Source organism: Solea solea, chromosome 13 (genome assembly GCF_958295425.1).
Source record: "Solea solea chromosome 13, fSolSol10.1, whole genome shotgun sequence".
NCBI lineage: Eukaryota > Metazoa > Chordata > Actinopteri > Pleuronectiformes > Soleidae > Solea > Solea solea.
Genome location: NC_081146.1, coordinates 6,697,485 through 6,755,553, shown reverse-complemented (window position 1 = coordinate 6,755,553; position 58,069 = coordinate 6,697,485). Strand labels below are relative to the sequence as shown.

The window sequence follows — 58,069 nt, the reverse complement described above, 5'->3', positions numbered from 1 at the left end:
TATCATTAGTTAAACTGTAATTATTAGAGGAAGAAAATAAAATTTGATGCATCAGCTGCCCTGATTTGTAAACACTGCCATCGGCCTTAGAAAAACCCATATTGGCGTTTGTGTACGCGTATGTCTGTTTGTGTGAAGATGTGTCTGCATATATGAGTGTTTCTGTGAAACACAATAGTCTTGCTTGCAAAAGTCATTCTAAGTAATGTTATGTTTACACTCATCTTTCAGAGGATTTTACTGCCAGTGGTCTGTCCTGACAGTGTCACAAATCACTGTGAAACAAATGTTATCCTTAGTACTATAGGTTGTTCTTCTTTAGTGTATTTTATAAACACCGCGTTTCTGTGCTTTCTCAGGTCTGAGTAACATAATTGGGGTGATCGTGTACATCTCTGCTGCTTTGGGAGACATCTCCCCAAAGAAGGACGAGGATAAGAAGTGGCAGTACTCGTACGGGTGGTCCTTCTACTTCGGAGGCCTGTCCTTTATCATGGCTGAGATGGTCGGGGTGCTCGCCGTCAACATTTACATTGAGAAGAACAAGGAGCTGCGCTGCCGCTCACGCACCGACATCTTCAAGAGCACCACACACGCTATGCTCCGCCTGCCCAGCTACCGCTTCCGCCGCAGATCCCGCTCCTCGTCCCGCTCCACTGACCCCTCCCGGTCACGGGACCCCTCGCCTGTGGGCGGAGGTGGGGGCAAGAACTTTGGCCTGCCCCCATCTGCGCTGCTTTCCCAGGGCCCCATCTCAGTGTCCACTTTACCTAACCCCCACTCTCGCTCCCACACAGCCTTGGCCGGAGGCGACATCTCCCTCTACACCTTGTCCCGCGACCCCAAACTGGGGGGCTTGCCACCCATGTACGGAACAGTGGACAGGGCCACACTCTACCAGCTCCACAACTGCTTCCCAAAGGATGGGGGAGGAGGGGGAGTGATCATGAGTGGTACACTTCCCTCGCTTAAGTCCCACAACCCCTCAAATTCTTCCAACTCGAACGCGCAGATGCCCAACTCTGTGGGCTCCGGCCCTCCACCCTTCACCTCATCCACCGTAGACAGGGAGAGAGGGATGGGAACTCTGGACAGGCTGAAGGGAGACAGGGAGAGCAACTCCAACACCCTCAATAGGAAGACAACGCCTGTGTAGAGAGAGGTCATGAGAGGGAAAGGCAAGGAGGAAGGGAGAAAAGAAGGATGGTTAGTGATATAAGGAGACAGATAGAGAGGAGCACTGTGTTTGTGTGACTCAACAGGAAGTGAATAGGAGACACACAAAGGAAATGGTATATCCCTCCCTCCATGTTCACTGTTACTAAGTCTACTCGAGCTCAATGAGAACAAGAACAAGTGTAATAACAGAGCGATAATAACAACAACAATGAACTTTCACAAGAAAAGTATTTTGATATTTTAATGTGCTAGAAATGATTTATTTTGTTAATGATCAAACGCATTTAACCTTGGGCTATTATGAAAATGTCTCACACACATTCTTTGTGCAATATTATCGCTAATTTAACCTGATCAGCATTGATGTAAAATTGTTGTTGTGATTATTCTTAGCGTTATTACAGGCTAGCTATCTTTGCAAACACACTGTAGATCGAATGACGTGTCGATTTCCACGTTTGTTTGTTGTTTGTTTGACTTTCATTTTAGATCTTGACGATGTTTACTGTGAATTCTTCCATGTGCGGCCGCTGCCGCCGTCGGCGCGCTGTGTGAAACTGTGTCAAAGTGTCAAGCATGAGTGTGCACAATACGTGGGAGAATGTGAGCCTGTGTTGTTTTTTTATAACCCCTATATTTCATTTATAACATGAAGTCAGATGTGAATACTGCAAATTGTCTTCCAATATTGCTACGGAGAGAAATGCAACAATAATGCGAGTGACTGAGACAACTGACCAACTTCATTGTTCTTTCGAGTCTGTGTTTTTTGCAGGCTTGTGTTTGTCTTATTTTCATTCTTATCAGTGTTAACAGTAGTACTTGTAGCTATAGTCGTGTTGAAGATGTTTGTTCTTGGGCATTAACATAAACCTCTGACTAGAGGGAGCAGAAAAAAAGGGACATAGAATAATACATTTGTACAGAATCAGGTAACGGTTGCTGCCTGAGCAGAAAACAACAACGAGAAAAGAAAAGAAAAAAAAAGAAAAAATCCGAGTCATGTTTTCTCCATGAAAGAGTCCCAAAGTGACACATGCAACTCATCATTTTCAGTGGCAAAAAAATATAATATGTATATGTGGGATGAGAGGGTTCAAAACACTATAGAGAAAAACTTTTAAATATTCCTGTACATTGTAATTTAAGCATACATATATTTGTAAAGTCTCCACATACGTCTTCGGGACCACTGTTCAAACTGGTTATGCATATGCGGGTTTGGATGAAGTGTTTTGTTCCTGATGCCTTCCTTGGACTCATGCTGGGTGATTTCACCCCCCGCGCCGCCCCAGGGTGCCACTCTTGGCCCCTCCCCTCCTGATATCAGGTCACATGATCAGTGTTTCCCCCTACTTTGTCACATTACCCTTAACCTTCTCACTGTGCTTCCCCTGTGACGGCTGACTCTCGAATCTGAACGCGGAGCTGTTCTGTTTATGTTGATGAGTTGATGAGAATGTAAACACGTCGAGTCCCCTCCTCCCCTCGTCCACTCTCTCTCTCTTCTAAACCGTCCTGGGTGACTGCAGACCCTGGACTGAAACCATGGACACACCTGCTACATGACATAACTAAGTCAACAAAACAGACGACCAGATGCTTCCAGATTCTACAACTTTTCATTTCTTTGATTTTGTTTCAGAAAAAAGAAAAAAATGTGATAAAACTGCACACAGATAGCATTTATGTGGGCAATATGAAATAGTATGTAGTTGAGAATAGATATATCTAGACAATGATTATGGTTTATCTAAATGTGTGATAAACTTAAACACTGTATTGCACGAAGTTTATAAAAAAAATAATAATAACAAAGATATTCACAGAGTGCCGTGTTTCTGTTTCTTTATCTGGAGAAGTAATCCGATCCTTTACTCGGGTTAAACTCGCAATAACGCGCTTTAAAAAGACAGGAAATTATCTAATCATGATCTTTTTAGGCTTGATGGTCACCATTTTAGGGGAAAGAGGAAAGGAATTGGACTCAAATCCCAGGACGGCGCGGCCTGTATGTGTTTATTACAGGTGTGTAATAAGCATGGGTTATATGCAGAGGTGACATTCACTACTACTAACTCTAATTAAAGTGCGTTACATGTTATTCACACATTCATGCATCCATGCATCTACTGTATATGAGCCAGGAATCAATCCCCAACCTTCCAGGTGGAAAATAACCAGCTGTACCCACTGAACCACAGTCACCCACAAGCAAAAATCCTGCAGCAACAATTTAACCATATATATATATAAATATATACACAGACAAAGGATTTTAATGTTAGTCAGCCAAATGCATTATATACGTGTTTAACAGATATTTGTTTGTTTAGCAGCAAATAATTCACTTTTGTTGCTCATTGTTATCGTTCAAAAATAAGTATGATATTTGGAATGATGAAAGGTAAAAGTACCTCATATCACGTCTTTTCAGGGTTGTGTCATGATACATTCATTAGACTATAATTGAGATAGAAGACACAAGAATTGTATTGTCATTAAAATTGAGTTAAAAAAAAACAGTTGTTTTGATCACGCAAAGAAATAATGACTTTAGACAGTAAATTAAAAGTGATCCATAACTGCAGAAGGAGTGAGACTGTGGCAGTGTGTGGGGAGTCTGATAGACTGTGGATAAAACTTAGATCATTGTTGATAAACACGTTAGAAGAATTCTAAAGTTGTAAACAAAAAAAAGAGGCAACTGATAGTTTAGTTCAAGCACGTTGGGATACAGCACATTTGCCTCTGTCGTGTATGGAAGTATCAGCTAAAATAACAATTGTTCACCCATAAGAAGCTCAGTTTTAGTTAAGTGCTGAGTCAATGTACTTTCCATCACACACAGAGAATCCATCAAGAGTGAGCAAATATTGTTCTAAGTCGTTACTTAAACTCAAGGTCTCTCGGGTAATTTGTGATCCTGAGTCTTCGACCTTCTCTGTCAGACCTGAGGCTCATAATATTTGCAAATATATGGAGAGTGCCAGATGGGTGATATTTGCCACATAGGATAATGAGAAAAGCAAGTAGAAGTGAAATTAGTGTGGCGTTTTTATTTTTTAAACGTTGCACTTCCTGAGTACATCAAGTTTCTCCGCACGCCGAAGGGCCCATCTGGTACACGCATGACTTTGAATAAACAGATATATTAAAATCCTGTCAAGGTCTGCTTTGGGCACTTGAGCCCACTGGGCAGGTTTTACTTGACCTCAGAGGGATTATCACTGACAGGAGGCAAGAATGTGGGAATGCATCCAAAGTCAAGCTGGAAGAATCCACTCAGAGACAAGATGTGATTTAGATGCACCGGGACAGTGTGAAGTCAGTGTTAAATCACTGACAAGCAGACTGAGATGCCTCACTGTGCTCAGTGCTGCACCTTGAGGATTACTCGTCGCCATTATTATAATACCTGTTGCAATCTAGATAGAGTCGCAGTGGAGGAACAAGTAGAAGCTGCCAGACTCACAGCATAGGCACAGCACCAGCAGCATGCTGTAACGTCTCGAATCTTCAAATATAGATATGATATATGAGGTTTTCCTGTTCAATGCGCCTCCACTGTCAATCTACAGCTCCATCAAGAATTCTGGGAAGTCCACTTCCATTTACAAACAAGCACCTATTGCCCATGCACCACTTGTCACTTGTCCCAGTAACTATTAACAGCTATATATACAACCAGTATAGTGTGTCATGTGGGTTCAGTTTCAGTCCAGTGGGAGTTGAAAAGCATGTGCTTGTGAGTGCGTGATGGTTAGCATGTGAGCAAATGTGACCGTCTGGACGCCACTTGACTTCCTGGGCGCGAGAGCGGTTACTGGGACGTCACTGATTTTTAACAGCGGTCAGTGTGAATGGGGCCGATCAGTGGAGTATTGGTGACCCTGACCTTTTCTACGGACAGCAGGGAAAGTGACGCACTGAGGTCTGGGGGGGGGGGCGGGGGGGAGAGGAGGGGCACACAGGTATGAGGATGTAGGGTTGGTGGTGGTGGTGGGGGTGGGGGTTACATAGTTGAAATTCAAGGGTAAGGTTTCCCAACCTCTGCAGTGAAATGCATTGCGGTAAGCGCCGGCCTAATTTTAGAGGAGCAGGTTTGAGGGAGGTGGTTGTCTGGCAGAATGGTTACGAGTCACGCCGAGAACGGGGGAAGATTTGTGAAAGTCAAGCTCGACTTGTCAGATATTGTGTCGTGTCAAAAAACAAAACAAAGGGAGGCAATGCTCTTATGTCAAATCCCTTTAATGAAAAGCAGACGTCATACCATATACTGAATTTATATATACATATATATATATATATATATATGTATGAATAGAAACAAGCACAGTGTATTCTGTAAAATAGCATGAAATGAGCTTACTGCGTGACACAGTGCGTACATATTGCAAATACATTGACAACTCGACAAACGGTGACCATTCACCAAAAATAGACACATTTATGTTATATACAGATCTGAGCTTATTAAGTGAGTCCATATACAATTCTTCTCACAGTTGATTTAATTCACCTTATATTCATTTACTGAAGCAGCATTCGTCCAATAATTTGTACAACAGACGTGGGTAATAAATATGAATGACCAATGCCTCTTGTTGATCAGGTAACACTAGGACTGACTGCTAGAATATTATTGATTGATAAGTCAACATGTAGCACACATGACATGGCATGACATCATTCACACTAATATTATCGTGAACATGTTGATGATGATGATGACACATCCTGATAGTGCACAAGAACTCTCATTTGTGCCAGGAGAAGAAAAATAACACATGAAAGGTTGTGAATGATAAAAAAAAGAAAATACACAGTGAGTCAGAGTTTTGAAAGTGTGTCAAAAACCTGTAGTATAGCAAATACAGTGGCAGTGGATGGATGACTCAACCAAATATGAAAATGAACCAGTTGTCTGTCTCTTGTCAAACTTTCCTTGTGTGTCTTATTGTAGAAATGACAACAAAGGTCCCCAAAGCTGTCACAAACCACAGTGTTTTGTTAACGTGTGCATATTTGAAGTTTAACTAGCACACTAACTAACCTTTAGTCATGGCATTGTCAAGTCATAAAACAGATGAATTCCTCAACTGTGATTTCTAACACGTAGTTTCATCCATTCCATTGATTTAAAAAAAAACTGCTATAGTGTATAACTCACTTTTTATTTTTTTCCTAGGCAGAAATAGGCTTTCATGTTTCAAGCCCCCTAGAAAAAGTTAGATAGTATAAAAATGAATTCCTTAAACTTGAAAGTAATTGTAGTAAACTGAAGTAAACACACCACAGGCAGTTGTAGCATTGTCATTTCTTCCAACTGTTTTCTACCAAAGGACTTTTCCTCCAAACGTTTAAGACCTCTGATGACTCCTCGGACAAACTCTCTTTACACTTCACTAACTGTTAAGCAAAAACATTAAAAAAAAAAATACTTAACTACTTAACTATGTATGTTTGTGGTGTAGTGTATGTCTCAGTGTTTAAATGCTAGGTGCTGCTATTTTTGTGTGGGAAGCATCTCTGCCACGGGCTGAAAGGAAGAGAGAGGATGATGAAGAGGACGCCTCCGAAAATAAGAGTGACCCCCGCTGCGCCCACGCAGGCCACTGACCAGGACAGTTCATGGTGTAAAGGTATGGAGTGGTCACTGGACAACAAGGCCAGCACTGACTGGTGGAATATCAGGATGGAGAGAAGGACCAGGGCACCTGCACAGAGGGAAAGATGAGCAGGAGGTCAAAACCAAATCATCACGCACTATTCTAGACTCCTCCAACACTTGTTCTAAAAAGAAGTCCTGAATCTGGTTCCAGATAACCACGGAGATCTGTCCTTTAGCTTTTGAATTATTCTGCTCTCAAAAACACAGTCAGACAACTTTACCTTCTTCTTACCAAGATCTAAGGGTTGACATTGGCCTTTCTACATGGGGTTTGCATGTTCTCCCCGTGTGAGCGTGGGTTTCCTCCCACAAAAACATGCAATATGAGGATTAGGTAAATTGGACACTCTAAATGGACCATGGGTGTGACTGTGAGAGTGGATGGTTCGTCTCTATGTGGCCCTGTGATGGACTGGTGAACTGTCCAGCGTGTACCCCGTCTATCACCCAATGTCAGATCATAAAAGAGATTTCTATCTTTAAGGGGCTTCCTGGTTAAATGTCGTTGTGTCCCATCCCAGTGACGTCTCTCACCTGATAGGATGAAACAGAAGGAGGCCGGCTTAAGAAAGAACTGCACTCCTTTGCTCAGGGACATGGCGATGCAGATGGAGCCCATGACCATCATGGTCAGACTCAAAAGAGCCAAGATAGCTGCTGCGAGATTTAGGGCTGGAAAAGAGAGCAGAAAGTCACGACAAGAAGAGAAGAAGTAAAAGTATACAAGTGTGAACATTAGTCGTTGAAGCCGGTATCTATTATTTTATAAATCCACAATACTGTAGAGTTATTTTGACGTCCTGTGTGCAAACTGGTGCATTTTAGCAATAGAACAAGTGCACAAACAAGAAGTGCATAAAATAGAAGAAGGGACAAAGTTGTGCCTTTTCCAGCGCTGGCTCTGTTTAAAACATATTTTATTGGCATTGTAAAACTGAGCAGGTGCGCCGCCAGAAAACATCTAAAAGAGTTAGAGCCAGTTTATTGTTTTTGACACCAGTTCAACGAATGATTATTTCACTCAAGATATACAACAGATAAAAGGCTCTAGTTATAAGAGGAAGAAACAACAAAGAGGACAGCGAACATGAAAAATATTACATCTCTTTGTTTTGGAATTATTATGTTGATCCCCTTTAATCTAGACATTTTAGTACACAAACATGCTAAATGTAAGAACTTGAATATTAGCACAAATGATTTAACTCACCTAACTAGTGTTGCAACGGAGTGTCAGATAGAGTCATACAACTGTTCAGAGCTACTTTCATGCAAAATATAAGTGTAGTTGGTTTAATTAAGTCCACAACACACCAAATACATTTAAATATGTGCTGTTGATGTATAAATGTCCATACATATCAATGACATTAAACAGGAAGTTTACATTAAAAGGATTTTTGAAGTAGATTTCCCAGACACTTGATGATGAGTTTATGTTCTATGTGATGTACAACCAGCTAATCTCCAGTAAGGTAAACACATTAATCAGCCTGATAGCTTATGGCTTTGCTTTGGAAACCGGGTGGCAGCACAAGTTAATGGGCTAAAACGTACCAAAAAAAAAACAAAAAAACAAAAAAACAACCCGCTTGGGCCTGTGAGCACAGCAGTGAACGGCTTTATATTTAGAGCAGCTGTTGTGAAAGTGTAACTTTGTATGTGTACATCAGAAAATAGCAGGGGAAGGCGTGATGTCTCACTCTTGTTAGTCGTCTTCTTGAATATAACTGCATTCTCCCCAGAGGTGAAGAATTTGAAGTAGGTGCAGTTGGATTCTGTGGTGGAGGGGGGGTGAAAAAAAAAAAAAAGCTTAGACAAAAGAGATCACACACACACACGCGCGCACACACACACACATGCTCTCATGGATGGCTGCTGGTCTTCTGCGATGTGCCTCCTATGCATCCATGCACTCTGTCCTTGCAGGCATCATTCCTATTCCTATTTATATCCATGTGTTGAGCATTAGTTGGAATACCCAGAGACACACACTACTGCTGCACACACACACACGCACACACACACACACACACACACACTGCTCAACAAGGCACACACGGTGCCGCCAAAGAGGGTGAAAGACAGCGAAACACTGAGGGTGCAAGACAGAGAGGTAGACGAGAGGAAGGGCAGATGGAAGACAGAGAATGTGATCTGAGTGAGAGGAAGAGGGTGAGCACAAGATGAAGGGGGGGGGCGGAAGAAATATGGATAGAGGTTCAGAGGGCAAGATGGCAGAGAGAAGTAGGAGTGAACTGCAGGCAGATGGAGGGGTGGTGAGTGAAGGGGAAGAGCGAGGGGAGCCACAGATGAAGAAGGAGGTGAGGGGAGCAGGAGATTTCAAGAGGGGGAAGGAAACAGAGGGTTTGTTTAATACTGCATTAAACACTCTCTCCCTCTCTCTCTCTCTCTCTCCCTCGGTCCTGCTCTGTCTCTCTTCCATGATCCTCACTCACTATATTTAGACAAAAACTGTGAAGTAGTCAGATTCCACTTGGCTTCACAAGCACGATGACCACATGCTCGTACACAAACACACACACACACACTCCTCACACATTGTTTTTCGCACACCAACATGTTTGTGCTCGAGCACATTTCGCAAACATGTTTTATCCAAGCAGACACTTCAGTTTATCAGCCTTGTGATTTTAATGATGCTATCACAGCCAACCCATTTTGCTCTCACTACTCCTGCCCAGGCTGTAATTATTGAGCCGTCATGTTCCTCCCAAACAGGCGGGCGAAGACGGAGAGCTGGTCTTGAGACGACACGCTCGGCATCAGTGGGCCACGTTTTGCTCAGGACAAGAGCCAGAGGCACGTGAAACAGGGACGGGAAATGCAGAAGCAGAAAAAAACAGTTGTTTTTTCTCCAAACACAGCCCACAGCCATCTGCGACAGGCGGCGTGGGCCAATAGTGTGAGGGAGATAGTCAGAAACATAGCGGCTCTACACACACACACACACACACACACATGTTTGTGCAGCTACTCCTTCAGGACACTATGCTGACTTCCATTCATTTGGACAGTCTTAATGTTATCTGAGCATTATCCCCAACCTTAACCATAACCAGTTCATGCCTTACTCTAACCTTAACCTAAGCACAATTCAAATCTTAGCCTTAAGGCAGGGGTGTCAAACGTACGGCCCGCGGAACAGAACCGGCCCACCAGAGGGTGAAAATGTCTCATTATGATTAAATTCTAATCATAATGTGAAATACTACATTTTACAGTTCCAGATACCTGTGACTAAATGTTCTGTCCCGTTGTAAATCCACTGTCATCTGTAAGTTGTAATGCACATGTGTAAAAGGTAAACTCAGCCATAAAATTGTTGAAATTGCACTGATTTGTTTTTTTTAATCTTACTTCATTAAATGCAAAGCAAAGGAAAACTTGTGGCATTCTTGTTGTTTATAGGCTTTTATGCTATTATTTTACTGGTCTAGCCCACTTGCAATCATATCCAATTGTGCTGTATGTGGCCCCTGAAATAAAATGGCTTTGACACCCATGACTAGGTCCTGACAAAGTGTTTATGTCATAAAAGATCCTAAAGAAGTAACAAATACAAGAACACACACACACACACACACAACGACCATCTTTCCTCTTGGATGCAGCGAGACACAGACACAGAGGCCATTTGAGAGAAAATCACACAAACAGTGTAGTGACACATGGATGTGAAGAGTAGTTCATTGAGTGGTCATTAAGTAGATTTAGAGTGCTCTTTTTTGAAGCATTATTAGCTACATTATCTCTAGGATGACCTAGATACATATAATGTATATGCAAAGTGCTTCACAACTAGCCTTTGTATATTAGTTTGCAGGGTTAACATGCAAAGAAAAATAATACTATACAAACCAAAGCTTAAAACTATGGCGATGGCATGGTCTCTTATGGCTTCAGATAAGAACCTACAGATGTACACGTGTTCCCAGGGGGGTTTATATCCTATTAGTTATGCCTGCTCCCTCTGTTTTCACATCAGTGAGGATGGCAGAGAGTGTGGCGATTGCTTCTTTCACAATGACTGATTCGCAGCGCCTCAGAAGCATCTTTTTTGTAATAAATTCAGTTTTATAACTGACAGTATTTCATATCGCATGGCTGCACTGTTCGGTCTGCAGAAAAATCAGACATGAGCGCACAGTGAGGGGAAATGACCACAGACACATTGACACACATCACCTGCACACACACACACACACACACACACACACAGACCAGAGGTCTCACCTCCAGGTAGTTCAGCAGGGCCGCAGCTCAACCTCTCTGGGTCTATATCGGCCACCCATAGTGTGCGGATGCAGCCCTTCCAAAGGCCGTAATGGGCCATCTGACACGTTTGGTTGCCGCTGAAATTCTTTGGTTGGGCCAGCACTGCCCAAAACTCTGTCCCCATGCCCAACACTGTCAGGGTTACACCGATGATGGCGACAAAGAAGGCCAGCTTGATCTTCCCCTCCTGGCTGTCGCTCATCTTGGGGGGTCGCCTCTGTCCCCGTCCTCCTTTCATTCCACCCATTCCCCCTTGTCCAGCCCCTGCCACACCGTGACGACCCTCCTCATCCTGCTGCACGAAGAAGTTGGACCACATACTGATCTCAACTGGCCGGGCCCGACCGAGAAGGGGATGGGATGGGACTACAGACTTTAGATGAGGATATTGAAGGACGATTAAGAAGAAATTGAGGAGAGGTTTGATAGGTTCTCGATTTGGAAGTGATTACAGCTTTTCACACAGCTATCGACAATCCTGTGATGGATGGAGTTACAATGGCAAGAGCATTGAGTGAAAATGAAGACTTAAATTTGACAGAAAGTGATACGAATGGAGCTACAATTAAGTGGAGGGCAGATGACGATAGGTGATGATAAAATGGGAAGACATGGAGGCAGGTCCAGGACAGCTACAGTCTGTTTTTCTTCCAGTCGTCTGAAAGAGAGAGAGATGAAACAGAAAGATGAAAGAGCAGCCGGCATATGCTTCACAGGAGCAAAATCCTTTCATCGCCAGCGTAATATTTCATTTCCCACAGCTTTATCAGCATCTACAGTATCCCCTCCCTAAAAGTCATACGACATGCTCTCAGCCAGCGATAGATAAGACATATGGCATTTCCCTGAAAGGCAGATTTTGCTCCAGATGAAGAAACAATTGGGCTGGATGGAACTAGTGGGAGTTGGTGCAGGGTCAAGGTGAGACAGAACACTACAGCGCCAGACTGGACCACCCATCTTACATTTTCCCAGAGGAGTTGACAACAGACCTCATCCTCGAGCAGGTACACTATCTCCGGCTTAGACGCGGATCCCGCTTTGATCTGAGGGGATAATAAGTTGCCACAAATACCTCCCATCCTACATTACATGTGCCAACAAACACTGGGAATCTGCAGCCATTTTTCACTCTGTGTGTGTGTGTGTGTGTGTGTGAGATTCTGCACTGTAGATGAGTCCTGGCTAATAAAGTTGTTTCTGTTATTTCAGACTGTGAGTGAGGGGCCTTTGGAGTGAGTGACAGCGCAGACCAGCGTCGCCACTCTGTGCAGGGTGCATGAGAGGTGATAATTCATGCCTGAACCTCCTGACAGTGTGTGTGTGTGTGTGTGTGTGTGTGTGTAATTAACTCTGCTGTGCAGAGCAACAGGTCACATAATGAGGGCCAGGGGCCCGGTTAGTTAGGAGGGCAGCACCAGCAGACACACACACACACACACACAGTTGGTAGATTACTTAATTCCGAGCTTTGTGCTGACTGCATCAGAGGTTTTATTTAGTAGAGGCACCACATGAACCTCAGCAGAAGAAGAACTTGAAAAGAACAGGTTATATGTAGAGCGATCCATCGGCCACTTTATTAGGTACACAGGACATCTGCTTCAACTCTACAGACGGTTCAAATCCCAGATTATGAGCAGTTTTTGAAATACTCAGACCAGCCTGTCCGGCACAAACAACTATGGCACAGTGGAAGCAACTTAAGTCCCATTTCTTCTCCATTATGATGCTCAGTTTAAACATTAGCTGGTCAGTTTGACCATGTCTACATGCCTAAAGAATATGAGGTGCTGCTTAATAGATATTTGTGTTAACAAGCTGTTAAACAGGTGTACCTAATAAAGTGGCTGAGTGTACGCGTGCAAATTATATAAAAGAATTAGTGCACTGCAGTTAAAGCAGTAACCACGTGACAGAAAAGTTTAAAATGGCTGAAAAAGAATGCTTTAACAGATTTGTGGAGTAATATAAAGTTTTATCATCATGCTATTACTCTGCCAGACGTATAACGTTAATGATGTATTGTGCATCAACAAAAACATTGTAAAAAAGGTTATAAACTTCTAAACTTTAATGAGACAATTAGAGAGCAGAAAGTCTATGCAAGAGTTTAGTTAACCAAAGGTTTGGAATATCAGCCGTGCATTAGAATACTCCAACATTAACTGTAATGAAGAATATGAAGACTTGCAGCTGCTGACAGCCAAGTTAGTAATCGTAGAATTACAAACCTCGATCACATTACATCCATATTAACCACAGGATGATCGTAGGCGTTAGAGCCTGCCAGGCGGGGATAAATCAGACAGATGCTTTCTTTATGATTAAGGATTCTTTAGACTCTCGTTTGTGCTTCAGACTGCAACTAAAACTGTGGTGCAGAGGAGAAGTGTGTACACACAGACTTAGATCAAACACTGATACACTTCCTCTAACAACTATCTGCAACAGCCTGCTAATGCACTGGAGTGAAAAGTAAGAATAAATCTGACCTGTTTGCTGTGTTGCTCAGTTCAGGAGGAAGAGACGTGTGAAACTTAATAGAAGGGGAGAGTGAGAGTGGAGAGGCAGTGAGAGAGAGAGGGGGGAGAGAGGGAAAGAGGGTGGGAAGGAGGTACATGAGAGTTATGGAAAGTAAGTGTAACAGGGGAGGGGGCAGCAGTCTGGTTGGTTTATTTAACCATTAACACTGTTGATGGTTAAATGTGTGTCTGTGTGTGTTTTTGTATTGGCGTGTGTGTCACACTCTGCCCTGCAACACATGTCCAGTCCAAACAGCAGCACCCTGCTCATACACTCCACATGTCTGAACTCTTAAATCAGGCAGCTGAGGGGCTGCACGGTGGTCTGCTCGTATGACGACAGTCCGGCAAGCGTGATTCAACGCATGTCTGTATCTGTGGCAGCCAGCGTGTGTGTGTGTGTGTGTGTGTGTGTCTATTTTAGAGAGCCACCTGTTAATGACATTAAGTAAGGGTAAAGGAGGAGCCTGTGTTTATATGAGAGGGGCCAGGACAGCGTTTTTACAGCAACACAATACACTGGGAGGACACAGAGAGTGAAAGTGAAACGAGGGGGAGCAGCAGTCGTAGGCAGATAGTGAAAAAGAGACGAGAGAGGGATAAAAAGGTAACAGGACACTAATGTGTGATGACGACGGAGAAATAGATAACACTGGCTGAAAATGTAGATGTTTTTGGGGGGGTGTGGGGGGAGGGGGGGGTGCAGCACTGTTTCATTCCTCACTAAAACTAAGACTGGGCCTGATTTTGTGGAAATCTGTGCTCGTGGCCCAGTCCTGCTCTGCTCTTCCATAGTTTAGGTTACATACGTGGCACAGTGAGAGAGAGAGAGAGAGAGAGAGAGAGAGAGAGAGAGAGAGTGAGAGAGAGAGGCCAACCCCAGCAGCCACATACACTGTGGAGAGAGAGGGGGAGTAGGGGGGGTTGTGGGGTTGAGTTGAGGTGAGGGGGGGGGGAGATTCAGCGAAAGAGGACGAAACAGGCTGTAGGCAGTGACAGGAAAATAAACACCTACAATGTCCAGAACAATCAAGCCCTGTTCTTTTCTTCTTTTTTTTCTTTTTATGGGACGAGAGATATTCACAGAGCGGATTTTGGTGCAGTTTTCACATGGAGGAAAAAGATGCAGCCATGATGCATAGATTCAGCAAGAGGACACATGCAGTGTTCATGCCCGTTCTTTTAACTTGACTATGCCTCTAATCACACAACCTACTGAGCAACCCGGGGCTTAGAGAGGAGTTTTGTCTTGTGATTGCAGAGTTGTCGGTTCAAATCTGGGAACAGGTCAAGAGCTGTGGTGCCCATAAGCAAGGCATCCGATCCCACATTGCTCCCTGGGTGTGGATAAGTGTGAGTTCACTACTGGTGTGTAATAAGGACAGGTTGAATGCAGAGGTCAAATTCACTTTCACTAAAAGAGCTAATTCTAATCCTAATCCTAATTCTACATCCCTGCTCCTCCATCATGTGAGATTGATGTGAAGTGTCCACACACACACAGTCTGAGGCCATCAATAATCTACAGTATGCTGATGTGAACAATCTTGTCTCCACATCGCTCAAGTGCTTCTGTCAGCAAAACTAATTTATGCTTCAGCACATCGAGCCGTGGCACATGTGTATGAAGCCATGATGCACGTACAGCCGCATGAGATCTGAGATCTTCACTGTGATGCCGTGACGTCCGTTTCTTTCCCGCCTCACGTCCTTACTTAAGGTCGACAAGAATTCCGTCTGCTGCCAAAGCTCAATATGAAGACGCTTATGTGTTGGTGAAGGTGATCCATGAGACTGTGACTGTGAAGAAAAAAAAATAAAACATGTTTAAGCCAGACCACAAAACCATGGCTATTTCTCTACTTTCAGTAATCATATGCTCCATATTTAAAGATTTGACAGTCCTTGTGCTTTGACAGGCAGAAAACGTTTGGACACAGACAATTACACACTATTGTTGTTGGTCTTTGATCGTACTCACTAACATTTATAATATGATCTGACACACAGGAAGTGAGAAAAATAAAATAAAATCTCGCTCTTTAAATTAGGCTGTAACATTAAAGTGATTCAAATCCTGGTGCAAATAGTGGGACACGTACAACTCAATATATAGCATACTGTAGAGAGTACATCTGCCTTTGTTGTTTCTGAATGCAGGTACAGTTTTGTCTCTTGTTCCACAGAAACCACAATGACTTCCACAAGCTCACTGCAAACTGTAGTGCGGCACCCAACCTACTCCAGTGTTGCACTCTGCCACTGCTGCAGTGTTGTATCTTTCTGAATGAAGATCAATGGGGAGGCACTGCCCAGAATGACAATGATGATCACCGACGCCTTACATTCCACCACTAGAGGGGGATGACGTAGTTACAAAGCTCCACTGCCGCAACAGGCCCAGGGAGGCTGTGGTAGTAATGTTTGAACAGGTCTCAAGTAAAGCAGCCTGGATGTTGTGATGTATGAGGGAGGCACGGTTCGCGTCTGCAGTGCATGCTTCCTCTGGTGTGTGTGTGGCTTCTTCATCAGCCTCAGAGAGCTGCTGTTTTATCTGCACCCTCAGGGAACAATAACACTAACATCAGTGGCTCTACACTGCTGGCTTTTGTGCAGCGATGCAGATGGAGATGGGCAGTATAGAGCTGACACAGGACATCATTTCATGGCAGGGATTTGTTGCTTCCTTGTAGCTTTTGTAACAAGGAACTCCCAAATGATGAAGTCCCAGGTGGATGCAGCCTTAATGCAGCTGAGCAAGGTTGCACTCATGGGAGCTGGGTGAAGTGTGAGGGGAGCGGAAACACAGACACATTAACTGCAGTGGATTTCTGGGTGGATTTTGACGCAGGATTTATCTTGCTGCAGATGGACAATGATTCCTTAGCGATTCATGTTTATCATAAGTTGAGCTTCAGTTATTCATAGCATTAAACATGTTACTATGGTCTAACACAAGTAATGCAAGGATGAGAATATTATTACTTTCCATATTTATAGTATATTATTAGAGTATTTTCTTGTTATATATACAGTACGTAAAGCCCATAAAATGTTTCTGTAGCTTTAAAATGATGTCCATAATTATTTTTATTTTGCCCATAAAACAAATAAGTGGTTTACAGTCATAGAAGAGTAAAGAAACAGAACATAATCACATTTAAGAAGCTGAAACCAAATAGACAAAATAATGTTGTTGTAACCAACACTAAACATTTGAATTGCAACCTTTGCAATTGGCTAAATGCATTTTTTTCAGGTTGCTATTTCGATTTAAGCACGATTAACTGTTCAGCCGTAATTCATAGTTGGCATGTTCATGTGGCTTTTGCTATTTTGCACAAGGAGAAGACAAATGTAAAGAGTGAAAATATGACAGAGCTTATAAAGAGCTCTGCATCTGCTTGCCAGACCTTGATTTAGCTTTTAACTGTACCTTAAATGGGAGTGCATTCCCATGAATAAAATGTTATAGTAAAAAGAGCTTTTTCTCACACTAATCTACAGAGCATGTTCTGACTGTAAAATGGCTCCATCATTTGGATGTTACCATTAACTACAGTGCTGTGATAAATTATGCCATCAACTGAATGAAACCGACTACACATGACTCAAGTCGACTCCATCTCCATAATTAACTGTGAACATCATCCCTCACTGGCTGAGTTAAACGGTGTTGCACTCTGGTGGCTGTTGGTTGAAAAAGGAAGCAAAGAAGTAAAGATGACATCATGTAAATTCAGTTTTTAATCAACATTTGAAAACAAATTGGACAAACCAAAGACTTGTTTCTTCTTTTATAAACTAGATGTGGTTTTTTTTTTAGGTTTTAAATCATTTAAGAAATCACATTTTTTTTTTCTAGAGAAAAAGAAAAAAGAAATTAAATGACACAGAGACACTGAAAAGCAGACTTTCAGAAAGCAAGAAGTAACATCTCAAAAGTGTTATCACTGACACGACCTCTCTGCAGAGCTGTCTAAAGCAACCCAAAGTATCAAATGAAAGCAAAGTCGCAAGCCCATTCAGAGTGAGTATGTGGTCCTCGGAGAAACAAGGGCAGAAGATGAGGGAGATTAGAAAGCTGGTTTAAATATTAATATCGGTTTCAAACATCCTGACAAAAAGCCCCTCAGCTAAAAATGAAAATACCACTTTTTATGTTTTAACTTATGCAATCTGAATTCATTGTCTGCAGCCTTCCCTTAGCAAGTCCATCATTTTAGCGGTTTATGTGTTAGGCTGGTAGTTTATAGAAAAGTGGTTGTGTTGTTGCAATGATTTCTTTTTCACTCTGTAGAACAACATGAGTCGTGAATATTAGTCACATGTTTATTTGGTCTTGTCAAAGAGGTGAGATGTCGCACAAGAAAATGGATTCAACACACAACAGATCCTGAATCTGCAGGGAAACAATAATGAATACTGGTAATGCAAAGCTAACAGCACGAGAAAGTGACATGTATGAACAAAGAGACATCTTTACTGGATTGGCCAAATTTTCTTTTTTTGTTTTTAGAATTGATGTGTAGTAGCATTAAGGCTTTTTGGTAAGGAAGTGATAAATCCCCATTAGATACCAATCTGTTTGCCTCACCCAGTCTTTCTTTATTACCTCTTAAATTAAACCAAGACTAAACTGCTGAGACAAAACAATCACCTGTTAAAATATGTGCACAAAAGATGGACATGACGAGGTTACAGAAAATAAAAAAAAGAAAGAAAAACAACTGAAAAAAAAACTGTCATGTTGAAAACGTTCTTTTCTGCATTTCTTGTTAATGTGCAGCCTGATTACAAGACGAGATTACAGCTTAACTCAGTGAAGCTACACACAGAATCATTACAATTACAGCTGACATTCAGATAGAGTCCAATTAGACAAACAGTCGTCCTGAGGGGGGGGGCAGTAGTCCGATGGAAATGAAGAACATAGGAAAATGTTCAAAACATAAAAAACTAACTGAAATGAAGAGTCTCCTTTGACTTTCTAGTGATGATGGAAAAACTGAAGTGGATGTTACAGCTACTGTATATCTACATTAGATGGTCAAAAAAGCTCTCATCTTCCCCACATCTCCCTTTCACAAACAAATCTCATCCAATCAAATAATCCAATTACTTCCCTACTGCAACGCTTTCCTAATGTACTTAAAACAGGCTACTTCCAATTAAATACACCTCCCACCGCCCCCACCCCCCCTCCCCAAATGACGCCCCAGTTTCACAAAGTATAAAAATGGTTGACCTGGACCTATTAATACACATATTTCTCAAAAATCTTATCGTCGATGCCCCCACCCGGCCAGCTACACGCCCTTTCTCTAACATGAGTGTAAACCCTCGCCAGTCACCTCCAGTCCAGGTTTCAAATATCTTTCTTATACGGCGTCACATTTCATGTAGATCTGCAATGATAAATCTGATGTTACCAAAACCATTAGTCAACTGCTTCATAACCTCAAATCTACTTGAAATGTCACTCTGCCAAATCAATCAGGGGGCTGATTTGGAAATAGGCGGTACATTTTCCCTCCCCTCCCCTCCCCTCCCTCCCCTCCCACCCTTTACTCTTGACTTCATGCTTCCTCTACCAGAAGTCCCGGCGGTGGTAAGCGTCTGGATCGCAGTATTTGGTCACCACCACCCTGTTGGCAAACTTCCTCCCTGTCAATCCCTGCATGGCCTTCTGGGAGTCGAAAACCGATGTGAATTCCACAAAGATCTAGATCGTGGGTAAAAGCAAATAAACGAAACGTTAGAGAACGTCAGGTTCATCACAAGACATATTGCAATATTGTTATAGCATTCTCTCCACACCAAAGTCCATGGGGAGTGTCGGTGATTTTACATCTGCCTCCACGAGTTCAAATGTGTTATCTTGGGATTTCAGTGTTTAAAATCCTTTGTTTGGGTTTACCTTTACCCAAATGACAGTGAACTCTGGTGCAGGAAACTCAAGTTTCCAGCTGAAAAAAGTCGACTACAGGCATATAAAACAGCAAACATATAGTACACTTAAGCAGGCATATCTTTTATTAGGTGAGCCCTTTGTTAAGTGCCCATATTCTGTTTTTTCCTTCCAAACCTGCTTCAGTCAGAGTGAAGTGTTGAAAGTGTGTGTCAGATAGAAAAGTGTCCCCACCTTGCCAGTTCCAGGCACTTCCAGGCCATCCACGGGTCGAGGGATCTCAATGCTCTTGACTTGACCGTATTTGCTGCACTCATCCCTGACGTCCTCCACGATCTCCTCGTACTCCTCATCATCCAGCAGCTCCTCGGGTGCCACCATGTTCATGAGACACAGCACCTCGGTGGGCAGGCCTCCCATCTGAGTTACTGTGCTGTTCAGACCTGGCACCTGGAGCGTGACTGGGGTCTGGTTCATACTGGACTGAAAGGACAACTTGTTATAAGTATATTGTCCAAAGTAGAGTGACATGTAAAGGGGGCATTAGTCAACAAAGTGGGGGGGAAGTAGACAAGTCATATTTATTCATCTTATCTACTTCAGTAGAGGGCTTTTCCCAGACGTAATCAAAATAAAAAAAGAATATGTATGACTCCTCCACGCTTTAATGTCAGCCAGCTTTGTAGGTTGAAAGCTGAATGAAATTTTGTGTGAAACACCAGTGACTATTATTCAAATGACTGTTTGCATAATAGACAGCACCTGATGCTTTTTTCACATCTATTTTTGCACAAAATAAACTATTACATTTACTCAAAAAATAAATCCAAAAGTACATTTGCTGCTCAAAGATTAGCAGACTACTTGCTGTAGTGAATCTGATCACAAATCCATCTTCATCAATTACAGAAACTCTAAAAGAGCATCTAGCCTCCCACCACACACTGCTGTAGCCTGTCCAGCTCCTGGACACTCACCAGAGTGGCGTTCTTGGATCCCACGCTGGCTCTTTGCACCAGGAGCTTCTTGTCTCCCAGCTGCATGCCGTTCAACCCAGCAATAGCCTGAAGGAAAAAAAGATTTGAAATTTTACTCAGTTGTAAGCAGTTGTATGCCACTATCATATATATCATATTGTCTGTCCACAATTTGCAGTTAGGAGGGAATTTAATAAAATTAATTAAGCTTATTTCTTGATTTGACTGAAATTTGTGTATCAGATAGTTACAGAAAAATTGTCTTTAATTTGCAGTGTAGAGAAAAAAAATACTATCTATAGGGCTTGATCCTTGTGCTAATCTTTTGTTATAATATTCAGTTGTCAGGATGGGTCAGGGCGGCTATTCGAGACTTTGTGAGAAAACAAACATGTGTTCAAGGTTAAGCCTTTCCCAGTAACAGGAAGCACAGCTTCAAGGACTCTGATGTACATGAGAATCAGAGACGTGATTTATTTGGAAGGAAATACTGTTTTTTTTTTTTATACCAGTATGTTCTCTGGATCGTTTACAGATCTTTGTATTTTGCCACTCTGATACAAATTTCACCACATCCCATTAAGACAAATCCTTGATGCATGTTCACACATACAGTAACAAAGCTGATAAAGCAGAGTGTGACCTAAACCTAAGTTGTTTTAAAAATCAAAGACAAGATCTTTGCCCATTAAATTGAAATCGGTTTATTTCATCTGTCAATTCTCACGAGCAGACGACCTGAAATCAGAATGCTTACTTGCTGCAGTTGCCATGAAGGAATAAAAAGAGGAGTGGTGCATGTTATAAAATTGTTTGGCCTGTTTTTAAGGTTGTACTTCTCACCTGATCATTAAGGTTGACATCCACATATTCACAGAAGGCATATCCTTTAGATAAGCCTGTTGCACTGTCCTTCACCAGGTTGAAGGCCTTCAGGGGGCCAAATGATGTCAACAGCTCCTTCACCTGAGACACAAGAGAACAAAGAGTGATTGAGTGTCCAAACAGTGACAACACAGCTCATAGTTAAATATTACTGCAGAACCACATGTGTGGTACATTCACTGTTGATCAGACTGGAGCTGTTAGATGTAGAAATATTGACCTGGTCATCATTCAGGTAGTTGGGCAAACCACCAATGAAGAGCTTGTGAGCCGAGTCAGGCACCACTGTGGACACCACACCTACATGACAGAAAGGGACAAGAAACGGAGACATAAATGGAGAAGTGCAGGGTAGGCTACCCCGGAAAATTATTTTGTGATTGTAAATTTTGCCACAAGTACTTAGAGTTAAAAACCATTAATTGGCTGTGTACCAGGCACATAGACACTGGGATTCTCGCTCATGCCCGGCAGGGGTTGGTAATCATGTGGACGCCGAATTTTGAGGCTCTGGCCTTGAAAGATGATACCATCAAAGGCCATTGCCTGTGTAGTTTCATCCACTGAACGAAACTACAAAGAAAAAAGAAAATACAGGTGATTTTTAAGGGTCAAGTGTTAGATGGGTGCAGCTAAGTGAAATGACATCTCACCTCAAGGAAGGCAAAATTCTTATCCTGGTTGATTTGTACAGCAAGCACAGGGTTTCCAGGGGCCTGAGTAAGGCCACCCAAACGCATCTGGGCATTGAAGAAGTCCATCATGGATTCCTACACAAAAGGGAAATCAAAATAATTTTAATAAGTGATGAAATTAGTAAATGTACTATATGTAAGAAATGTATTATCTTAAGACATATATATTTACAAAATAAATTGAATTTACAGGCCACAACCTGTATTTATGTTTTGGTCAATTGTACCGCACAGCCTTCCACCCAGTAACACAGTTCATACCACTTCAACAAATAGGACGCCAGCAAGCAGAGAGAAGCTAGCGGCTGTGCATCAGAAATACTGATACCAAACCTAAAAAAGACTCACGAGCCCTCAAAAAAGTCTCAAACAGAAGAGAAGAAAAATAAGGGTCTGCAAATAGAGATGTGTTAAATATGTGGCTGAAGGAAAAGAGGAAGTTTATAAACAGAATTAACTATTATTATTATTGTTAATCAATTATTATTGGTGAAATTATAAAAAAAAAACGGAGTTCCCTGACCCTAAGTCAAGTACTGTCCTGTTCCTCACCTCTGTGATACCAAAGGGGATATTGCCCACATAAAGCCGACGGGCTTGTCGGGTCATTTGGCTGCCCACCACAGGTACAGGTGTGGGAGTAACAGCCAGACCATCTGGAGTCATTGTCGGCAACAGGGCTGTGGCTGGGATCTGGCCTGCAGCTGTGGAGCAAAGACACAAACATTCAACAAAACAATTACATTCATTTAATTTTTCACAGTAAGCAGTCGCTTTACAGTTAAGTTCAACTACTGTAGAACAAAATAAGACAAAAAAAAAAAGGATCAAATAATAAAAGACTAAACTAACACAGCAACTACCGATTATTTTCATCGGCAATTAAACTGCCAATTACTTTCTCGATTAATCCATCAGTTGTTTTGTCCAAAAATGTTAATGGTCCTAAACGTCTTTTTTTGTCCATAAACCAAAAATTTTGTTCTATGTAGCAAAGGCCCCAGAAAAATATTCACATTTCAATCAGCGAGCTTGTTTCACTTAAACCACTCAATCAATTCATCGATGATTGAAAATAGTAGATGCGTCAATAAATAACCAGTTAAATGTTAGAGCCCTAATTGTTACCTTGCATGGCTTTGTACTGCATGGGAGTGATGTGCTCGAAACCAGGTGGAGGAACATCCCAGTACTTCTTCACCTTCTTCTTCTTTTCACGGTGGGGTGAACGACTGTTGGAGTAGGGGCGAGTGAAATTAAATAAAAAATGCCCATGGACACACAAACTTCAAATGTATTCCACAATATCAAGTAGACAGAGCGGACTTGCAACAATCATCAAATTGTACAGAAACAGAAAACCCAATCCAGGCAGATTGAACACAGTGAGTCGATAGTTACAACCAGAGAAAGATCATTAATTTGCAGTTGATGCACTAATGCACAGACCGTCTTTGTGTTAGTTTTCTGTATATTACCTTCCAGCATTGTCCTGAGGGAAGCTGGTTGGTGAGCTGAAATGACATTGGAAGGGTTTCACATTTCTCTCAAATCATGACATTTACCAACATTTCCACTTCACAAATCAGATCCCAAACTTCTACGAACCTGACCAAACGCAAAAGACATTAGAAGTGTCAGCAATCCTTGTATTACTGAAACTTCAACGGCCCCTTTCAAATTCAGACGACAAACCGGAATTTTCAGTCAATCATGCAACAATTTAATAATGCCGATAGATAGTGGAATTATACCGACTCAATACACTGGATTAGATATCAATACGACAGATCTATTCAATATAACTGAGTCATTTTCATGTTTATGTGCATGTGCTAGGTAATGCACTAGCAATGTGTCATTGGCCATAATTTGCTAGGAAGGGTTTGCATGGATAGCGCTAAACACAAAGACTATTAAGAGGCTATTTTTAAGCCTCCAAAAAAAATACTGGTAGTTGAGAATGACCTCTTTCCAAACAGGACAGTTACATTCATAAATTAGCCAGTTTTTGTTTTCAATATTGGCCAACATGTCCTGTGGCTAAAAATTATCCCACCCTTTTCCATACAGATCTTTACTCTGAATCAGCCAACAGCCTGTATTAGTATCAGACTGAAAAGGCTTCATTGGTGCGTCCCTAAATTTTGTGAAATAGCCAAAATGCAATAACACTCTTAGAAACAACTAACGCAACAGAAGCCGAAACAACTTTCCCAAAAACACAGCAGCTGCAAAGGGAAGGAGTCAAATATCACGTCTTTTGACCAAGTGCTCTGACTGGGTGCCCCTTGGGAACGTGCTTAAATCGTGCACTGATGAGAAGCAACAGTCACTCACAACCAATAAGGAAGAGGGAAGTTGGCAAACTATGTAAATGCATGTTAAAGTAAATGTATTGACGTGCTCACTTGAGAGTCATCCACACATTTCACCATCAACATATTTTGAGCATTTTTTTCAAAGACTATTATCCAACAACTTTAAATTAATTGTTATGCTTAAAAAGTAATCACGACTCCTAGACAGTAGATTGTCAGGCAGATGGCAGGTAGTTATCTCTGGTTCTGGTGCTGTTCATGAAAAAAGAATTATACCTGGATAAAAACACTCCCACTTTTACCAAACAATGTAACTCGGGCTAGTCGTGGGATCAGTATGCAAGGATGTAAGAAAAGATTGCACCAGTTATGAATTTGTTTTCAAAACCTTGTCCTGCATGCCTTTACAATCCAATTAGCAGGGGCGACAGGTCTGTGGGCTTAGGGAAAGAAAACATTTAAATAAATCTAATAAACATTTTAAAGTCAATTTGTTAATAAAATGTGTACAACAGAACAGGCAGTGTTTTTATTTATTTTAGCTCTAGGAACCCAGCTAATTCATACAACATCAGCCATAATATGGAACAGTGATTGACTGATATGTTTTGAGTCCTATTTTAGTTACTTTTAAATTTTTTACTGTTTGTAAGCTTCTCAAGCCTTTTGATGCACATTATTTCAGCATCAATGTTTCTCTAGCCATTCCTAATGGATGCTTAGTGTAACCTTCTGTGTGCATATGCTTGAGTTTGGAATTTACAACCACCTACTGTTCAGTAGGCAAATGGTTAGATGCCAAGACCTAGTCAATGGTATGAAAGACACATGCTTATGTGTCAAAACATGTGTGCATACATACTTTTGTATATATGTGACCCACTAAAGCACTTGAATTCACACAAGCGTTTTGAAGCTCTGCGAGTCCAACGACAGTTGCACAAAGTACTGACCTGCGTCTGTGCCGGCGCTCCTTACTGTCCCCACGGCGGTCCCTGCTGCGTCTGTCCCTGTCTCTGCTCCTCCTTTTCCTCTCTCTGCTGCGGCTGCGGGACGAGGACCGGCGGTGATGACGATTTTCTTTGTCCCTTTCAGCTGCAGGGATAGGTTTTTATTGCCATTGAAAATAACAGACAATAGGAAAACTTAACAGTTACTAATCAATGAAATTTCCTAATTAATTTCTCTGGGAAAGATACACCTTGGAGTAGGAATGAGCCGACACAAAACTTTTTAGTTATTATCACTAGTCTAGTTATCGAGAAGATAAAAACTAAATATGTAAACTCCAAAACTCCTAAATGTCACATTAATGCTTCACTGAGCACAATTTTAAACTTAAAAATATACACAAATGCAGAAGTGGCATTTTAAGTTATGCTGTTGTGTTGAGACTGACAACATGCTTTCTTGAGGTTCGATGATTTAGATCTGGTTGGTTATGTGTAGGTGGCAAATGCATCAGCTCAAATGCATTCTTAATAGCTTAGTGCTTTCATTGCGGTTTAAGATGCAAAATGACTGTATCAGAGTGACACCAGTATTGGCTGATGCTCATTAGCAATAATGTATCGGGCACAAAAAGCCATCCATTCCTCAAATGGCATTTCATTGGAAAACTATTCATAATGGGTTGCCATTTACTGTAACAAGAAGACACCTTTCAACACTTGATATAAATGTATCCATGTAGTTTAATATTGAAAACAAACAGAACAGACGAATGCAACTTTACACTTACGGTTCACAATTTCAAAAACGCTAGTTTGGCTAGTTCTTACCACGCGAGTATACAATATAACGTGATGCGAGTTTTGGAGAACAGATTATAGTACAATATAAATGGTTAGTGGCGTTACCAGCTGGAAGTTAGTAAGCTGGACAGATATAGAAGGGTAAATGACGCTAAACTTGTTGTAACAGCTGCAAAGAATGAATGCTAGCTGCCCCAACTAAAGCGCCAGGCGGCAGAAGCCATTACCGGGATATAAACTCTTACCAAGAAACAATGTGAATTATCATGCAGCTAGCACACAGTTAAGATATACTTTCACAAACACAACAGAAACATACCGCTACTTTACAGCTTTTACAACTCTAACGCGTCTTAAGGATTCGACGAGGTACGCTAATCGTTGAGCCTGCAACATTCCGTTAAATCAAAATATCCCCAACTGGTTTAATAATTCTGATTAAAATAACGGTACTTGATTTTTAAGTGCCGATGTGAAATATCTTACCTTGTTTGTTCTCAGATAGCTGCCTTTCGAATTCGTCGAAGTCCGACATCTCTGTGATGTGAGGGCTGCTGCTGTCTCGGTGACTGCGTTGTTCAGTTGGCGGTGGCTAGCTTTAGCTAGCAACAAAGTGAATACTTTGAAAACAAGCGCCTCGCGGATGCGGGTGGAGTAAGTTAGAATAAACTAGCGGTATACTTAACCAAATTAAATACCAGCTATGATTGAATGCACAGGTATTCACTGAGTTGTACTTATTTACAACCCAACTGGCAAAATCGTTGAGAAAGAGAACGTGATCGCATGGGTTAGCCTAGCCTGCTAACGCTAGCTGACTGGATCGTAGCAAAGTCCAGAAGAAGGGGCCTACTGGTGTGGAGCCTCGTTAGCCAGCTAGCGAGCACGACAACCGAATGAATGAGACTCTTTTCCAAGATAAATGCTAATCCCCGTGGATCAGCGGCCCACGAGGCGCAATGGTTTAGCTCTAGAAGCCAAATGTATTCGCTATCAAATGTTTAAAGGCTGACGAAAACAAAAAAGATTTCGGTATGCCCGCTTTTTTGCCCCGTCTCCCTGGTACCCCGTGATACCGGAAGTTGATAAATGACAGGTTTCCGGTGGGAAAAGAAAGAAAGCTTCAGAGTCGCACATCATTATTATTTTGTTGTTGTTATTATTATTATTATTACGTACTTCCACTTAATGTGATTGTCTGTTAAATCAAATTAAATTAAACTGAAATTAATTCCATCAAAAGTAGAAAAGTAAAATCTAACAAGATAACCATCTGGTTTATACGGAAGGGCATTAGGACCACATGTGAAATGTCTGTGGAAACAAAAAAAAGCTAGCACGCTGACCATAATATCAGAATTCTGACTTCTTATTTTTTTAATCTTTATTTTGTTTCCAGAGATATTCACATGGGGCTCTAATCCCCTTTCATAGGTTTATGTATGTATGTCTGATATCATGTTCACAAGAGTGGTTCTTCAGATTGATTGGCACAGAAACCAGCATGACCATGTAATGTTGTCCCCCTCAAGAGGAAGCACTCAGGGAGCCTCTGCTAAGGCCCCCACCGTTTCTATCAGTGTTAATTAACTCCTCTATAACGCAAGGTTAACAATTGATTTAAAAACTGGATCACCACTCAAATCTAATAATTTAATAGCCCATTCGTCCATCTTCTACTGCTTTATCCTCCACATGAGGGTCGTGGGGGGTGCTGGTGCCAATCTCAGCTGACATAGGGCAAAAGGCGGGGTACAGCCTGGACAGGTCGCCAGTCCATCACAGGGCCACATATAGAGACAAACAACCACTCACTCTCACACCTATGGTCAATTTAGAGTGCCCAATGTTTTTGGACTATGGGAGGAAGCTGGAGAACCCAGAGAAAACCCACGCACACATGGGGAGGACATGCAAACTCCATGCAGAAAGGCCCTTGTCCTGATCAGGTCACAAACCCGGTTTTCTTGCTAATTTAATAGTAATTTGGTGAAAAAATATCATCAAAACCTGTTTATACGAGTAATGTAAAGCATTTATCCCAACAGATCATAGCAGGACACAGTTCAATCACAATCTTTACTGAGGTATGATAATGGATGGAAGTGAAGAAAAAAAAATCAACAGTATTTTTAGGAAATAAAAAGTTTTAATTACATTTTTGTCATAACAGCACAGCCTGTGACTCTTAAGCACTTGTTTTCAGTGACTAGTGATGTTGGGTTTTTACAGTTTAATAAATATATGCATTTCTTTCTTTCGTGAGAAATCAAATGCATCGAGTGTCGGTATACATTTTGTGATTAACTGCCATTGTGCGAGATACACATTTCACTTAATATACATAAATACGAGACATAAAAATTAGCCATTGTTTTTTAAAACACTGCAGTCTGGCATGATTTATAGTCTGCTTAGCAGTTAACCTTACACACACAAACTGGAGTTCTCATCTGTATTAATGTTTGGGAAAATTGTCTTTTCGTTCACTGTATTACACAGTAACCCAATTTGTTATGTTTAACGTAATCTCATCATCTCATTGTACTGGCATAAACACCACACATTATCATACAACATTATCAACTTGTCGGCTGCATTGAAAAATTTGTCATGCATTTGCAGCAGAACACTGGGAAGCAACATTAACTCTGCAGTGTGTACAAGCCAGCTGCTGTCACAGAACTCTAAAATGTACAATAGCTTGTATGGTTTCAACAATTTTTCACAAAGAACAAAAAGTTTCACAATGTTACAAATTGTCTTACCAACAGTGTAAATGTTCTGTACCTTATTTTACAAAGGGTTTTACTATCACAAAGTATTTTTTCAAGAGCTTGAGTATCAGAAGAGTAGGAAGTTACATTTATTTTTAGTGCAGAAAATTACAAACGGTGCTGATAAAATGTCTAGTGTAAGTAATGCAGACAACACAGTGATGCAGTAGTAAAAACCAACAGTGTCTGTTTTTGATTTTTTATCAAATTTGCATGGCTCTTATTCCACCACACAATGTTGAACCAGTCTTAACTCCAGTCAGTTAATGATCTCATTCATTTCTTTCTCTTCATGAGTTTTAATTATTTCGACAGAGATGGAAAAGCAATTACACTCAACACAATTCACATTTTCTAATGCAGGGAATTACAAAAACTGCATTACGATTGATAACATAATTACAATGTGACAAATAATTGAAGATGACACAACAAGTTATATGAAGAATTGCTGACAATTTCTGAAAAGTATGGCAAAATCACGCTATCATACCCAGGTTGTAATTGGCGCACTTATAGGACACTAAAATAATACAATTAATTTGCAATGCATATAAATAAGTTAGATTGACAGGCCCGGAAATGATGTAGACAATCAGTTAATGAATCCTCGGCCTCAAACTGACTCTGACATACAGGAACATACAGTATGTCTCCGTAAACCTAAACTCTAAAACACATATGAGATTCTTTGCTGACACTCATTTATGTACGGTGGAAAAAACTGTATAAACCTAAATAGTAAAAACACATTCTCCTTCTCAATTTTCAGCTGCAATATAACTACAAAAATGGTGAGTATTTGTCAAAGAAGTGTGACGCATGTGACGATATTGATAATTAAGTGAGATGTGAAAAGTTCATTTATCTGAAAAGGAAGATCTCAGCTGGAGATCCAGGAATGCTGTGTGAAGGAAATAATACTTCATCCCCCTGCACATCTGTGCCTTCGGGGAGAGCTGGCCTGCTGCAGCAGAACCTGACTGCATTTCCTCTCCTCTGTAAACCAGCAACACTGCTTTTTTAGCGAGACACTACTCATCCCTCTGTCTTTCTCTCTTCAGTGTCTGAACCTGTAGGAGATGGGCAAAAGCAGGTTATTCTTCTTCAGGGCCTGCACCCTGCTGAGTGTCTCTTCATCCAATGCAGTGTAGCAGCGCCGGGCATAGTCCAGTAGCTTTTCCTTGGATGGGTCAAACTCACCCACCTCTGCCACCTTTTCTGGGGCCACTAGTAGCAGTTCAGCAATGGGTGTAGTGGAAGCCACCGTGTTGCGGTCTACACCATGGATTTGAAAGGCTTTGGACATATTTTTCAGACGCTGGTAAGTAAGCAGGATTTTCTTGTAGCGAAACAGCACTCCAGCTGCATCCTTCACTGAAAATAACAATCGACAAGAGACTTAACAACAGCCACCCCTTGACAGAGTATGATTAAAGCTGTAGTTTGTAACCCTTAAATATAAACAACTCTCTGTTACATTTAAAGCACTGTCGTATACGTTTACACAAAGCTGATTAAGTCCATCAGCTCCACATGACTGTCTCTGTTTCGCAGTATGGTGATGTTTAGATCTTGTGTCACCCGGCAACATTACCCACTGCACACAAGAGCTGATTTGTTTCAAGTCAAGACAGACGGATGCAATTTTTCTATGCAAGTAGTTTCATAGGATAAACCCCTCTTGGACTAGCATACACATTAAGTTACATTGTGAAAAAACAATACATTATTTAAGTAATAAAAAAATAAATATATTATAACTAAAATGTGTAACTAAAAGTGTCTCATTTACCTCTCTGCCGCTCTCTAGGAGCTCGGAAGACTCGTCTTCTCTTTAACTGGTGTCTGTGGTTGTTAATGTTTTCTGGCAGACCATCTTCCCCTGATATCATCTCCTCCTCCTCAAGGAAGCCTTCTTGCTCCAAGTACTCATCAGATTCTCCAAGGAGTGAAAGAGACTCTATTAAGAAAAACAAATTAAATCATTTCCTAAACAAAAGACAACAGATAAAATATCCATGTAACAGCAATTACAAAAAATAATTAAGGTATCACAGAACATTATGCCATCTGATTCATATTACCTGGACCTAAGTTGCCATGTCCACTCATTTCATTCATGGCTGACCTTGTAGCACTGTTGCCACTGTTGCCAGTGGCTGTTGTTGCTGTCGTACTATGACTATGGCTTTGCAAGAGGGCCTGTGATTGTGTAGAGCTGAACAATGCATTCATAGAGGCAAGCTGATTGGATAAAGAACTGGAGACGTGGTTTTTGGATGGCACCATTGTTGGAGGACCTGGCCTTCGCTGGATAAACTGACGTGGAGGAAAATGTGGTGTGTCTGACTTCTGCTGCTCTGTAAGGAGAAAGCAGCCATAGTAACTGAGAATCTGAAATCTTGGATACTGTATGTAGATGTGTTTATTACATTATGATTAGAAAATAATGTTGCACAGCTCTATCTAATTTAGATTTAGAAGTCATATTTTACAATAAGCATAAAATGTTTTGTTTTTACCAGCAGGACGATCTTCCTCTCTTCTTGGCCTCCAGTTAAATCGTCTGGACTCATAACCTATAGAATTAATAACAAAAATATGTAAGAGTTTGTTTTTATATTCAGAAATATTTGCCATGCAGGTGTTACATTTTAAAACAGCCACAACACAAATTATTTTTGGACAGATTATCATCTCCCACCTGTCCCCTTCCCTCACCATTATTGTACTGGCTCTGGCTCTGCTCCTGCCCCTGGCTTTTTGTGGAAAAGATGAAGCGGTCCAGCTGGCACCGGAGGAAATCCCTCTCCTCTTCCAGGTCTTCAATCCTTTTCTGAAGCCAAGAGTTTTTCTCTAGAGAGATCTGCAGCTGGGTCCTCAGGTTGGTGATCACCATGTATGAGTTGCTGACTGGAGATGGGCCACCTGATGGGGGGGAATCTGAGGACGCATGGGCAAGTTTGAGAAACCAGAGGTTAAGTTTACAAAATGTGAGGATAAAAAAATATATTAGTGTGCAGTTTCAAATAAATCATTAAGCATTCATCTGTACCATCAAAATTCTGATCACTCTGGTTGAAAAATCCTTGCTGCTCAAAGTTGCTCTCCTCATAGGGTATTGCAATTTCATAGGCATCCTCATTTTTTGGAGCTGGGAAAAATATGCATGGTCAGGACTTCATGGGCTTGACTTAAAGGCAAAACAACACTTGGAGCTTTGAAAAAACCTTACTCTGCAGGTGGAGTGAGGCTGCGTGGCTCTTAGATGTGGAGGCAGCATCACTCCTGTTTCCGTCCTCCATCTCAAACCCAGACAGATGTTAGTAATTTATTTTTTGAAAGAAATGTCATCAGGCTATGAATATGAAGTGGAAAAATACAATTTACATCAACGCACTGCAGAAAAAGAGCCAAATATACAGCATATTTATTTATTATTGGATGAAACTAATCATTGTATGTTGCATAAAAAACTATCGCATTTATGCAACCACAGAGCCCACAAACCAAAGCTAATGTGTTTACTTCTCCGGTTACATGTATATAGTGAAACAGTATTATTTTCTTTCACAGAGAACTAAAGCGTCGCGGCCTGGTATCGTGCTCACAAGAGAGCGAGACTAGCTTCATGCTGTTAGCCTCCTGTAATGTTAGCACAAATTGTAGCTGCGAATTTAATATTACAATCACATTCTTTCTTTACAACCCATTCCTTAATCCGTCTTTCAGACATTAACGGCGTCGCTGTGTTAAATATATACGCTGCAGAAATTGGTACATACCACTTTACGTTTGTAATAACTGAATCGTGCACATGTAATAAGTCGTTATTACTCTGTCATATCTCCATTTCTCGGGTTCATCTGCTAGCTAACAAGCTAACAATAACAATTATCGCTTTTTATTTTTTTTATTTTAAACAACCTCCTGCGTCATTTCCGGGTGTTATCGCATTAATGACCGTCCACAGAAACAACGATACTGATGGAAAAAGAAGCACTGTAGATATGTAATATGTGTTTTATTTGAAAGAGACGATCATTTTAAAAATGCATATACATTGTATATATAAAATAGTTCTGGGTGCAGTAAACAAACATAGTCAAGGACATTTTCAGATATCATATATATAATTAGTGATGTGACAAAATGTGCAGTGAGGGACAATTATATCCGTGTTGCCATTTCATTCTCCCCTCTCTGCCTCTCTGTTTTATTGTGCCGCAGTGTTTAGTCAGAGCGCCAGTTAAACTGCAGGAGGACAGGTAGAACAGGTGAAGAGGTGTCAGGTTTCAGTGTCGATCACCGGCTGCTCAACGACCTCAAAGCTTGTGTAATACAAATATATAACACGGTTTTCATTGTAATCACGTTCAAATTCCAGCTATTCTGTGGATCGGAAACACATAGGTAAGTGTTTGAGGTTTTTCCAAAATAATGTCCTTATAATATGAAGACCTTGCTGCTTTGTTGACTTTATTTGGGAAAGGTGTGGAACTGGAACCTGTTCCTGTTTTGACGAGTACTAGTGTATGTGTAACAAAGCACAGCACAGTAAATGTATGTGTGGGTGTTATGTTGTCTGTTATTTTAATTTTCTTTTAGATTATGCTACCTAAGTAAAAGTTACCTGATCTGATAATGGAGCAAATTATATTGTAAATGTCATGACTTTCAAATTTAAGATTACAGCAGCCCAATGTAAAATCTGAAAATTCTGTGTACCAAAACGTTTGATAAAATAATCCCTCACTAATTACAAGAGATATGTTCCATTGTGATGGTGAGTGAGTCAACAAATGTGGAGACTGTAGATAAAAGGGTTAAATACAGGAACAATAACACAATTTAAACAATTTAACTCCACTTTCAGTGTCTCTCACAAAACTTCAATATATATGTATATATCAATGTATCTTGTTTCAGTCTCTAATCATCTGACACTTACCATGATCTTTATCAATATCATTTGATTTGAAAATGTTTTATCATAACTTTTTTGGCTCTATCACCCATCCCTGGATTTAGTGATGTTTCAGTATTTTCAGTGTTTGATATGAAGAACAGAAATGTGCATAAGAAAATGCCACATTCCAATGTAACACCCTCACCTTTTGTTTTTCAGCCATGGCACCAAAATATGACGGGCTGTCCCACTGTAAGCTGGCCCTGGTGTTTGCTGTGCTCATGGACCTGCTGGGTGTCATATCTCTGCTGCTGGGTGTCTTCGCTCCGCTGGAGGTCAAAGGGCAAGACTTTGGCGATCTGCTTGTGTACACGGGAGCTCTGCTGGTGCTTCTGTCCCTGGCAGGCTGGGTCATGTGGTACAGTGGCAACATTGAGGGTCTGACCTCCAAAAAGGAGTTGGGAAAGATGGGTGGAGCTGTGGACCGTCTCGCTCGCTCCCTGAGTCGCAGAATACGCCTTCCCAGGACTCACAGCAGTCCGACATAAGAAGTAGAGCAGAAAAGCTGACTGAATTTTTGTCTCATTCATGACTGTACCAAAATAAGCAGCAGGCAAAACTGCCTGAGGCAAAGCCTGTTGCTGCTGTTGAATGCTCCCGTCACCCGTCTTGTAAAGTTGACACAACACATCATTAACGGACAAACAAACCAGGGACCTGTTGTTTTTCATTGGGAAAACTCTGGGATTTTCTATCCCCGTTTAATATATGATGTATGTGGACAATATTCCAGATTATAATGTGCTATTCACAATAATAGATTCCAATATATAAAGATTAAAAAGATGAAAGTAATTATTATTTTGTTTGTTCTTTATCATACCTGCATGTCTTGATCTTTGTCTTGCATCTCTGTATCAGATTATGGCAATAACACTCAGAATGAAAGTTAGTTAATTTTCAATTGAGACATATTTTAATGATGACAATAATAATGTTTGAGGCACAGCTGAGTCAACACCAATACTCAAGTCTTAGTTGTCTTTTCAAGGATAAGGATATACTGACATCAACATGTGCACAAACTTAAATTGCACATAAACACAACGTAGGGCACTTGAAGAATTTCCCTTCTTTATATTACAAAAGATAACAGAAGTCAAATAAGAACATAATGTAAACACCAAAGACATTTTATGCAATTCAGAGATGATCAAAAGCTGATGGAAAAAAATAAATATTCTTTCAGGGCAGGAACTAAAACTCTTAATTTAGAAGACTTACATGCAATTATAATGAGGTTATTTGTAATTACACCACATACAATGTGGAAGGGTATAATGTGAGATAACACTCATAACAGAAAATGCAAAAATACACATCACAAAAGGTATCACCAATCTCAGTGCAGTATCATCAGATTAGAGATTAAAAAGGTCTGTTTGTATTTGAGGTGAGATAATGAGTTTGTCAGTTCACAGTTAAAAACAATCTGCACACAGCAGCAGCCACTAAACTACATTGAACTTGATGACTGAATGATGTATGACAGGCAAACCTGGAGCAACCATAACTCTGCACGTTCTTCAACAAATACAAATGTACCAGAAACATCTAACATATTTATTATAAGGGCAAAATGATCCATAAACAACCCAGGAAATAAATCATATATCCATTCTATAGGATTGATTATAAATAGATGAAGGCACATAGTGAGGCATTATAATTCATTAGGATATTCCACTCAAAGTACAGTATGTTCACCAAATGAATAGGGTAAACAAAGATGAAAGCTTTTCCATTTCCAGTATTGTGTGTGGCTCATCTAGTGCGCCGTCTCTACACCTACATCATCTTTAGGTAGTGAACAATGTCAGAGGGCAGGGCTTGGTATAGACGGGGTGTGATTCTGCCAAATGATCATGTGACTGCGCTCAGACCGCTGAGGTGTAGCCTGGGTCAACACATCTGATGCGTCACCTCCATCGTCCCCTGGAAAAGCAGATAGCTTTGTTAGGCAATTAGTAAACTCAGCACTAATTCATCTAAACAAATCAACTCAACAAAGGCAACTTCCCGTTTTTCAACTCACCAATACGGAAGTTGATGTAGCCCTCTCCTCCACTGAGGATAAGCTGAGAGGTAGTAACAGTGCTGCTGCCAGGAGAGGTCATCAAACAACCTTTGAGGCACAGATTAGACAGATGCAGCAGTCAAGGGCAATCTGAGGGAGCGGACTCTTGGACCACCGAGTCTTTAATAACGTTAAGCAAAGCAGTCATTTTAATATTCTTACCAGGTGCAGCAATGATAAATCTGACAGCTTGTCTGTGTCCATGGTAACATAGTTGGACTGATGCGATGGAGCAATATGGAATGGAAACAGCTTCTGATGCTATGGACAGTTTGTAGATGTTGGCAAGACTTGATGAAGCACATTTCAGACAATACAATTTAAAAAAACAATTGAGTCCAAATACAACTTACTTATTGATAATGGTATTGAGAAAATGGCACCACCTCCAGTGCCCACCCACAGACGGCCAGAGATGACTGTGAGAGACGAGATCTGGAGAGGTGACAGTGCCAGGAAGTGATGACCTACACAGGGAGACAATAATGTTGTTTCAATTCAGCTTGCACATGAATTACATTTTCTTCTCTTTTTTCTTATTGATTATAAATGATTATTATTCATAATATCATATTGTAATACAGAATGAGAGACCATGATATCCTCTGAGGATGAGGATGCAGAACTTTTGTTTTCACCCACACTATCATGTCATGTAAGTCATGAAACGGACAATTTATTCATTCATTTCAAACTGAATCTTGTGAAGTAAAAGTTAGATTTGTTGAATTATCTTACAATAGACAATAACCCTGAAACAGAAGGGTCTAATGATGTCAGTGGTTATCACCACTGTAACAAAGAGAATTAAGATTAAAAAACAAAAACTGCTTCAGCACCTAATGTTTTAGTGACCAAAGCTGTGAAATCAACTTCCTGTAGCGGCCGTCCAGTGAACCAGTCAAACAGCCTGAGGATTGGGTCAAGTCGACAGGACGTCCAAACACCACTTCCACCAGCGCACAGGAAACGAACCTGCTGCTCGCTGCGTTCAGACACTGGGAAAGTTTGCTGTCAAGTCAAATGTGGGATGAATGTTGGTGAGTACTGAAACAGTATGAGAATATGACACGCAGGATGAAGGTTCATCGTTTCTCACCTCAACCTTCTTGCTGTTAATGTCAACAACATGGACTTTGTTCCAATATCCCACCCATAGGCGGCCATCTTTTGCAAGGCTGCAGCGAATGGGCTGCAGAGGGTTTGATCCAAGGGGAACCACCGAGTGTGACCGCAGATTCCATCCACCTGTCAATCACAGCACTCATTACTCCTTTGACTTACATGATGAAGCACACAAAATGAATATGTGTTTATGTATATATATATATATATATATACATATACACATATATATATATACACACATATATATATATATGTATGTATGTATACATATATATATATATATATATATATATATGTATGTATTTATATAGTTGTTTGCTTTTGGTTTTGAAATTATTATTTTAATACGGATGCCATGCTACCATCTACATAAACATAGGAAACAGAAAAGCATTACCTGAGCTGTGTGAGAAAAAGGCTAATGTCCCGTCAGCTAAACCAGCTATAACTTGACTCTGGCAATACCTGTAAGAATGGATCGAGTATAAAAGGGCACAATAAATTATTAAAGGCTTAGGCTAAATGCGTACAAAGAATAGAGCAGAAAACTCACGTGAGTGAATAAACTCCCTCTGAGAGGGAAACAGACTGTTGACAGCGCCTCCTGCCAGCAGAGGCTGAGTGTATCAGTATACTGGGAGAATAAAGAGTTGGGGAAGAAAAAGAGAGAGAAAGACAGTGGATCAAAAATGCTTTGGTGACAAGTATTTGCTCATACAAAGTGAGCTGCTTATTCAGCAGGCACTACCTTCCTTCCTGAGTTCCAATCCACACAGTTCCTTTGGTGCCACCTGACAAAACAAGACAAGAAAGACTGTGTCGAAAAAACATGTCATGCAACCAGTGTTGACCACTATGGTATGCGGGTGTAAATACAAGTACAAAATTCATTAGATTAGACATGTTGTCTGAAGGGAGCCCATTGCACTGGCACTGACCTATGGGAGGCACAGCACAGAGGCAGAGTGCAGGAGCTGTGGGAGGGAGGCAGAACTGATCCAGAACTGTGTTGGACCGTGCTGGATCAATCACTGTAATATCACTGCTGGAGGCGGGACCCGCAACTACCCATACTGAACACTAGCAGAGAGGGATGAACATGGAGTTTGGAGAGATGAGTGGCATGAAACGCATCCGTGGACAGTGTTAGTTATGGTTTGATGTGCATGTGCATGGTGATTAGAGTGATACTACAGTTGATGTTTAACCAAGATAATGACAGACTCACTGTGGCCTCTCCTGAGACTTCAGGTGTGACTGAAACTGCACAGTTCAGCTGAAACAACAAAAGAATAGGTTAGACACTGTGTTTAAGCGTGCCACAGGCAGAAAATAAAGGTTTACATGAATAAGGTGGTGGAAAGAGTTACCTTAGCAGTGGAGTCTCTTTGATCCAACAACCTGAGCTGCACTAGAACGGGCACATCTTTAGGCTCTGGAGCAGGTTCACTGGACTCCTTTAAAAAAGACATTTTATCATGATGATATTGATAAGACTTTGGTTGCGTACATTATGTCTGGGTAATTTAAATAATCTGTATTAAGTCTTCGGTGGAGCTTGCACAAAATGAACAGTAGAATGGATTTAGTGCAGCTCCTTCTCTTTGGTTTGATAAAAATAAATGGTCTGAATTAACAGAAACATAATCCAAATCACCATCACATTCCATCGTACACATTACTATTACCTGTTTGTTTGCCAGTGGCACGCTCCAGCCGTGTAACTGCCGTTTTCCCAGAGTTCCCCAAATGTGGGTGCGAATCTCCTTGTAGAGCTCCCTCCTCCTGACACGAGGTGAGAGAGCAGCAGGAGCAGCAGACCTAGAGTGAATGATCCACATGTTAATCAACTTTACGGAGCCATTTCATATGATTCAAGAGTGTCATGGCAGAAAAAAAAAAAAATGCTTACTCAGTCTGACTGACTGCCGGTAGCTGAGGAGACCTCACAGGAGAGCGAGTGAGTGATGAAGAAGCTGGCAAGGTGAATGCAGAGGCAGGAGGTGGGATTAAAGGTTCCTTGGAAAGGCCAAACAGGCGATTGAACCTTAGATAAAGAAACAAGTAACAATACTGTTTATTAAACATAAGACTTTTCCCTCTCGGGCATACATTGCTTCATGTATATTCAAGTAATTCACAGAAATATTGGTGATTTAGTGTCTTAGAGACAAATGTTCCTGTTGGTTTTCTAAATTCTCCTTACATTGGGTTTTTATTATTAACAGATGGTCAGGACAACCCAAGGAATTTCCTATCTTAGCATTATGAAGGTCCTGCAAAGGCACATGTTTCCAATATATCTGGGAGGTTTAAAGAGTCTCTATTCATAACAACAATATTGCAGTATCTCAGTACAGCTTTGTTCAGGCAGTTTTTGTCTTCTAGCAGTGCACAGCAAAACTCAGAACCAGGCAACTGTGGTACAGTATCATACAAGTACAATAAAATGAGATAAGAGATAACACAAACACTTACCTTCTCCAAACACTTGACCTTTTATCCTCTGTTAACTTCACTTCCTTTGTTGCTCTTTATATATATATGAAAAAAAAAAGAAACGAGACAAACATAGCTGTGTTAAACCAAACTGTTTCTTGGAAAAGACTTAAACATTAGATTTAACAGAATAGCAAGAGTTTTATTCATTATTGAGGCAAATATTTACCTGACTGTCTGACTATGTTTGATTGCTTCCTGTAGCTCAAAAAGACGATGCTTATACTGGTTCCTCTCCATAACAACACGAGCCATTTCAGAGCGAGAGAATTGACGCATGGATGCGAGAGAAGAAGCCTGTGACAGATTTATCTATTAAATGAGAAACATACACCAGGAGTCACCATGGCAGTAAAAATGACAATAACTTTTTCTTACATCAGAATCCTCCGACTGACATGCTTCCAGTTCTTTCCGAAGTCTGTGGAAGATAAAGGATGAAAAACAAAAATGCATTTATAATAGTTTTAACAAAAACTTGACATTTTAAAGAACAATAATCCACACCTCTTAGTTTCCTCCTCCTTCTCCTTTATCCGCCCCTCTAATCGAGAGACTGTTTCCTGAAGAGAGGTCACTTCCAGTTTAAGAGCCGTGCGGTCATCAGTCAGCTCTACCACCCGACATATCAAAGCCTTGCGGGCAGCATCTACTAACCCACTGAAAAGAAACAAATCAGAAAAAAGTAGTATTTTTATTACTTTTTGTGTTACAGATTTGTGTCTCTACAAGAGGAAACAGTGTACATGTTTGGGAAATCACCTGAACATCTTATATTCACATTAGAATAAACATGACTCACAAGTTGACTTTGAGTTCTTCATACTGAGAAAGAATCTCCTCAAACTGGTCTGCGCTGCCTACAGAGGGAAAAAAGAATTTAATTGCTAGAACTCTTGTTGTGCACCCTTTGAAAAACAGATCAACACAAGTCATTTGGTTATTATTTAGCACATGGTGCAAAACAGTAAAAAAAAGAACCTTAAAACAGAAACCATTCTGACACTTTTTATAAGCCGTGTATAAATAAATGTCCTACTTATCAGAAATAAACTCATTACCTCCTACATCTGCGATCACTTGTGTCTGTGATCATTTAGTTTGTGCTTCAAAAGCTTCAAAAAACAACATGGATTTAGTTGTTTGTATCTGCGGCCACATGGATGGTCAAAATAATAATGGGGCATTTTTTGTGGGGTTAGCATTTAGTATCCATAGATTGAACCATAGTTTGAGAATGTTCATCAACTATGTAATAAAAAATGTCTGTAAATTACCTCTGACACTGACTCCACGGTCTACACTCTCCACATAATCCTGACTCAGCTCTGACAGTTCAGAAAACACAGAGTCCGTGTTGCGAAGCTCCCACTCCAGACCATCGTCTTCCTTGTCCCCCTCCTCATCTTCCTCATGCCTGCTCTTTACTTCGCCGTTGTGTTCCGTCTCCTCCTTCTTCTCATCCTCCAAGCTGGTCTCGGACTCATCTTTTGGCGTCTCCTCGTTGTTAGATCTAACAGGAGTACTGATGACAACAATGAGGACGACAAATAAATGAATAAGACACAATACCAGAACATTTGCTGTGCCATGTACATATGTGAAGAATGTAGATTTAGAGCATTATCTGACACACATTGGTTGATGTTACCTTGCATTCACACAGCCATGAAAGCCTGCCAGCTCTGGAGTGGAGCTAATGATATCATTGACAAAGTGATCTGTGGTGGCCTTCACTGAAATATCAATTGGCTTTTCCTTCTTATTTATTAGTTCTTCCAGACAGGGGGGGCCAGAGTGTGAATGTGGTCTTTGAATGACCTGCTGGAGAAAAGCAGATAAATGCAGCTATTTCTATGACAAAGTCTTGTGTTTATAAAAATTGAAACATAAAGAATCTGTTTACCTTTTCATTAACACAGGAATCTAATAAAACTTGATCAGATGGCGAGTCATGATTCTTGGGACGAATGTGATTCCTAAATAGAACATGCAGTGTTACGGTATAGTTGCAAAAAAAAATAAAATCACAGTATTAAACAGTATTAGTGGGTGTTTTTCTTACACTTGTTCCACTTTCTTGCAGCACACTTAATATTACGGACTTACACTCTGTGAATTATGATCAATTACTACTAATAACTTGGAAATTTGCAAAAAAAGATTCCATTTCATCTTCATCTTTTACACAATATAAATGAGAACAGCAAAATGGTCTCAAATTGTAATTTTGTAACGTTATCTATTGTACATTATTGTACAATTATATGGCACATTTCTGCACTGCTGTTAAGTAAATATTGGGAGTTAGTTCACCGAGATAAGCAGTAGATGGCACAAAATTCAAATTCACAAAAGTCTGGGTCACCACAGAAGGATAAGAAGGTGTAACTTGATCATATAAATGAAGAATGCATTTACTTCAGAAGGTGTTGGAGAACTATTATTATTACTATTATTATTATTCTAGCAAGATGTATTTATTGCGATAAGTTGAGAAATGTTGTCGTTTTTGTATCAGTCTGTTTCCTCTCATGCATCCGTTCGGACATTTCTTCAGTGCAGGAACAATCTTAAGCTTCATTGACATTTCAGTCACATGAGTTTGAAACATTATCCTTTATTAGCCGTTTTCACTGCACTTATTTACATCTCCTTTTCCACCTCCTTCAAGTATAAAAACCTATGCTTGAAGGAGGTGTATATGTACAGTATATACTGTATACAATAATGCTGCTGTCGTTTCAAACTGTATAGGAAATAGATTTCTATTAAAAAACAAGGTGAAGAAGGTATGAACAACCTTAAAGGAGAGTCCCTTTCAGAATCCTTTCTCTTTTCCAGAAGTTCTCGATATGTGTGTGCCAACTAAAGGAGATAACAGAAATAGAACAAGGACCTAAATAAATATTGAATATCTGTGGAAACAACAGCACACCACTGTAAGCTAAACAGCAGTTACTGACCTTGTTGTGCGTAAGTCTCAATGTGCTCAGTTCTCGAAGCAGATTTGCTTTCTGCTCCTCCAGGGTCATCACTGTAAAAATACAAAACACAAAGAGCTTTGCTTGTTAAATTTCCTGCCATTGAGAAAGCAGGTGTTTGACTTAGTATCAGTGAAAAGTTACCGAACAGCAGTTCTCCTTCAGTGAGATTTAAGCATGTTGTGGTATTTGTCACAGTTACTTTCAAACACTCACACTGATCAGCTTGTTCTCTTGCTTTCCTCTCCAACTCTCTCTCTTGCCGTTCTTTCCCTTTCTCCCTCACCTTCATGGCTCTTCTCTCCTGTTCAATTTGATCATCCAGCTCCAGATATCTCTACAAAACAAAAAAAGACAAACTAACGGCTCTGAGAAAAGTCAAACAGTTAAATAACGGCATTCAGCCGTAACATCAACTCATTTTATCTTTTTTTTTTTTTATCCCGCACCTCTTGACTCTCTTTCCTTAGTCTTTTCTCTGCTTGGTATCTCTCCAGCAGTTCTTCTCGCTCCGCTTTCTCCCGCTCTGCCTCCTCCTCTCTGTCTCTGAGCTGGCTTTTGCAGCTGGCCAGCCCCTCCAGCACCCACACAAATATGGGTACCAGCGACTCCACCACAGCTTCACCGTGGGTCTCAATAACTGTCTGGGATTGTGAGAAACCATGTATGTTTAAACACATTAAATGTGATATGTTAGACACAATAACAGTATAGAAAAGAAACAGTCTTACCTGTAGTTCTGAATACAGTTTTCCAGCCTCTTCACTGACAATATCGGGGTCTAACTCCACCTCCCCTGACCCACACAGCACTCTCTCATTGTACTCCATCAGCCAAGTATGTTTATCTGCTGTATTAACTGCCAAATTGTTTTTGTACGCCAGAGGTGAACAGTTTTACAATTGTGTGTGGAAAGGTAGCTTTTCTGGCCGCACCTTCTCGCCAACTAATACAACTGGTTTAGATAGCTTTCTTACATTTTTGCTCACACCAGCACCATCCATCCTTATTTATGTCCCATTTGCACTCGACAAGAGCAGCATCCTCTTAGATTTCTGTGCTGTAAATCTGTAGTTATCTGTTGTCAGGAGGCATCTTAGCTGAATCCATGCTGAAAAAGAAAATAAGAAAAGTAGAATTATTTAAATCTCTTCCCCACACAAAATAATGTTTTCCCTTTTTTCCCAAATGACAACTTGAGGATGATAATAATTGTGTGAAATGGTCCTGTGGTTTGTTAAACAGTAAATAAAAGCAAAGCATCCACTTATTAACGATGACATTTTAATACCACTGGCTTTTAGTCATGGTATACACAAAGAAGTCATTCATTAAAGATTGGTCATTTCTGAAGAGTTCAGGCATAGCAATACAAACATTCTTTAAGGCTTAGAGTACAGTCAGTCTTGCATGCATCCCTGGATTTATTTCCCCTTAAAGCCATCGTGTTCAAACTAAAGAAAAGTTAGTTCTAACATCAGATGTTCAGTGAATTAATTGTATAGACTTTGTTTTGTTTGATAGGAATATCTTTGGGTTTTAGACTAAACTATAGACAAAATCAGGGCTTCAACTGAAAAGTATTATTATACCAATTAACAAAAATGATCTCCCAATCAGTTGTGCTTTCAATTCTTCTATTCTATTTGTTTTAATTAATTAATTAATTGATATGTCTACACAATTATATATCTTATTTTTTTCAGTCACATACCACATTTTCCTTCAGTAAAATATGTCATTTAGCTATCCAAAACAAGCAATCTTGAGATGCCACCCCAATTTTCAGGGAAATTTGATGGGATAAATGACTATTTCCTGAATAGACAAATACTATATTTATAAGACGTCTTGTGGAGGTTTTCATTGTCTGTCTTAAAACAGTTAATATAATCACTGACAAAGTTTGAAAATGCATTTTGACATTTGATCTACACATGAAAGAAACAGCAGATCTTTAGGTTAAACATTTCTGTGCCTCTGATAAGCACTTTTTATGTAATGTGTAGCAAGTTTTTGTTTTGTTGTCTTTTTTTACATTTGACATTTTAGGACCTTGTCTATTGTAAAAAAAAAACAAACTTATTTTTCAGGACCATTAATCTTTATGGGGACCAAAGGGTAAGGACTGGAAATCCAACACTGACGCTGTCAACAAGACGGGGATGAGTTGACTTTACTTCCTGAGGAAACAATCCTTCAATGTGTGCAGCAAGATGTTGGAGATCTATTATCAGTCTGTTGTTGTCAGTGTACTGTTCTTTGCTGCTATTTGTTGGGACTCAAACTAATCAAGTGATTGGACATGAAACATTTGAGGCTGTGGTGGCGAGGCTGACACTAAACAAACTGTTATCCATCATTGATAAACCTGACCACACACTGGACAGGCAGCGGAGCTCCTTCTCCAACAGACTGTTACAGCTCCGCTGTCGGAGGGACCGTTATGAGTCTAATCTTTCCTGCCTCAAGCCATCACACTATACAATAACTCAACTCTGTCTGAGAGAGAACTTGTCACTTTGCATTTTAAACATGTTTACATCCCGGTCTCTACAACTGCACAACTACTTTATTTTGCAGTACTGTATAAACATCCAGATAACACTTCACCGGCATTTAATTTATAAAGTCATATATTTATACCGTCATATGTTTATATAGTTGTAATTTAGTATATATTTGTGTGTTCTATTTTGTTCTTTTATTCTTACCATTATTCACATCATATTCTTATGTTCTATGCCTGTATATATGTCTATTGCTGCTGTAACATAACCATTTCTAAGCCTGGGATGAATCTATCTATCTATCTATCTATCTATCTATCTTCATTTCTGAAGCTCTATTTCAGGATGGAGTTAAGATGTGAATTTTGGTGAGGTTACTGTTAGGGTTTGGCATTAACTGGTCATGGTTAAATTTATAAAGAAACATTAAATTATACTTATACATTTTACAGTATGTAATGTTTAGCAGCATTTACTGGTGAAGTTGCATGTTGCATAATGAACCTCACCCTTACCTTCTAAGTGTGTTGGAGAAACTATACAGTATGTAGCCTGTAGTTAGTATCAAAAATGTTTGTTTAGTTTGTCCATTGTGGATTATTGAGATTATTAAGGTGACTGTAAATGTAGTGTATTTATTTCATTTTTAATTTCATTCAAGTTTTTCATACTGGGGGTTAAAACATTTGTTTCTTCGTGTTGTATTCTGGGATAATGTTTTTGTTACTGTCCAAATTAATAGAAATCCTTGCAGTGTCCTAACAAGAATAGCTGAGCAAACGTGTGTGTCCACTCCAGTACCACTTATAGCACACACAGACATTAGCATAGATACACACACACACACACACACACACACACATAGCATACAGTTCCAGGTAAACAGACAAACAGGTCAGCCAAAATAAAACATGTAAACGCAAATAATTAGCCTTATCAGCCTAATCAGCCTTCTCGACTAAGCTAAACGAAAGGAAGACGTTTGGGTGACGACACAGCTGAACTGACAGACTGTATGAATAAGTAACAGAACTGACAGTAGACACCTTGAAAGTCTTCTGGCTGCAAGTTTACAGAAAAGTTGTAACTTGGCCAAAAAACCAACAGAGCTGTCGCGCTGCTCGAGTTCCGTCTATCACACTTACCTTCGCGCCGCTCAGGCCGCTCATTTTCAATTCTCTGCCTGAAAACACAGAAAGTTCTGCCGTGTTTTTCTTCAGGCACGATATCAATTACACAGAAGACAGTTTTCAGAAGAGGAGGGGCTTGATTCTGACGGGCGTATACACGTCCTTTATCTGACCAATCAGAGCGCTGATGTTATCGTCTGTAGCTAATAGGCGACAAGTAGAGGCGGGACTAGTGTAGTTTTGTTTTCAGAGGGAAAAAAAAAAGTTTCCTTAAACTGGAACGACATGTGACCACTGTCAGGTGATCAGACTGAAACCCCGCCCAGTCAACCTGTCCAAATACCTCACATACCTGTGAGTACCTTCCATCTGTACCGGAAAAGTCATATGATTATTATAATAACGTCAAAGAGTTAGAAAGTGTTTGCACTGTGGAGGCAGAAGTATTCAAATTATTCAATAGTCATTCATGGGTTTATCAACAGCTTTTGTAGTTGACTGATCATATCAACTGTTTTTAGGAATGCATTTGATTAATTAATTTGAATATAATGGATTCATCTGAATTTGATTTCTAGATTCAGATTAAATTAATGAATTGCCTGCTAGTGATAATTGAATTAAAATGTTGCTCACAATTACCCAAAATTGCCCTCTTCACAATGCCCTTTTGTCCAAGTAACGGCCCAAAGTTTTGAAAAAGAATTAAACATTAACTAAAGATTTCAACTCTACTACCTTTGGGTTGTCCAATTTATAGCAAAGTATAACATCTATAGCTGTAAAGCAATCACACATAATGTAATTGTAGGATTGGGTTTATATAATAATCAATATAAAGCCAGCTCAGGCAGAAGTTGAGGTCACTATTTCTCTCTACAGGAAACTGCATTTACTGTGTAAAGTAAAGTGAGGAATGTCTCTGGTTGAAGTAAAGTTTACTTTTGTCCCAGCAGATGGAGATATTACCACAAACTACCCCCCCACACAGGTTTGTGTTTTCATTGGCTTGGCTAACCATTTAAGATATCCTGCCGTTTGTCGCAAAAGAACATATAAATAAATTCCAGATTTGCCCACTTAGGCGCTTTTGTGTCTCCTTTAACCCCGAGTCCTCTACGCGGTGCCTGGGAGCCTGTGGTTACAGTGTGTGTGTGTGTGTGTGTGTGCATGCATGTTTGTTTTAAGGAACCAACCTTGTAGCAAACTTCTGTATTTCCCTTTATTTTCACTTTCTATCTTTCACTTGGCCACAAGTCCATTTTGCATACATCACATGATCTGTCAGTATTCCTTGTTTCTTTGGTCTGTTAGTAATTGGGACAAAAAAAAGTCCCAGGTGAAGTCAGTGCTATTAAAATTAAAACATTAAAGTGCAAACATCCTACTCTGTGTACATGTATTTTAGCTATGTAGACTATATATGGATCACTAACAGGATGAGCTGAAAATATCAAAATTAAAAGTACTCATCAAGTAGAAGAATGTCTCAATCCAAAGAATTATATTATTCTACTTGATTATGAATGTAATAATTGTAACCCATTGATGCTGGGTGACTGTATATCTTTATACACAGATTATACACAGCTTATTGCATTACAGAGCAACAAATCACAATAAATCATTGTTTCATATGAGGCTCAGATGTTCAATCACTTGAATTGTAGTGGGGTAGTTGAAAGTAGCATAACATTGAAATAATACTTTATATCTTTTACATAATATATATTGATAGATGAAGAGGAGAGCAGGGGTTAGAATGGTAATGACATACAGTATAGTACAGAAAAATCATATTCATCAGTTTATCATCATATTGTGTCATTCACTTTTGTTTTTACACTGTAACCTTTTTAATAACCCTGTCACTCTCTACAAGCACTTCTTTCCCTTCCTCCCTCCGCGCTCGTCTCATCTCTCTATCCTTCTTCATCAGAAGCTCATACGCCACAATGCCTCCCACCACCATGAAACTGACAGCCAGAATCACAAATCCCAGTCCCAGTAAGTGAGACGTTCCCTGTCTGGAGTGGTTGCGTTGGTCCCACAGGCCCACAGCTACGCAGCTGAATCCGACGAGAATTTTCCAAAAACAAAATGCCAGCATGCAGGATCTGCAGGACAGTTCAGCACCTCCAGTGACCACAGTGATGCCTGCCACTGAGGTGACCCCTTCGGGTAAAGTCAGGGTCTCAGACTTGAGGTTGTAGGTGACAGGAGAAGTGAGGTCTGGTAGAGCTGAGGGGTCAAGTGTTTCCATCTTGGCTGTCATGGTTGGTATTAATTCCTCGGACAGATGGTCAGATGTCATTTTGGAGGCACAGCAGCTTCGTCCTTTTTGTTACTCCTATCAAGATACAGCAGTTTGAATTAAACTTTACATTACAGAACAACAAAGCAGTAGTGTGGTAATAAGCTGGTGATTTCTAAAGTAATCACCAAGTGTTTACTTTATCACAATGGAAAATGTGCATGTGAAATGAAAGGCAATTTCATTTCATATGAAGGTTTTACACTGATGATAGCCTATGGTGATTCTAATTACAAGCTATTATCTGGTTACTACTTCAGAAATAACATGATATTACTGTAATATTATCTCCTCATTACCATCCTTTTGCCATTGTTATTACCATGCTTTAAAATGCATGAGAAATAAGATGGTACGACCATAATATGACCTCCTTATACATATTACAAAACACTGTACTGTATTATTACAATTACCATGCTGTTACTGTTACACTAATATTAAGAGTAACCCTATATTTTAATTATTAAATGTAAGAGTCCAGGTTTTATAGTATGAATGAAAAGGAAAGAAAGTCAGATGCATTGGCAAGTAACCCAAGACGATATTGATAACTTTACAAAGCAAAAGAAATGTATTCTACTTTAAAAAGTATGGCATTTCTTACCTTCGTATTGAATCAGGAGCTTCACATCAGTGGAAAAGTGTGAGAAGTGATGGATCTAAATATTCATTAACATGATCCCCTTGTTCTCTGAGAGTGAAAACCCAGAAGTTGCTGTGGACTTTCTCTCAGGACAATGGGTGGAGAAATGCGTCACAACTTGAGGCCCTTGCAAAATGGTGGACATGATTGTGACGAGAGATTTCATTTGTTTGTTCCTCTCTGTCCTTGTGTTCAGTGGGAAGTTCTCGTCTGTCATTAAGTGTCATTACGAAAACCATTACCAGATATTTATCTAGGAACAACTCCCTTCCTCTTTCTCTCCTTCTTTCAGTCTCAAGATTTGAGTGTGGTTCCACCAAGGCATTGTTTGGGCTATGAAAGACCTTTTCTTTTAAAGTCCCTTTCCTGTCAAGAATTCCTATTTATTTTGTCATTAGTAGTGACGTTCATATTATTGCATCGTTGGGAACTGAGCTGTAGGCTACTGATACATGTTGTGACTATCTTGAAACATGGCATTTGTCACATTCACTCAAAAATAAAAGATACATTAATTAGTTAATTAAATTAAATTAAATTAAATTAAATTAAATTAAATTAAATTAAATTAAATTAAATTAAATTAAAGCACATTTATCAAGAAAGACATGAATAAATGCACTTATAGTAATCTGGTGTGTTGACAGTCAGTTAATAGGTTACTCAGCCAACTGGGATGTTGCCACTATGTGATATTTTTGGGTGTGTGTCTTCCGCTAATATAAATTAGTTATTTAATGTGTCCAATATGTTGCTACCAACAAATTATATATGATATATTATTTGATTTTGTCTGTGAAGGTTCTCAGTCATTCAGGTCACTGTTGAATTTACCTTTGCAAAGACATCAGCATTAGGATTTTGTTATAAAATCTATCGCACTGTCACTGTGTGGTCAGTGTGCTTTAGTGTGCCAGACAGTTACATTACACGAGTCCAAAGCATTTCCAATCCCTGTTTGCTCCAGCTATTAACCCAGCCTAGGGTACAGGTCAGATGTCAGGGGGTAATTCTATTGGCCATGGCAATCCCAGGATGAAGATGATGATAATTGGCTAAGTGTTGGATTGGGTGGGACTGGGCGGGACATGTGTAATCCAATAGATGGACTCAGTGGGCATATTTATGGAGCAAAGGAAAGCCTGCTTGGTAAAATAAGGTGAGAATGAAAATGACAGGGTGTAGTAAACACAGTGTCTGACAGAAATGCTGCCACTTGCTTTAAAACTATGATTTCTATTATTCTTCTTTACACACACACACACACACACACACATTCTTGTACATAATTATAATAAAGACATAGACATAATGCTAGCCTAAATTCCCAAACGTAAACCCTTTATTTAACGTTAATCTAAAATTCTAACCCTAACCCTAAAACCAAATTTTTACCCCCAGGAGGCCTCTAAAGTTGTGAGGAACAGCCAAAAATATCCAAAAATGTCCTTACTCCTAAGTGTATATAAGTATGTGGTTTTGTTTTGGCCCCTCACTAAGATATATATATAGTATATACACAATCACACTAACCTTAACCTTAACACAACTAAATACCTAACCCTACCCCCTACCCAACTAAACCCAGTGGCGGGATATGAGGACCAGCCAGAATGTCCTCACTTCCCCCAAGATGTCCTCACTCCCTATGGTTTGTAAGTCTTTTGATCCGTGCAAAGATACACATCCAACAACACACAAACACACACATGCACACTTATGTCCAAATATGTCCCACATATTACTGCATAGTACGACAAGGTGGCGGCAGCAGCAAGCAATTAGATAGTGGACTGCTTTTGAAGAGTTTGAAGAGTTTTCTTGAATGCATATATATATATATATATATATACATATACTGTTTGTATATATAATATAATATCAGTGCCCATCCCAGTTTATATTTCTAAATTAATATCTATTGAGCTTTGAAACTGTAGTTTTATGTTATTTAGCATGTCTGAAACCATGGTTAAGTCATTTATTGTTAAGAAAAATTGCCCCCTCTCAATTTTTAAAAGCTGCCTCAGTCAGCTCATCCTTGTATCAGACCTGCATGGAAGAAAAAACACTGGTTATGTTTAAACAACTCCGACAGACAGACAGGTCAGGGGAAGGCGGGCAGCATCCATGCTCACCCGTGAGGGACATTATGCACAGAGAAGCTCGTGGTGATGATGTGAGGGACATAGGTGGGATTGGAGGTAGACGTGGGCTGGAGAGGGAGTTAAAGCAGCGGGGCAGATGGTAGACTGGAATTAGATGTAAGTGGTCAACTAAACCCATTGAAAAGCCACCACTGAAATAGCAGTCACTGCTGGAAAACCTAACGTTAGAAATCCACTTGAGGTTGTGTTCATATTATTTTCTTGAGCATGTCAAGAATGTAGGTCAATTAACCAGTAAGGTTTAAGATTTCATGATGAGTTACATTTTGCACATTTGTAACTACACAGACAGAGTAAATGTCCTACAGCTGCACTACATTAATATTGTATTAATGTAGAAAATGATAAAACACTGAATAAAACATCACAAGATGCCCCAATCACTCCGTTTGTATGTAAAAACTAACTAAAGAGTTATCTCAATATGTATATGTATGGCATAAATATCTAAATATTATATTACAGACCCAAAGGTGAAATGAGGATGTGGGGGAGTCACTTTAGTTAACTGCTCAGCCACGTTAAATCCCGCATTAACAGAATTAACAGTCGTCCACAGAAGGAGTGAGTTTTCCCCCTGCCCTCCTTATCTCTCGCTGTCTTACTGCTAAGTCTGGCATTCTATTCTCCGGCCATCATCTCCTCACTCAGGTAAGATTTCACGCTGACCATATTATTTACTGAGCAGTATTCACCATCTTTGTCATTTTCATGAGTAAATTGTGTCCTGTTTCTGTTCCTTTACAGTCACTGGGGGACAAAGGAAGAAATCAAACCAGTGCAATAATACATTTCTGGACCAAGGAGACAGTCAGGAGGCCCCAGAGAGAGGAACTCCTCTGAAGAACTCAAGTGGCATATAGTTGCCAGGGAGTTGGAAAGAACTGACACATCACAAAGACAATATAAAAGCAAACTCAAAATGGGAAATACCAGTAGCGCATTATCAAAGGAGATCCTGGAGGACCTGAAGCTCACCACCCTATTCACTGAAAATGAGATCTCTCAGTGGTACGAGAACTTTCAGAAGCAGTGCCCAACAGGACGCATCACACCAGAGGAGTTTGAGCAGATCTACGCCCGCTTCTTCCCCGACAGTGATGCCAAAAGCTACGCACGCCATGTGTTTCGCTCCTTTGACACCAACGATGATGGCACTTTGGATTTCAAGGAGTACATCATTGCACTGCATATGACTTCCTCTGGGAAGACGACCCGGAAACTGGAGTGGGCCTTCTCGCTGTTTGACGTGGACAAGAACGGATACATCAACAAGACAGAGGTGACGGAGATCTGCCAGGTGAGAGGGATTCATGACGTGGTGTCACACACATCAGTGCACATCAGTGGATGGTGATTTCATGTGACACAAAGCACTTGTGAAAATGAAAATGGTTGACAATCTATAGAAAAAAAAATCAGTTTTCTGTGTGTGGGACGAGCATAGATCTATTGTCAGATAAAAACTGAAAAAAAAGATGATGCAGGGTGAAGGGCAGTTTTACACAGTATGTTTCTATAGTTCAAGTGATCTTCAGCAACTTTGAAAAAAATATAATGAACAGCAAAAACAAGATATCTGTGAATGGAGATTGTTTGGATCAAATTTGTCACCACAATGTAGCCTACACTTCAAATGAAATTGGTTGAGAAAACCCTCAGTTTTTATATGACAAATTGCTTACTTAAGTTTGAATGAACTTAATCTTCGTTGCTACCAAGTGAAGTATCATTTTGTCATGACATATCTTGATGTAAACATTTTCCCTTTTCTCACAGATAAAAGTACTCTTGTTTATTATTTTCATTCCTCTCTCAAAAGTAACCTGAGGAAAATCATTTGAGCTAAAAACGTATTGTGTAAGGATGTAATTCAGCGTTGGTGACTGACCAAAGATTACATTTCACTGTCTTAATTGATAATCCAATAATGAATCTATATCATCCAATCACCCAATATGTAAAATGTAGATATTTAAGATAAAGTTGGTTCTTTTCAGAGGTTCATGCCAAGTTGCTCACAGCTTCACAAACTGACCTAATTAAACACAACTTTGCATTAATACTGTGTTTAAAAGCTACACGCTTTAATCCTGCTGGATTAGTTATGTCAGTGAGTAACTGGTTAAACTCTGGTTTATTGTATGATTATTGTTCTGCCACGGTTTCCTTGTTGTGTGCACTGTGTCCAAGTTTTATCTAAAGATGTGTTACTATTGGAATCCCTGCTGCTGGTATGTAGGTCTCAGACCTAATTGCCTGTCCAATAATCCGGCCTATTTGAGCCTCTCTGTAATCTCTGTGATTACAGGTTTAGCTCTAAGACATTATAGGCAGTCCTACTCTTAGGCAAGGCTACTCGCCCATAGCAGTGCTGAGTCTCAACAGTTTAATCCATGTCACTTTTGACCGTCTGTCTTTCTCTGAAACTATTGTTATTTATTGATGGAGAACTAGTCTGAGGGAGGTTGTGAGGTTCCTTAGGTTCTGTTTATGGTTTCTCTTCATATTGTGTAGAATTGTTTAGACAGATCAGCAAAGAATCAAGCTGGCATTGTAATGGGATTTCATTTCTGGCCAACTGGTATCGTGTTTACAATCACTGCGCAAAATGGCTACATCTTAAAGTCATGCTGGGAGTTTAAAAAATTATAATTATATAACATTTTAAAGCAAATCTGCAAACACAAGTGTGTTTTGAACCTGGTGTGCTGTAAAAGAGGAAACAAAAGCGAGTTAGACAGAAATAGCCAGAATGATTTCTACACTTCACTGAGTGTACTTCATGTTAAGCAGCTGCATCATCACTTCAAACTACAGGTTCCCGGTTTCTTTTACAGTAACCATGTGATCTCAGGGGCAACATGGAGGAAGTCCAGAGAAGAAGAAGAAAAAAAAAGATGACATCTTGGTGTTTGGCCTGTGGCTCGGGTCTTGGCACTAATCCATGTTAATCTAGGTGCCTTAAATGTAGCAGATAAATTCTCCTCTCTAAGTGGGACACACACTTAGTGGCCTGAACCTAAATTGTACCATCATTTACAATCTGCAGGGGTCTGAATGGCCTCTTTGTGGTCACAAAGTGTGGCCTTCTGCAGTGGCAAGGGTTCAATATCAGTTTGCTGCAGGTGTAACCCTCTATAACAATGACACACAGGCCTGAGTGATTCTGCTGTGGGCTTATAGTATTGGCATAAACAATGGATATAGTAGATGTATACTAGAATACACAGTGAGTATGCAGGGGGAACAGAGGTGTGAGAATATACTGGCGTGAAGGTTTTTTTTTTTATCTAAATTTGAACTTAACATGAGAGACTCAGAAAACCACACACACCCAAATCAACTTCAGAGAAGTCTGAGTTCACTCCCCTGTTCTGAAGGCTGTGTGCATCCTGGCTTGCTCACATGTGTTTCATAAGGTCTTCATATAGATTATTTGATGTGACAGAAATGATGCAACAATATCACCAATCTCATGCCCAACCTCCTCTCAGGCTATATTTAAGCTGATCCCCAAGGAAGAGCAGAGCCAGCTACCAGAGGATGAGAACACGCCCGAGAAGAGAGCCAACAAGCTGTGGGCTTTCTTTGGGAAGAAAGACAAGGGTAAGTGACACGGCGTGCAACAACATTACATATCACACATACATTCTATGCCCCTGCAGTTCACGACAGGCCGTCGTGGTGCTTACCACGATGCACTTATTAGAGATAGAATCTGAGTAAGCTCCTACTACCTTTCCTCAGCAGCTGTTCCCACATCCTGTAGCAAAGATTACATTTTACAATCTGCTGTTTGGCTTAACAATAATACAAGCAATAAATCCACCTGAGGGCACATCAACAGTTACAGCATCACTTGTGTAATGCAAGATTTATTATGTTCGTACCAAACCATGCACCATGAAACCTTAAGTGACTCCACTGCATCGCATGCTACAGTCACACGTGAGCGCCCACACAGGAGATAAGACCAGCTTTCTAAGCTGAGATACAGATTTGTTGTTTATCCTCGTTTACCCGACAGTCCTTCCTTGTTTAGGTCTTGTTTACTTCCTGCTCTAACATCTTTTTGTCCCTTTTTTTCCCCTGACAGAGCGACTGGCAGAGGGAGAGTTCATCAAAGGTGTGATTGAAAATGAGAACGCAATGCGTCTCATCCACTATGAACCGCTCAAACACTGAAGTCCGTCCCACTCACCCCTCTTCTTATATCTCCTGATAGGCCCTTTACATTATTTTAAAACCTTTCTTTCCCTTCTTTACTCCATTGTGTAAATACTTGTTTCTGCAGTGTCTTGGTTGCAACCAATATCTCAGTCATTTTCGTTTATGTGAAATTTCTTGAATTAATGTCATCGTTGAATATCTGAGTTTCAAGTTAATTCTGAACCATCAACGATGTGATGTGAAACTTATTTTGTAGGTTCAGTTATTTTCCATTTCTTTATGATTTGATTAAGTAAAAAAAACAAAAAACAAATGGATCAGCCACAACATTAAATTCAGTCACTGGTGGTTTTATGTTGTGACTGGTGTATATTAAATAAATAGAGATTAATAGAGGTAAACAATGGCATAGTGTTTTAAAACATGAACAGGCTCTGAGTTAATGATAATTACAAAGGTATTATACCAGATTGTAGCGTATTAAGGGTTTTTATACATCATTTGAAATGTCTTGTTAGAAGGTGTAGTGTTCTGTACACTTCACAATAAATCAAAGGTTTGCTCATACGTGTGTGATCAGAGAAGAATCAATTCATCTTTGACTTAGAAACATATTGTATAATATGTTTGTCATTCAGCACTGCTGGTTGACATACATTGCACTTTATGTCTTAATTTTCAGTTGTCTTTATCCCAGACAATAAATCTAGGATCATCCCGTATGTATAGCTAACAATTATTTAAGGTAAACGTGGTTAAACTTTTGTTCCAACTAAAGAAATTGTTTCCTACATAATGTAAAGATAAACATGTGGATTTGTGATGGTGTCATGGCGTGTCTGCAGTTTGGTCTGTGTTTCTTTCCAACTTTCACGCTGACCCCGACACAAACCCCCACTCCTCTCCCTCTCCATCCCTTCACATGCTTTCCATCTCCCTTCACTCTGTTCCTCCTCCTTCTTCCATCCAACTCGGGATTACTGCGTTTCACATAATCTTCTGTTCAACATCAGAGAGCAGACTCTTCACAATCTCTGTAATCTTTCTATCTCTATATGTCTGTCTAACGGGTTTGTCTGTGCATCTGTAGAGACGCTGCATATGTCACCAACTTCTGGGATTCATGCACTACATCAGAATTTGTCAAATGACTGTCATAGAGTGAGAAGATATGTTGACTCTGACACTATAAATGAAATAAATGAAAAGTGCATTTGCATATTTTAAAGATAGGCTGTGCTGTTGTGTAAAGAAACATCCATTATGTTTATATAATAAAACTGATATCACACGACATGACATGTCATCTTGATGTTTTACAATAAAAAGTATACATATGGAGGCAAATATTCTTTCCTATCATGAGGCACGGAGAAATCATCACTGTTACAATGTCCTCTTCATTTTGATTTCATTGTCCTATTTTCCAAGCTCGCTGAAAGTCAAAGTGAAAGAAAAGGTGTCTTTCTTTTTTCAGTTCAAATTCAACCATTTCCCTAACAAGGGGAATCAACTCGGTCCACGACCTCGTCCATCTCATCCATCTCTCTTTCACAGTCTTCACACCCCTCTGTCCCGCAGCCTCCAACCAACACCAGCGTTGGCACATCGCCGTTTCCCATTCCAACCATGCTGCCATTCCGGGCCCACGCCACATCGATCATGCCTTCTGGACACTGTAACAGGCCACTGACAGAGTAGATCCCGCCCCCTGGAACGACCTTGTCATAGGCTGGGGCGTGACTGGCGGTTCTCGCTTCTTCCAGTCGCAGCCTCTGTCTGCGACGCAGCTCGATGATAGTCTTTGTGTAGGAGTTGAGTGTGACCACAGCTGCGCCCATGCAGCAACTGAAGGACACCCAGGCAAGACTATAGGAACACAGGAGATGTAGTAAAAGTTAGCAGAGAAGAGAAATGCATCACTACAGTTGTTACAGACAATACAGACACACTATTTTGAATTACACAGGCTGCTGTGCTTTCAGTAAAGGACAGACACCTACGCAAATGACCAGCCGTAATCCCAGGACTGAGGCCTCCAGTCTTTGGGGCCCACAATGACTGTCATCTGAAACACCGTGGTGAACATCATGTGGGCTACCATACCAAGAAGACCTACATTTGAAGAAGGTGAAACCAACACAAACAGGAAAAAAGAAAACTGTTACCAAAGTCCAGGATGAGTAAATAACAAGTTCAATTGTAGATGAGGTCAGAGATATAGGATTATTGTGCATTGTATACACTGCCTGGCCAAAAGATTCACATATTCATAGTCACATATCTGGCTTAGTGTTTAAGCCTTTGAGGGTAGATTTATAATCTAGGACCGCTTCAGTTGAGGTCAGCGGACTACCTAAATATTCAGAATGACCAGGCATATTTCAAGATGACAATGCCAAGGATCAATAGGGCTCAAGTGGTGAAGGAGTGGTGAAGGAAGCATGAGTCATTATTTCCACATATGGATT

The 58,069-nt window shown here is 40.2% G+C and overlaps 8 protein-coding genes across 14 annotated transcripts in view; 3 read left to right on the top strand and 5 right to left on the bottom strand.

Moving 5' to 3' along the window:
* cacng8b (calcium channel, voltage-dependent, gamma subunit 8b) overlaps positions 1 to 3,003 on the top strand; it is a 26,480-nt gene extending 23,477 nt beyond the window's left edge. The window contains exon 6 of the mRNA XM_058648599.1: positions 360 to 3,003. Within this exon, the coding sequence (XP_058504582.1) occupies positions 360 to 1,156 (797 nt within the window). The 3' untranslated portion in view covers positions 1,157 to 3,003. The remainder of the gene's footprint in view (positions 1 to 359) is intronic.
* Positions 3,004 to 5,412: 2,409 nt separating this feature from the next.
* On the bottom strand, positions 5,413 to 13,739 carry cacng6b (calcium channel, voltage-dependent, gamma subunit 6b). Of its 2 annotated transcripts, none has more exons than XM_058648544.1 (5): positions 13,648 to 13,739; positions 11,111 to 11,810; positions 8,557 to 8,631; positions 7,388 to 7,525; positions 5,413 to 6,899 (listed from the first exon to the last, which is right to left on the bottom strand). In XM_058648544.1, exons 2-5 carry the CDS (start codon positions 11,469 to 11,471, stop codon positions 6,679 to 6,681), a joined length of 795 nt encoding a protein of 264 aa, XP_058504527.1. In that variant the 5' UTR covers positions 11,472 to 11,810; positions 13,648 to 13,739; the 3' UTR covers positions 5,413 to 6,678. The 2 variants fall into 2 exon arrangements, with proteins under 2 accessions (XP_058504527.1, XP_058504526.1); XM_058648543.1 differs by lacking the exon at positions 13,648 to 13,739 and adding an exon at positions 13,387 to 13,627.
* A 5,007-nt stretch (positions 13,740 to 18,746) lies between these two features.
* On the bottom strand, positions 18,747 to 27,311 carry u2af2a (U2 small nuclear RNA auxiliary factor 2a). 4 transcript variants are annotated; one of them, XM_058647963.1, is made up of 12 exons: positions 26,707 to 27,311; positions 25,420 to 25,561; positions 23,624 to 23,659; positions 23,274 to 23,377; positions 22,698 to 22,849; positions 22,104 to 22,220; positions 21,867 to 22,023; positions 21,671 to 21,750; positions 21,409 to 21,531; positions 20,566 to 20,652; positions 19,823 to 20,071; positions 18,747 to 19,402 (listed from the first exon to the last, which is right to left on the bottom strand). In XM_058647963.1, the coding sequence occupies exons 1-12, from the start codon at positions 26,753 to 26,755 to the stop codon at positions 19,268 to 19,270; spliced, it is 1,431 nt and encodes a 476-aa protein (XP_058503946.1). In that variant the 5' UTR covers positions 26,756 to 27,311; the 3' UTR covers positions 18,747 to 19,267. The 4 variants fall into 4 exon arrangements, with proteins under 4 accessions (XP_058503946.1, XP_058503947.1, XP_058503948.1 ...); XM_058647964.1 differs by having other exon boundaries at positions 21,885 to 22,023; XM_058647965.1 differs by lacking the exon at positions 23,624 to 23,659.
* Positions 27,312 to 28,349: 1,038 nt separating this feature from the next.
* ccdc106a (coiled-coil domain containing 106a) lies at positions 28,350 to 32,878 on the bottom strand. Of its 2 annotated transcripts, none has more exons than XM_058647540.1 (8): positions 32,786 to 32,878; positions 32,236 to 32,358; positions 32,056 to 32,154; positions 31,722 to 31,943; positions 31,523 to 31,579; positions 31,085 to 31,360; positions 30,793 to 30,960; positions 28,350 to 30,374 (listed from the first exon to the last, which is right to left on the bottom strand). In XM_058647540.1, exons 2-8 carry the CDS (start codon positions 32,303 to 32,305, stop codon positions 30,058 to 30,060), a joined length of 1,209 nt encoding a protein of 402 aa, XP_058503523.1. In that variant the 5' UTR covers positions 32,306 to 32,358; positions 32,786 to 32,878; the 3' UTR covers positions 28,350 to 30,057. The 2 variants fall into 2 exon arrangements, with proteins under 2 accessions (XP_058503523.1, XP_058503522.1); XM_058647539.1 differs by having other exon boundaries at positions 32,236 to 32,305; positions 32,786 to 32,872.
* A 94-nt stretch (positions 32,879 to 32,972) lies between these two features.
* LOC131471174 (transmembrane protein 238-like) lies at positions 32,973 to 34,764 on the top strand. Its single transcript, XM_058647541.1, has 2 exons — positions 32,973 to 33,413; positions 34,129 to 34,764. The coding sequence occupies exon 2, from the start codon at positions 34,131 to 34,133 to the stop codon at positions 34,455 to 34,457; it is 327 nt and encodes a 108-aa protein (XP_058503524.1). The 5' UTR covers positions 32,973 to 33,413; positions 34,129 to 34,130; the 3' UTR covers positions 34,458 to 34,764.
* A 98-nt stretch (positions 34,765 to 34,862) lies between these two features.
* si:dkey-17m8.1 (C-Jun-amino-terminal kinase-interacting protein 4) lies at positions 34,863 to 46,411 on the bottom strand. 2 transcript variants are annotated; one of them, XM_058647537.1, is made up of 28 exons: positions 46,313 to 46,411; positions 43,389 to 43,768; positions 43,107 to 43,301; positions 42,874 to 42,994; positions 42,640 to 42,710; positions 42,477 to 42,541; positions 41,580 to 41,652; positions 41,325 to 41,497; positions 40,951 to 41,198; positions 40,476 to 40,533; positions 40,181 to 40,333; positions 40,052 to 40,094; positions 39,843 to 39,970; positions 39,653 to 39,706; positions 39,087 to 39,221; positions 38,863 to 38,995; positions 38,545 to 38,631; positions 38,403 to 38,450; positions 38,113 to 38,254; positions 37,923 to 37,965; positions 37,728 to 37,808; positions 37,572 to 37,639; positions 37,146 to 37,294; positions 36,886 to 37,057; positions 36,400 to 36,513; positions 36,209 to 36,307; positions 36,005 to 36,094; positions 34,863 to 35,904 (listed from the first exon to the last, which is right to left on the bottom strand). In XM_058647537.1, exons 2-28 carry the CDS (start codon positions 43,485 to 43,487, stop codon positions 35,786 to 35,788), a joined length of 2,961 nt encoding a protein of 986 aa, XP_058503520.1. In that variant the 5' UTR covers positions 43,488 to 43,768; positions 46,313 to 46,411; the 3' UTR covers positions 34,863 to 35,785. The 2 variants fall into 2 exon arrangements, with proteins under 2 accessions (XP_058503520.1, XP_058503521.1); XM_058647538.1 differs by having other exon boundaries at positions 41,325 to 41,494.
* A 5,564-nt stretch (positions 46,412 to 51,975) lies between these two features.
* rcvrn2 (recoverin 2) lies at positions 51,976 to 55,692 on the top strand. The gene is made up of 4 exons (XM_058648188.1): positions 51,976 to 52,076; positions 52,173 to 52,725; positions 54,923 to 55,034; positions 55,525 to 55,692. The coding sequence occupies exons 2-4, from the start codon at positions 52,348 to 52,350 to the stop codon at positions 55,611 to 55,613; spliced, it is 579 nt and encodes a 192-aa protein (XP_058504171.1). The 5' UTR covers positions 51,976 to 52,076; positions 52,173 to 52,347; the 3' UTR covers positions 55,614 to 55,692.
* A 2-nt stretch (positions 55,693 to 55,694) lies between these two features.
* The window catches only part of si:ch211-149k23.9 (germ cell-specific gene 1-like protein), a 7,985-nt gene continuing 5,610 nt past the window's right edge, over positions 55,695 to 58,069 (bottom strand). The window contains 3 exon segments of the mRNA XM_058648191.1: positions 55,695 to 57,467; positions 57,602 to 57,882; positions 57,952 to 57,954. Of these exon segments, the coding sequence (XP_058504174.1) occupies positions 57,095 to 57,467; positions 57,602 to 57,882; positions 57,952 to 57,954 (657 nt within the window). The 3' untranslated portion in view covers positions 55,695 to 57,094.

Bases quoted from the DNA above. Each gene is read 5' to 3' on its own strand.
- cacng6b (XM_058648544.1), bottom strand. From the start codon at position 11,471: ATGTGGTCCAACTTCTTCGTGCAGCAGGATGAGGAGGGTCGTCACGGT. The intron at 7,526-8,556 runs GTGAGACATCAC...TCTCTTTTCCAG, and splicing joins CAAGAAGACGACTAACAAGA to CCCTAAATCTCGCAGCAGCT. The intron at 6,900-7,387 runs GTGAGAGACGTC...CCCTCTGTGCAG, and splicing joins CTTCTGTTTCATCCTATCAG to GTGCCCTGGTCCTTCTCTCC.
- u2af2a (XM_058647963.1), bottom strand. From the start codon at position 26,755: ATGTCGGACTTCGACGAATTCGAAAGGCAGCTATCTGAGAACAAACAA. The intron at 20,653-21,408 runs GTGAGAAGTACA...TTTTTCCTTCAG, and splicing joins ATGTCAACCTTAATGATCAG to GCTATTGCTGGGTTGAACGG. The intron at 20,072-20,565 runs GTGAGTGTCCAG...TTGTCCTTTCAG, and splicing joins GATCCAAGAACGCCACTCTG to TCCAGTATGAACCAGACCCC.
- ccdc106a (XM_058647540.1), bottom strand. From the start codon at position 32,305: ATGGAGGACGGAAACAGGAGTGATGCTGCCTCCACATCTAAGAGCCAC. The intron at 31,580-31,721 runs GTGAGGGAAGGG...TTAATTCTATAG, and splicing joins CCAGAGCCAGTACAATAATG to GTTATGAGTCCAGACGATTT. The intron at 31,361-31,522 runs GTAAAAACAAAA...TTCTCCTTACAG, and splicing joins AGAGGAAGATCGTCCTGCTG to AGCAGCAGAAGTCAGACACA.
- LOC131471174 (XM_058647541.1), top strand. From the start codon at position 34,131: ATGGCACCAAAATATGACGGGCTGTCCCACTGTAAGCTGGCCCTGGTG.
- si:dkey-17m8.1 (XM_058647537.1), bottom strand. From the start codon at position 43,487: ATGGAGTACAATGAGAGAGTGCTGTGTGGGTCAGGGGAGGTGGAGTTA. The intron at 43,302-43,388 runs GTAAGACTGTTT...TCACAATCCCAG, and splicing joins AACTGTATTCAGAACTACAG to ACAGTTATTGAGACCCACGG. The intron at 41,498-41,579 runs GTAAACAGATTC...GCTTTTCTCCAG, and splicing joins ATTCCTGTGTTAATGAAAAG to CAGGTCATTCAAAGACCACA.
- rcvrn2 (XM_058648188.1), top strand. From the start codon at position 52,348: ATGGGAAATACCAGTAGCGCATTATCAAAGGAGATCCTGGAGGACCTG. The intron at 52,726-54,922 runs GTGAGAGGGATT...ACCTCCTCTCAG, and splicing joins AGGTGACGGAGATCTGCCAG to GCTATATTTAAGCTGATCCC. The intron at 55,035-55,524 runs GTAAGTGACACG...TTCCCCTGACAG, and splicing joins CTTTGGGAAGAAAGACAAGG to AGCGACTGGCAGAGGGAGAG.